At 37.0% G+C, this 59,948-nt stretch overlaps 1 non-coding gene and 1 pseudogene across 1 annotated transcript; both read left to right on the top strand.

Annotated features, from left to right (window-relative positions):
* Positions 1–16,158: 16,158 nt before the first annotated feature.
* Positions 16,159–38,792, top strand: LOC100607804 (annotated as a pseudogene).
* On the top strand, positions 34,968–35,070 carry LOC115836438. Its single transcript, XR_004031522.1, has one exon. It is a non-coding gene; the product is annotated as a U6 spliceosomal RNA (small nuclear RNA).
* Positions 38,793–59,948: the final 21,156 nt, after the last annotated feature.

Raw genomic sequence — 59,948 nt, 5'->3', positions numbered from 1 at the left:
CATTTGATGCTTTGGTCCTTATAGTCTTCTATTTAGAATGACCACGGTTTTAGCCTGTGCTACTTTAATAGAAAGCATGGCATTTTGGCTGCGAGACAAAATATCTGTATTAATTACTTGAAAAGGAAAAATGCAAAATTGTAGTGAATTACTTTATAGCTTGAATTTAGTGGCTTGTTTTTTCTTCATAGTTATACCTTTAACATTGGAAATCTCCTTGTCCATCTTTGAGGAGGTAGGCCGGGGTTTGGGATGGGCAGGATTGAGGATCATTATTTTTGGTTGGGGTTGGAACCTTGCCAATGTGTGCCTGGGGAGTCACTGAGTCTCAGTTGTTTTGAATAAAGTGTTAATTTGGATTCCACTTTCACTTCATTTGGTAACAATATATATTATCCCAGTGAAATTTTGATAATTTGCAGGGCTGCTAAAATACACAGATTTTTATCTGGAGTTTTGATTGCTTCTTTTGTGAATTGTTCCATAGAGCAATTTTAATAGAGCACATGGCAATACTTTTCTTCAAATAAAAAAGTAGACCAAAAACATTGTGGCTTTAAAAAAACTAACATTGACCAATTTGGTCCTTTGGTTCTTTCATATTTGAAAAAGTACAAATGTTTGGGTACAATGGCAATATGTGGAACAAAGTTATCATCAACCAGAACATAGTGGAATGTTGTTAGTGACCTCTCAGAAATAAAGTCTTACATATTGTGAAAAAACGCACAATGAGCTTAGCTAAAAGTAGCCCTTGTGAAAAGAAATAGGGTGCAAAGACAAAGTCATTGTCATATTTCTTTATTACCATGGGTGGGAGGGCAGCAAGGAGGAGGTAAAAGGAGCAGCCGGGGCGTGCCACACCATAAACTTGATACGCTCACTAATGTTAATAATCTTTAAAAATGTCGCAAATATAAGGATTCAGTCTGTTACTTGATTTTTTTCTAAGTTTCTTCTTTATTTCATTTGTTTTTTTTTTTTTTTGAGACAGTCTCACTCTGTTGTCCAGGCTGGAATGCAGTGGCACGATCGTCACTGAAAGCTCCACCTCCCAGGTTCACGCCATTCTCCTGCCTCAGCCTCCCGAGTAGCTGGGACTACAGGCACCCGCCACCACGCCTGGCTAATTTTTTCTATTTTTTAGTAGAGACGGGTTTTCACCGTGTTAGCCAGGATGGTCCCATCTCCTGACCTCATGATCCTCCTGCCTTGGCCTCCCAAAGTGCTGGGATTACAGGCGTGAGCCGCTGTGCCCGGCCCCAAGTTTTCTCATGCTTAAAAATACATATGATATTCCAACACCATTGAATCAGAATTTTTAGGATATCTGCATTTTTAAAAGTTTCTTCAGGTAAATATGATAGTTGTGACCCACTGGTCTGTCATCTATTAAATACCTTCTAAAGTCTCTTCCTTTTGTTTGTAAATGAGTTCATGTCAGAAAAGCGATCAATTCAAAATATTTTCTCTCCCAGTTAACTATTAATCTAACCTATGCATTGTAGGATTTTGCCACAGATGAGATATGCAACAGTAAATAATCTCCAAAAGAAATTAAATTTTGATTCATTCATTCAAGACGTAGGTAAGGAAAGACATAGTCCTGATTTTAAAAGCCAGTGAATCAAACACTTTGCCAAGGGTTATGGAGGCATCTATTGACTGTGTCCTTTCTATGCCATACACATTTATATTTCCTGTCAGTTTTCTAAATAGAAAACAAAAGAGTTGTTTAGTAAACATCCTTGGGGTGTTCATGTAGATCCCTGTTTAGCAGAAAACTTGTGAAGAAAATGCCTATTTTGTATAAGGCTCTGTATGTAGGAACTCAGTCATGACAGAAATACATTCTTGGAAAAATATAAACCCATATTCAAATGATTTTCAATTTTCTTTTTTTAGTGTATTCAGCTGGAACTTGTCAGCATTTCAAGGGAAAGAAGTCACTAATTAATGCTGGAGGTGGTGAGTGAATGTGTGTGTGTGAGTGTACGTGCATGTGTAGGAGGATATAGAAATTAAGAGAGAGTAGGTTTTTACTTTATTTAATTCCCATACTACTTTTCTCAGATTTATATTTCTTTGTGATTAATTTTTCTCAGACACAGTAATAAGACCTGAGTTTTTTCCTCCAATCCCATGTTTATTTATTTGATTTAGAGACGACACAGCAAGTCCTGCTTTGTTCTTCTGTCATCTTAGTTGTAGGTCTACTGGATCTTTGATCAATTTAGTCTTTTTTATATTGGATTTTCTCCAGATATTATAAATTGCAGCAGGTCGTTTGGAATTAATCTAGTTTATCATCTCAGTAGGTTCTAAATTAAGGTTCTGTAATAGTGCACAGGAAGTGTTTATGACCTTTAGAATGGGTCAGTGATTACAGGTTTTAAGAGGTTCAGAAAGTTCAAGGAGACCTTCCCCTCAAACTATTCTGCTTAAAAAGGGAAGGATCACCAGCCAGACCAGCAACAAAATTCCAAACAAAACAAAACAAACATAGAAAAAAAAAACCCTCAGTGTTATTGGGAAGGTAAAGCAACAAGAACCCTCGTGCATTGCTTGTGAGATGGAAACGGAGGAAAATTTTTGCTTGTGTCTAGTAAAGCTAAACACACATATACCCTGTGAGTCAGTAATTTCACTCTTCTGTATATGTTCACCATAAATTCCTGCTGATGTGTATCAGAAGATATCTAACATTTTTCTTTTCCTTTTTTTTTTTTCCTTTTCTTTTGAGATGGAGTCTTGCTCTGTCACCCAGGCTGGAGTGCAGTGGTGCGATCTCAGCTCACTGCAACCTCTGCCTCCAGGGTTCAAGAAAATCTCCTGCCTCAGCCTCCCGAGTAGCTGGGACTATAGGCATGTACCACCACGCCAGGCTAATTTTTGTATTTTCTTTAGAGACTGGGTTTCACCATGTTGTCCAGGCTGGCTTTGACCTCCTGACTGCAAGTGATCTGCCCACCTCGGCCTCCCAAAGTGTTAGGATTACAGGTGTCAGCCACCATGCCCAGCCTTAAGATTTTTCAAAGTAGCGTTGCAATGGACCAAAATATATGTGTGTATGCATATGTGTATATATTAAAATGAGCCAAAATTCCCATCAACAATCAAATACATGAGTTAATTATGACATACTCGTGCATTGGAGTAGTATGCACCTATAAAAATGAATAAATTACAAATACACAAGAAATGTGGATCCACCTTAAGGGCATAATATTGAACAAAAAAAGGCCAGACATCATATATCCTATGCGAATGGAATCATATCGATAAAACAGACATAATGTAATCATATTTTAGGCATGTATAATTATATATAAAATCTTTTTTTTTTTCTTTTGAGATGGCATCTCACTCTGTCGCCCAGGTTGGAGTGCAGTGGCATGATCTCGGCTCACTGCAAGCTCTGCCCCCCGGGTTCACGCCATTCTCCTGCCTCAGCCTCCCGAGTAGCTGGGACTACAGGCGCCCGCCACCACACCCGGCTAATTTTTTTGTGTTTTTAGTAGAGACGGGGTTTCACCATGTTAGCCAGAATGGTCTCCATCTCCTGACCTCGTAATCTGCCCGCCTCAGCCTCCCAAAGTGCTGGGATTACAGGTGTGAGCCACTGCACCCGGCAAATTATATATAAAATCTTAAAGCCAGGAAGCACATAGATATTTCAGGGTTACTGGTTACAGCTGCAGGAAGGGAGGCATTTATATCGAAGAAGTGGCAAGTCTGGGACTCTCTTATAGTATGTCTTGCCGTGAGTGCCAGTTACGTTGCTGTGCATGTCAATAGTTCATTAAGGTGTACATTTGTTTTAGGCACTTCTCTTTATGTATTATATTTGATAATTACACATAAAGTACCTGGACTATGTTTAAAAACAAAATGAAGACACAATCACATGTGTTGGTAAAGGAAGTTTCAGGGTTTCACCTAAACTTACAAAAGCAAGGACAGACTCTGCTAATTGAACTTTGCTCTTCACTCCTCCTGGTGCGCCTTGTTATTAGGGCACATGCGGCGAGCTGTGACATGCTGAGGAGCCCCCCTGCAATGGTTTCAGGGGGATGAAATAAGGTTGGAGAGGAAGCCTTACATTGGAATCTCATTACTTGGGTGAGGTTAAGTCAGACACTTCATGTTACTATAGCATAGTTGTGTGTGTGTTCATATGTTAATTCTATTCTAGTATAATGAGGGAAGTGCTGGAATTCAGCACCAGCCAAGTACCTAATGTGCCCTTCAACCCCTGACCGTAATGAATATAAAATGCTGTTAGTAATAGATAGATTGAAATGAAAAACCCCTTCATCTTGGCATGTGAGAGATTTGCAGTCACATTTGGATTCTCAAAGTGCTGTTTGATTGGAGATTAACGTGTGGGTGGATTGACCTTTCTTGCAAGAGCTGTTGTTTTTACACTAGATGTGTGAAAAACAAATTTCAAATAGCTGCCCTATTGTACTTCTTTTGTGATTCATATTATCACCCTTTTAGATTTCTCAGCAATAATGGCGCTTATTAAACTCACCGGGGCTTTTTTTCCCCCCTTAACTCTACTTAAACACTTTTTTTTTTTTTTTGTCTTCCATAGGGGTGGAATTTTCTACCAACAGAAAAGTTTCTTCACATTCTTATATTGTCAACATATGGTTTCTTGATTGGCTTGTGTTTTAGTCCCAAGAATGTCTGCTTTAGAAATTAAGGGAAGCCTAGGGATATTTTGTATAGACATTTTTCACCAATTCCTAGGGAGGAAAACATCATATATTATTTTTATCAGCTTTAAAATTTATTGTTTACACATTTTCTTTCTTTCTTTTCTTTGAGGCAGAGGCTTACTCTGTTGCCCAGGCTGGAATGCAGTGGTGCGATCCCGGCTCACTGCAGCCTCCACCTGCTGGTTAAGTGATTCTCTTGCCTCAGCCTCCGGAGTAGCTGGGATCACAGGCCACACCCGCTAATTTTTGTCTTTTTAGTAGACTTGGTTTCACCATGTTGGCCAGGCTGGTCTCCTACCCCAGGCCTTAAGTGATATACCCACATTGGCCTCCGAAAGTGCTGGGATTACAGGACTGATCTACTGTGCCAGGCCCATATTTTCTACATGTAGATCTTTCTTTTGTCTTAGTTTTTTTCCCTTCGTAAGTGTTTCCTGCATGTTACCTTGTAAACCAAGATGTCAATTTTTCTTGTTACAGCTATCAAATTGCAACAAAGTAGATTTAGGTTCTTGTCAAATTCTAAAATTTTTTTAATTAAAAAAATTTTAAAGATGATCAAAATTGACCTACACTTTTAAATCTCTGAGCAGAAAAATTATCTGAAACTATATGTTTTGTACTCCCAGTATGGATCAATTTATTTTAAGCTTTTTTGAGTTGAGATTGGGGTGTGGTTTAGGGAAGCAAATAATAGTTCTCAAAATTGAGGGCAAGTAATCATACCACTATTGATATGTCTGATATTCCTCCATATTTTATGTAGGCTGAGATGTGAATTATTTTCCATCATGTATGCTTTGTTTGGTTACAGATACAGTCTTTATTTTTTAATTAATTTTTTTTTTTTTGAGATAGAGTCTCACTGTGTCACCCAGGCTGGAGTGCAGTGGTACAATCTTGGCTCACTGCAGCCTTTGCCTCCTGGGTTCAAGCAATTCTCCTGCCTCAGCCTCCCACGTAACTGGGACCACAGCGAGTGCCACCACACCTGGCTAATTTTTGTATTTTTGGTAGAGATGGTGTTTCACCATGTTGTCCAGGCTGGTCTCGAACTTCTGACCTCAAGTGATGCATCCACCTTGGCCTCCCAAAGTTCTGGGATTACAGGGGTGAGCCACATTGCCTGGCTTTGGTTATAGATACAATCTTTATACCTGTAGCTGGTTTGAGCTTATTTTAAATATTTGGAAGCTATTAAATAGTTCCTACTCAATGGAGTAATGAATGCCAGCACAAAAATCAAATACACAAGAGGACTATTTACCCAATCAAATCAACTAATAAACAGTAATATATCCCTTCTAGAAAGTTTAGACATTTTGATGTTAAGTGGTATCTTGTTCCGTTTCATAGTAACATCTTCTTTTGAAGAATGGGATGGGACAAAAGAGAATGCAAAAATCCATTAAAATATTTAAATTTTAATTCCGGGGTCTAAGTTTCTTAAGTAGCATCTGTAAAGGAAGCCTTTCTGTTTTAATGTTTCCCCTGCATTATTCACATCATTTTAAGGACACACCACAAAATATGTTATTTCAATAGCTACATATTGAGTTTGTTCAAGAAGAACAGCTTTGAAAATCAACTTGTTTTTTCTTATTTGCTTTAAGGCTGACTTATAAAAGCAATATTCCCCTAGTTGGTTTCCTTTCTTTTCATAAGCTACCCAGGAAGAGATTTTATGAGTCATGTTGCATTAAAAAATGGCCCTTGTTCCTTAAGTGTCATACGGACTAGAGCAGATACTGATTTTAAGTGGTCTTAGGAGCAGACTGATGGGACATTTGTACATTGAAAAGCTATCTCTGGGGATTTGTAGAAACTCTTATTCAGAAACTAGAAGTATGCACGTTCTTCAGGGTCACTGGGGAGTCTAAGCAAAATGCCATCCAACCAGTAGTGGCTGCCAAGAGTTAGCCACACTTTTGCCATCCAGTAGAATATGAAACAAAGCTAGAGTAAGCAACTTCCTGTGGCCCTTCTGCTGCTCTCACCAAGTGGCTTTCTTAGATGATAGCCTTTGTCATCGGTAAACATGACTTACTGTGGAGAGGAGACAAGTGATCTGCAAGTAGCATCAGGCTGAAATTCATCCTGGTTCCATCAAGATTTTTCAAAGTCAGAAGTTAAAATGCGGGTTGACCTACTTGAAACTTTCTTAGCTGAAATATGGAGGATAAAATGTGGATGACACAAGCAGGCAAGATCTGGGAGGATTCTCATGCATCTCAACATCTGTGGAACCACATTTGAAACCTGTATGAAAACCCAAGTCCTAGACTGAGTTACTCACAAACAATGGGACAAGTAAAGTTTTACAGGGGGTAGAGAGAGTGGTGACTTATAGGAATGTAGATAGTGTAGGGAGAAGAGAAATAGACTCAGAAGAGCATCTATTAACCCTGCTAACATAAACTTTGCTGATAATGAGCTTAAAGATACTTGAGATGATGTCTTCCCCGCCATGATTCAGTCTGGCTTCTCTAGGCAGTGCACATACATTGGTGTAGGTGACAAGGAGTGTTACACGAGAATACACAGCCACTTTGTAGTGCTGGCCAGCCAGATGAAAATGAGCTCTTGGTAATGCAGTATTGCTGTTAGGAATATCCCTGTTTCTGTCCTTGTGTGTATCTACATATAGTTAGGTATCAACATAGACACACACACACACACACACACACACACACACACACACACAAATACACACACAAACGACTTGGTGGCAATACACGGAGATTTTCATGATGATTAAGAAAAGTGGGCAGAACACACATACAATTTCCTTTTCCTGGGGTGCATATATGTCAGTGGCAGGGTGCCTGAGGTGCTGGGCCCGCTCTGCCCCTGTGGGTGAACTTGGGTGGTCTGTCTGAGGTGAAAGGCTTAGGTTGTGGGCTGGTGACCTATCTCAGCCTGTGCAGCTGACTAACAAGCAATTGTCTTCTAATCAGGTGTTGAACTGCATCCAGGTATGTGGAAGGCTAGTCTACTTCCCCTCCAGGATTCAAGGCTCAGACAAGTTTCTCTTTGCTTTCTATGATGCATAAAAAGATTTAAGAAAAAAAATTCTGAAAGCTTGCTGGCACCTTCATCTGGAAGGAAGTACAGTAGGTCCTTAGAAAGATACTCACCTCTCTGTGCCCTCTGTGAGGGGTGTGAGCCCTGACTCTGCAGGGGAGCAATTTGGTAAACAAAGCAGGAATTTTGGCAGTGAGAGTGCCAATGACTGGATGGAGTGTATACGTCTTGGTCCCTCTGCCAGCAATTCCAGAACTTCCTTCCTCTAGTTCTGTGGCTGCAAAAATGAGAGCTAGAATAATGGGGCTGGAGGTGGATGTGGGGCTAAGGGATGGGACACTATTCATCTCCTTGCTTTGAGTATTAGCAGAAGAAAGTTGGGCACAACCACTGGGACTCCCTGGATGCTGTTTTTCATTAGAGCTACAGAAGATGTTTTATTTTGCGTCCTCTTTTAACTTGCAATCTGGCATATTCTAGCTCTGGATGTGTAAAATAACCTGGGTAAATCAGTCTTCAGCAAAATCTCCAAATGAATGACTTGTGTTGGGGGCTTGCTGTTCTATTTTATTTATTTTAATTTTTCACATGCTTGTTACTCTGGTGCCACCCCAGTTTTTAGGATGACTAATGATTTCATGCAGCCAGGGATCCCTCCTCAGAGAGGTCAAAAACATCAGATTCAAAACAACCACAGCTATTTATAGGATGTGAAGATAGCTGAGTTTCTTGATAAAATCCAGAAGCATTTGCATTTTAAAAATGGAGACCTCGTTGCTGAGAAATCCAGAGGAACAGACCTTTAAAGACAGATTGCTGGGTATTTTTATGTCTGGGCAAGGGAGATATTTTGGGGCAAGGAAAGCTTCTTAAATTATACCATTCTGGCATGCTGCCTTTATCTACTTGTAAGGTTAGTCCTAGTCATGGATGGGATGTATCCAGATGAATGGCATTGTTCACTAGCAAAATGAGGCCATCAAAAGTGCCTGTGATTTTCCCATGGTCAGATGAAAGTTACTCTTAATCATTTACTTTTGCTTCTCATTTTATCAGCAGCCTCTAGAATGCTTTCCAGGGTTATTAAAAGGATGATTAATTAAAACACAGGTAAGAGTTAATAAGATTTGAAAAGTGCTTGGACATCATTGAGGCAGATAGTTCTAGGTAAGGAGATTCTGAATAAAAGTCATCATCATTCCATCATCATCTTGATCACCACCATTACCATTGATAATAACCATTAGCGTTTAAATGGTGCCTCTTTCCAGAGATTTCAGCATCTGACAGAAAATTTCCTTGTTCTCACAACATCCTGTTAATGACAGAAGGTGGTTGTGGTTTAAAAAATCATGATGATTATCACCCACTAGGTCCTGGCTGTCTAGTCATGCTGATGCGTCTGTTCTCTCTCCTTGACTTTTCTGTCCCTCCAGAGCTGTGTAGCAACAGTTCAGTGAATGGGCAGAACCTTGTCACCCTGTGTCTGTGAAGAGCAGAGCTCTCTGTCCTGGTCAGTTGCCATTCACACTCATCTTGGGGGAACATTACACCTAATTCATCTCAGCTCATTCTGTTCATCTGTTGCCTCATTCCTTTTTCTCAGCAATTTGTCTTTTTCCCTTTCTTTCTCCCATCTTTCCTAGCATTCTACTGCCTCCCCTATCTCCATTCTCTATTCTCTTTCTATTTTCATTGGCCAGTTCATGTCTGTATTGTTCCTTAGTTTTCCCTGTCTTGGAAGCTTATACAAGATAAACTAGAGATGTAGAGATACGTGTGGGGAAACAGGTCTCTTTGACTTTCTTTTCTTTTTTTTTTTTTTTTTTTTTGAGACAGAGTCTCGCTCTGTTGCCCAGGCTGCAGTGCAGTGGCGTGATCTTGGGCTCACTGCAACCTCTGCCTCCTGGGTTCAAGGAATTCTCCTGCCTCAGCCTCCTGAGTAGCTGGGATCACTGGCACGTTCCACTACTCCCGGCTAATTTTTGTATTTTTAGTAGAGATGGGGTTTCGCCATATTGGTCAGGCTGGTCTTGAACTCCTGACCTTGTGATCTGCTGCCGTGGCCTCCCAGAGTGCTGGGATTACAGGCGTGAGCCACCGTGCCCGGCCTGTTTGACTTTCAAGACTGGGGAATTAAGTATTTTGCTATGTTTCTAGTGTACGTGCTTTTATGTGTTGATACTTCTCAGCCTTTGGTGACTCTTAGCATGTTTTTAGTAACTTGGTTAGGTCACAGTGACTGATTTCTTTTTTAGTTCAGCTCTCTTGTTCTCTGTCTATTAAATTTCCATATAAATTGGAGTGGGAGAGGAAATTTTGAGGGCTTCAAAGCAGAGGTTTGGCATCATATACATTCAAGGGAGGAGTAAGAAGGATTGTGGACTCTGCATGGTCAAGTGTGCATCCAAGCCATTGGAATAACAGACAACAGCTCACATGCATTGAGCACATGCTATCTGCTAAGCATGGTTGTAAGCACTTAAGAAATAATAACTAATGTAGTTAGTAGGCATGGTCAACTCTGTATTATTAAATTACCTGTACTCTATGACTCCTTAGCTCCTGCCTTTTTGTGTTTGTTTTTTTTCTCCAGTTTTCTCGGTAAAAATTTCTTTCCCCTAATTTAAAATTCATCATGCCTGAAATATAAAGACAAGGACCCATCCATACCTTGGATGGGATTGAGAAGGTCACTCCCTATAATCTGTTACAGTGGATGGTGTTTCTGTGAAGGGCAAATTGAATTGCAACATTAAAGAATTAAATTAGGCAGTAAAAGTGAGCCTTTCTCTATTTGAAATAGTCTTTCTAGTCTATAATTTTAGTGTTTCTGAAGATGTTATAAAAAGAATTGTTCTTGCCTGGCACAGTAGCTGAGTCCCAGCTTCTCGGGAGTCTGAGAGGGGAGGATCACTTGAATTCAGGAGTTGGAGTCTAGCCTGGGCAACACAGTAAGACTGAACCCCCCCTCTCTAAAATATATATATATATATATATAAAATATAAATTCTTTTGTAAAAATTGAATTTGTCCAGATGCTGACAGCCCCAGAAAAATTAGGAAAAATTGGTAAATCACTCAGGTAAAGTGATTCCTGTGGCTATGGATAGGTGATACTGGTGGTGGGTTATAAATAAACAAATGACCCTGCTTTGGCTAGAGTTTATTCTGGCCACTTTGAAAGCAAATAACTTTTCTGTAGGCATATTTTTTTACAGACATATTCATTTGTGAAGAAGAAAAACATTTTCTGTAGATGGTCAGAAGTTGCAACATCCTCCTGTTTTGAGAAACGGTAAATCTAAAAACATAAAACAAAACAAACAGAAATCCACAGCACCTTTACAATCTAAGATTTTTTTTTTTCACATGATAGAAACTTGGTTCTCTTGGCCTCTATTAGGGAGGTGTTTTGATGTTCTCCTCTTTATTTCTTTTTAAAATAACCTTTTATATCCTAGTGCTTGTGAAAAATACCTTTGATTCTCACTTGACCTCTTCCACTGAATTGGAAAATTTGGTTCCATTCTCTTAGCAGGTAAATAGCCTTAAAACCATTCATGGTTTTGTCAGGGTAGAGAAGAGCTGAAAAGCATTACATATGTTCCAAGTTAAGAGAGGCCAATCTTGCTGTTTTCAAGTGGTTCCTTCCCCTCCCTTCTTCTATTAAGGGCTCAACCACAATGGAGCTTTAATCAGCTTCATTGATTTAAAGCTAATTTGCACTTGGCTTCAAGGTTAAGGTCCACAGCATAAGCTGAAGACCTTTAAATCAGAAGTCAGACTGAAAAGCCTTAGGTATATCATATTGTCTGCTGTGCATAAGAATGACAGCTCTTGATGACTGCGAATTAACTATTGGGGAAAAAGGCACAAAGCCAGTTTTTCTTCTGTTTTAATATAACCTCTGCTAGCCGAGTTTCACAGCATTGCTATCAACATTTCTGCTTCATCATGTAAATGGATGGAATTGGCTGAAAATACTTTGGTACTGTGATGTTTGTAGCCATCCATTTCTGCTTGGTTTCAGTTGGATTTCAACCTAATTGCCAAACTGATTCCATCTGTAATAACTTTTAACATTTATTTTTCCCAAAGGGAAAAAAAATGTCTTGTCTGTATTCTGCAATTAAGAAGGTGATGAAATATTCAGTGTATGTCTCCACTCTGACTAAATTCTTTTGTTAACTTTATCAGATAAACTATAAAATATTAACCAGGCTCATTGTTTGAGCATGTGCAGATGGCATAATATTTACCAGACATATTTTTAATACACATTTAATTTTATAAATTGAATTAACTATTACATGGCTAATTTTTTTCCTCTCTTTTCCAAATTGATGCAATAAGCATTCCTGTTGTTGGCTGTATGTACTACACTAGAACATTTGTGGATAATTACATAAGCTTAGCTGTGGATATAATAAATAACATTTCCTCCAAACTTAACCACATGAAATCAAATCAAGCAGAAATAATGCTATTTTCTAAGCAAAATTATGCTGACTAGCAATATGTGGGTTCTTTGCTTTTTTTCCTCTGGCAGCTCAGTTTTTAAAATTTTCTGGCACATTTAAATAGGTAAGTTAATTTTACCCACCTCTCTTATCCTCCATACGACTTGCTGTATATGTCCATATCTTCTCTGCCATTCCCAAATGCACTAATATAATAGCCACATAATGCCTCACCTAAATCAGATTTTCTTAGAATGTGGTTTGGACTGAATCAAGGTCAAATTCTAAATCATGGCACACAGAGCCCTGAAAACCTTTTTTTTTTTAAAAAAATAATTAATAAAAGGCTTGGTTATTGGTGAGCTGCTAAAATATCTAAATGGTTCTGAGCAGGGGAGCACTGATTCTTACAAGATTGTCCCTCATTCAGCATCATCAAAGAGCTAAAGATGGAGCTGATAGGGAGAAAGACACATAAGGAAACATTACAATCCAGTGTGATACATGTTATACTAGAATTTCACTGTAGGGATTGGAGAAAGGAGGGCAGATAGCTAATTCTGAGAGTCAGGGATAATGGTAAGGAGGACATAACAATTTGGCTAAGATTTAAATGTTTGCCCATTTGGACGCGGGGTGTGCAGTGTAGAAAGGACACTCTAAGCAGAGGGAATGGCCTGTGGGAAGTGGTGAATGTGTGACTACCAAGAAAGACCTGTGAAAATGCATGGAGTATGAAGGAGAGAGTGGTAGGAGAGGAAATTAGGAGGGTAGTTGCAGCCTAGAACCTAAAGGTAGAATTAGCAGGATGTGCTGACGTCACGGTTCAATGGTCCATGCAGCCACAGGAGTATGATGTGCGGGGAACAATGTGATGGTCCACAAAAGGCAAGCAATAGAGGGAATGGAGTCAGGAATGGTGACTGAATTCCTGGAGGTCCCCAGGACTCATTTAGAGAGCTGCATTTTGGAAAAGAATTCAGCTACGAGGAAGATGAAGAGAGCATGAGTATTCAAAATAACTCATTTTGAATATGAAACCTTATTTTGTACCCCAAGTTGATGAACAGAGGACTTAACAGCTCCATGCACGAATCACATTCAAATTTACACAAATGTCGAAGTTGTGGAATCTGATTTAATCATGTTTCACTATGCACTCAAAAGTGGTTTTGAGAGTCCCTCATCCCCTGCCCTCACTAATTGATTATAAACATAATTACTTAAAGTATCATACAGTGCAAAATTGTCAACCCTAAAAAGAGCAAGCACTCCCATCCATAACGAGTAATATGTAGTTAAGCCCGAAAAACTCAAGTATTTTCCTAAGTAAAGAGACTAGTGTTGGGTGCTGAGGGATAGAGGTGAATAAAGCCTCTAAGAGCTTTCACTGGCGTTGAGGACACAAAGCATGAATACATCACATTTTAAATAACAAAAGCGTTAAATTATTCAAAAGAACACAATTTAGCATGAGAGGGGATAGCTGCAGATGCAAAGAGGGTACTTACAACACTGAGGCAATATCATTGCATCTACTTATTTTAGAATATATCAGTCCATAGTAATGTTGACAACCCGCTTCAATTTGTACATGCAAGTTAAACATAAAACACATGTTTCATAGATAAGTGGAGACAATAATGATGGGTTATCTCAAGTGAAGGAAGGCAGTTGAAGCCAAAGAGACATTTGTGTAATAGAAGTGCAATGCAGAACTGAATTGAAGCTAAAATTTGTTCACACAAAGGAGCAGGGGCACGCACAATAACTGAATTCCCCCAAAAGCAAAAGGGTGAATTTTGGGGAAACACTGTTTTAACATCGCTGTTTATTTTAACATTAGTTTTTAATTCTCCCTTGACCACATTTAGTTATTATTCAGAGTTTTATTGTCATGGTCAGCACTATCATCCTCAAGGGCAGCCTCAGGCAAAATTGCAGAAGAGAACCAACATTCAACACCCCCAGCCACCCCTTTTAATGTCCTTCTCTGCATCAGTGATGGTTGCCACCCACTTAGGGCTCAGAGCTCTTACCACCTTCCTGACAATCCCTTATGGACATCTGCTCTAGGAAAAACAAACAAGCAAATGTATTCACACAGAGGTGCTAAAATGTGAGAAGTTTAATTTTAACTCTCTCTGTGGGGTATTTACACTATCACTATGGACAGAGACTTTTGCTACAGGGAAGGCATCTGCTTGTATTTTGAGGATTCAGCTAGTTTAGGGAAGAAACAGTCTGAACAGATGTTGATCTTCCTTCACCCTTGAGCATACGTCACAGAATCAGTCACCTACTGCACCTACCGCCTTCGCCACCTCTTATCTGTGTGATGACAGCAGCCTTCGGGTGGGTTTCTTCCATTTTTTCAAGACTTTGTCTGTAATAGAACCTAGTAAGCTAAAAAAAATAAAAAAGATATAAACATGTATTGGGGTTCAGGATATAGTATCCCTGAATATTTTAGGCTAAAGGAGTTTGGGAAAACCACAAAAGCAGGAAGGTCTCCCTGACCTTCCCCCCAAAGCAGGTCATAAAACCTAGGGAGGATTTTCTGACCTTCCTCTGACGCAGTTCATAAGAACTTCATGTGGGAGGTACCCTCCCTATACCCGGAGGAAAGGGCTATCCTTATTTCTGAAGACAAAGGGTCACAGAGAGGAATCTGAACAAACAGGCCCTGCTAAGTTTTCCCCAGTTTATTACCATTAGATCATACCCCCTTTGTCATACTATATTTCTTCACAACTATCCACCCTTCAAATTTAGCATTAAAACACACAGGTTCAACTATTTCTTCGGGTCTTATTTTCTTTTGAAGGCTCCTGTGTCATGAAAAACTTACATTAAATAAAACGGTATGCTTTCCCCTTGTTAATCCTTCTTTTGCTACAGGGACCCTAGCCATGAACTTGAGATGGGTGAGGAAAAAAAAGTCAAATTACTGACTTTCTCTGCCTTTCTCTGTTGCTCCAGAATCCCTGAAAGTTTCTAATTGTTCATTAGGAGAAATAGGAATGTTTCAACCTCATGATAGTTTTTTTTTTTACTATTTTTTTTTTTTTACTATTTTGAATAGAGAGAGCACCTCTTCCCACCTCATTTCTTTACACTAAACCAACAATTTCCCACTAAATCCCAGCGTTCCCTATGGTCTCACATTTGCCATCATCTTTTTTTTGAGATGAAGTCTTGCTGTGTCATCCGGTCTGGAGTGCAGTGATGCAATGTCAGCTCACTGCAACCTCCGCCTCCTGGGTTCAAGCAATTCTCTTGCCTTAGCCTCCCAAGTAGCTGGGACTACAGATGCAAGCCACCACACCTGGTTAATTTTTGTATTTTTGTAGAGATGGGGTTTTGCCATGTTGGCAAGGCTGATCTTGAACTCTTGATGTCAGGTGATCTGCCCCTCTTGGCCTCCCAAAGTACTGGGATTACAGGCATAAGCCACTGCGCCCGGCCTCCGTCCTCTTTCCTCTAACCCACGTGTGTTGTTTCAGAATACAGACTCACTTTATCCAATCATCTTTTCTTTCTAACCTTACTTATCCTGACCACCTACTTTATTGGTACCATTTTGTCACTTTCTTCAAGTTTAATGGTCTGTTTCTTGGTATTTCCTGATGTATTGCCTTAGAGGTATCATTTTAAATATTGCTGTTGGCTTATAGCTCTTGGTGAACAAAGAATAACCAACATTATCACGATAGCTTCTGTTAATCTACAAAATATATATTTTTTCATGTGTTATTAATAATCCTACCAGGCAGTTGTTGTTATTACCACTTTGTAAATGAGAAAACTGAGACAAAGAGAAACTGAATGAGAAAACTGAATTAAGGTCAAATTCTAAATCATGGCACAAAGAGCCGTGAAAATCTTTTTTTTTTTTTAAAAAATAAAAGGCTTGGTTATTGGTGAGCTGCTAAAATATCTAAATGGTTGTGAGCAAGGGAGCACTGATTCTTACAAGATTGTCCCTCATTCAGCATCATCAAAGAGCTAAAGATGGAGCTGGCAGGGAGAAAGACACGTAAGGAAACATTACAATCGAGTGTGATACAGGTTATACTAGAATTTCACTGTAGGGGTTGAAGAAAGGAGGGTTAAATCATTAGTTATCCTAATGACCAAATTTAGCTATGACAGAACTGGGATTTTAGCCCCACTCTTCTTGTTGAAGTAGTGCCTTTCTACCGTGTTCATAGTATTCAGACTTGGACTGGTCTGTGAGGTAAGGCTTGGTTCTGCTGTTAAGGCTTTGTTTTATGAGTCCTGAGAGCCTGGTAAACATGACTTTCTTTGGACCTGCCCTTTAAAATTAAAAACAGAAGATTTAGATACTATTCATGTGACAGGCATTTGCAAGCACTGCTTAATTCACCTCCCTCCAGTCTCTGGTCACATGACAATAATATAATTTCACCCGATTACAGCCACACAAGAAACTGACAAGCTGATGTCCTGGGAATGGAGTCCTCCAGTTACATTTTCTAACCCCCATTTTGTAGATTTATGCTATAATATCATGAAAATGTATCCCATAGCACCAAAAATAAAGAAATTATTTGTGGTGAAAACTATACACTTCTACCTATTGATCATATATTGACATACGTTTAAACTTGTCTGGGTTAAGCCAAGGATAGACTAGGAGATAAAATTAAAAGGAATAAAATATAACACTTTAATTGCATTTGTGGCCAAGGGACCTACATTATACAGCAACCAGCATGTAACAGTGTACTTCATGTTCCATGATTTACCTTGCTGATAATTGCTTTGCACTCCTAATAAATTAACCCACAGAAAATCCATTCATCTGCATCTTCTTTTTATGCAGAGCTAGAGGAAAAAGGACCAGTATAGCAATTTGAGTGGCAATCATGCACTGATTGTAGCAAAGAAAGTAGCATGGTGAGAGTCTTAAGCATTCTGAAAGCATTTCTTTGTAAGAAAAGAGGAAGGAAAAAAGAAGAGAGGGCTTTTGCTAATTAAGTTCTGTTTTTTGTCTTATTTGCTATGGAGAATATATTATGTCCTAGACCAAAAATTCTTGTTTAATAAACTATATTTCTGGCCAGATATTTTATTTTAATATCATTAATTTTCTTTAAATATTTGTAGAAAATTCTCATTGTTATGTTTAAGATTCCTAGAAGGAAAGAATGTATAAATATGTTATTATATTCCTGTGAGGTTCCTTTTATAAATATTATTCCATAGTAAATCTCACATTTAAGCTGCCCAATTTTTGTGTTAGACTCTGTAATCAAAATCATTTTGAATACCTTACTTTTATTCTAATGCTTTATGTACTTTCAATGTTCTGCCTAGTGCCTTGATATTACTTAGCTCATTTGATCCTCATGGTCAACATGGTAGAATGGAAAGAATGCTGAATGAGTGAGGAGGCAGGATTTCTGGTCTCCACCCTGACACTAAATTGGGTATAATATTAGCCTTATTGTTTTACTTGTCTGAGTCTCAGTTTTCTGTATTTTAACATAAGGAGATTATAAGAGATGATCTCTAAGGTCCTTTCCAAATTTCAGGATATGCAGTCAGAATACTGTGAGTGATTAAGGTTCACAGAGGCAAGTAACTTCCCCAGTTTGATAAGGTGGATAGGTGGTAAGAGAAAAGCAAAAGTGAGTTCTGTGTCTAGCAGTATGCAAACTTGACTGACCTTCTTGCAGAAAACAACAAAAATGCTGTTCAGTTTTTAAAAGGCTCCCTAGATACATCAGCGAACTGGCAAGAAAATAAGAATTTCTTCAGTGCAGTGTTGCCAGAAAACAAACACAGGAAATCCAGTCAAATTTGAATTTCAGATAAGCAATAAATAATTTTATTATATGAGTATGTCTCAAATATTGCATGAAACATATGTATACAAAATTATTTATCTGAAATTCAAATGTAATTGAGCATCCTGCATTTTTATTTGCTAAATCTGACAATTTACTCAGAGGTTAATAACTAAGTGAAAGCAGGGATCTGGAGAGGTAAATTAGCATGGAAGCTGCTTTCACCAAGAAGGTATTTGCTGAATCCAGATAACCTTGAGCTTTGGCTTTTGCATTCCCATAGAGGAGGGGAGAGGACAGGAATCTAGTAAGAGATCAGCAGAATAAAACTGGGACCCCAATAGGCTACATCCTCACTGCAAAAGTCGCTAGAATTAAACCTGGTCCCTGTCCTGGGTTGTATGTGTGGGAGCAGGTAGCATTGATAGAAGGAGCAATTTCCTGTCTTGAACCTCGGAGTTGGCTGTAGATAAGGGAGAATGTTTATCCTGAGAATTCACATCTGAATTTTATATCTGCATAGTCTCAGGAACCTCAAGCCAATAATTTAATTTAAAGTGAACTTTGGTCACCAGTATGACCAGGCATCTGACAGAAGCAAAGACTAATGCTGAGAAAGATAAACTCATGTATGGGAGAAAAGATTCCCTACCCATTCATTGCAAGGTTCATGGCTGAGACCCCTATAACAAAAGACAGATTAGAACAGGAAAGCATATAATTAAACTTTTACATGACATGGGAGCCTTCAGAAATGAAGACACAAAGAAACAGGGAAATCTGTTTTTATGAATGACTATTGCAGAAATATGATTGGAGGACAAAAGGGTATGATCTAATGGTAACAAACCGGGGGGAACTTAGCATGATCTGTTTGTTTGGATGCTTCTTAGCAACTCTGTGTCTTTATTCCTTTCCTCAATATCTTATGACTTACTCTAGGAGAAGTTCAGAAAATTCTTTTCTTGGTGGCATGCTTCCGTGGAGAATGGCAGGAGAAGGTCAGTGAGACCTTCTTGCTTCTGCTGTTTTTTTCAAATGCCGAGGTACCATGTTTTGAGGTAACATGCCTTGAACCTCATCACTCAGATACAAGCATAACAAAATATACAAGGAAATAAGGCACTGTGAATGAGGCTTGGTATAAACAAAGGTTGGTACAATCTCAAAGACATTAAATATTAGAGTTATCTGGCAGGTAGAATAAAATATACATTATCAATATGCTTAAAGATTAAAAAGGGAATTGAAAATGAGCAAGCGACTTCATGATCAAGTAGATTTAAAAAATAAAATATAGTTAGTTTTTAGGAATAAGGAAACAGGTGATATTTGGAAGTAAACATTCAACAAATGGTACAAACAGATTATACACATTAGGATAGATAGAGATATAATAATCTAAGAGTATTTGTAATACAGAATAAGGAAAAACAGGTGAAAAATGAGAAAGAGAGATGAAAATAAATTAGGGTCCTTAAAGGAGAAAATGGAGAAGAGGCAATCTTTAAAGAAATAATGGATGAAACTTTTTCCAGATATTAAGGTTACCAATCCTCAAAGCCAGAGACCATAATAAATGACATTCCATAGTCACAAGGAAATCTACACATAGGGGTATTAGAGAGTAGATTCAAGACACGAAAGACAAACAGAAGATCTTAAAAGCAGACAGAGAGAAAAAGATATATATGTATCTTTTTCATACATATGTACATACACAAACATATACATATATTAATAATATGTTTTTCATATAGACATACATATACACATATATAGATTTAGACTTCTATATATTTCTCATGTATTATCATATATATATATTTAGAAGTAACCAGGTAAATACTAGTCAAAGGAATCTGAGGTAGTTCTATTGATGTCAGAGGAAATATACATTAAATCAAATGGCTAACTAGAGATAAGGAGTGATTATATGATAAACATTTCTAGCTAACAAGAAGTTGTCTATGTGTTTGTGTGTGTGTGTGTATTGAGCTTATATGTGCTTAGTAACCAAGCCTCAAAACATATAAAGCAAAAATTGACTGACCTGCAAAGAGAAGTTGACACCTAAGTCTGTCATTATAGTAATTGTGTCTTAGTGCTTGTTAGATTAAGCTGACAAAAAAAAAATCAGTAAAGATAGAGAAGATCTAAAGAGCTTAATTAACAAGAGCTAATTGTGAACCCTACATTTATCTCAAGTTATTTATGGAAAAAAAGATCATATACTGCGCCATCATGTAAAACTCAACAAATTCAAAGATTGATCTCATTCAGAGTATTTTTCTGAGCACAAAACAATTGAGTTAGAAACCAGCAGCAAACTATAACCAACAAAACCATAGGCATTTGAAGATCAAGAAACATAATTCTAGGCTGGGCAAAGTGATTTACGCCTGTAATCCCAGCACTTTGGGAGGCTGAGGCGAGTGAATCACTTGAGATTGGGAGTTCCAGGCAAGCCTGACCAATATAGTGAAACCCCATCTCTACTAAAATTACAAAAATTAGCTGGACATGGTGGCACATGCCTGTAATCCCAGCTACGTGGGAGGCTGAGGCAGGAGAATCGCTTGAACCTGGGAAGCAGAGGCTCCGAGACCTCGCCACTGCACTCCAGCCTGGATGACAGAGCAGAGCTCTGTTTCAAAAACAAACAAACAATAACACCCCCCCAAAACAAACAAACATAATTTTAAGTAAAGCGTGGGCCAAATGGGAAATTATAATAAAAATTAGAAAATTTTTAGAATAGAATAAAACCAAAAATACTATATATTAAAAGAGAAAAAAAGAACATTAATGAGCTAAGATTTTTATTTATAACACTAAAAAACCTAAATGGAATGTAACCTAAAAATAGATCAAGTGGAATTTACAATAAAATAAAAAACGAAAGTACAATAGAACCCACAAAACCAAACTTTGTTCTTTATAAAGACAATCCAGCAGCCAAATTGATCAAGAAAAGAGAGCACAAAAATAATAATTTTGAAATAAAAGAGGATATTACTGCAGAGTCTTCATAATCAAAGAATAATAAACAACATTATGCTAACACTGAAGTCTTATTAGACCTGGAAACAGTCTTCAGAATATAATTTACCATAATTAATGCAATAAGAATAGATCATCACATAATCCTATAATCATTAAAGAAGTTGATTCAGCAGTTAAAAACTTCCCCTTTTCACAAAGAAACAAACAAAACCGAAACAAAACATTATTCCCAGATGACTTAGTCAATGTGGATTATGTAACATTCAAGGAATAAATTATTGAAATTTCATACAAACGAATGTAGGAACTAGAAAGTCTGATCTTGTGCATAGAGAGAGAAGAGCATTTCTTAAACAAAACATTAATAAAATGAATCACACACTATATAAAAAAGAATACTGGACTAAATTGGCATTATTCCAGGAATGCAAGGCTTGCTTTACATGGAAAAAAATAAATTTTAATTTATTATATTAATAAAGGGAGAAAAGTACACCACTTCAATAGATGAAGGAAAATGCTTTTGATAAAATTCATGATCTATAATCTATTCATTATAAAAATTTTTAGCAGACTAAAAGTAGATAATATTTATCTTCAAGTAATGTGCAGCATTTTAGTGGAATAATTTGCAGTCAATTTAAAATTGACTCAAGATCAAGAACATGAAAATTTTCATACCATTACTATTTCTTTTTTTTTTTTTTGAAATGGAGTCTTGCTCTGTCGACCAGGCTGGAGTGCAGTGGCACCATCTCGGCTCACTGCAAGCTCCGCCTCCCAGGTTCACGCCATTCTCCTACCTCAGCCTCCCGAGTAGCTGGGACTACAGGTGCCCATCATCACGCCCGGCTAATTTTTTGTAGTTTTAGAGACGGGGTTTCACCATGTTAGCCAGGAATGTCTCGATTTCCCGACCTCGTGATCCGCCCGCCTCGGCCTCCCAAAGTGCTGGGATTACAGGCGTGAGCCACCGCACCCAGCACCATTATATTTCTTATGTACATTACACTAGAGATTCTAACCAGCTCATTAAGACAAAAATAAGTAAGTAAATTGTGAAGATATATGGATTGTAAAAAATGAGATGGTTATTATTTGCATATAATTGTGTAGAAAACAAAATAATATGCAGATTATTTATTAAATTAGCAAGAGAATTTAGCAAGGTGGCTGTATATAAAATCAATGTACAATGTACAAAAATCAATATATTTCTATTCATAACTTAAAAATAAGTAGGCAGTATTTAAAAAGAGAATGTGATTTATAATAGCAAAAAATGTAAAGCATTTACAGAAAAAATCTATAAAAGATATGCATGACTTTTACAGGGAAAATAATAAAGCTTTGTGAGAATACATTGGAAAAGCCCTATATAAATGGAGGACTCTATGGGCAAGAAAATTCAATATCCTAAAGATGCAAATTTTAATAAAAAATAATGTATTTAATAGATTAAAATTCCATTAAAACTCATAATATTTTTGGTGATGCTTTAAAACTGATCCTAAAATTTATTTGAAAGAGTCAGGAGCCATGTAGAACTCAGACATGGGTCAAGAACCAAAAACTTAGGTGAAGAAATTTTCCTGCCAGATACCAAGAATTAATGTAAATGTAGAATAATTAAGACAATATGATATTGCCAAATGGGCTAACAAAGACAATAATTAAATTGAACAGAGGGCTCCAAATACATCCTCACATTTCTGGAAATTTATGATCCAGATGGCATTGCAGAGTACTAAGGAAAATATAAAATTTTCAACAAATGACATTGGAACCATCTATATAATATAACAGTTAAATTAGACCTCATATTTTATACAACACAGATATCTGTTCTGGGATGATTGAAGACTGAAGCGTGAAAGGCAAAACTGAAACTTTTAGAAAATGATGGATGAGATGATCCACATAGCCTTAAGTGTAAGGATAGATGTCTTTAAAAAGAACCACAAACTGGCCGGGCGCGGTGGCTCACGCCTGTAATCCCAGCATTTTAGGAGGCCGAGGTGGGCGGATCACGAGGTTAGGAGATCGAGATCTTCCTGGCTAACACCGTGAAACCCCGTCTCTACTAAAAACACAAAAAGAAATTAGCCGGGCGAGGTGGCCGGCGCCTGTAGTCCCAGCTACTCGGGAGGCTGAGGCAGGAGAATGGCGTGAACCCGGGAGGCGGAGCTTGCATTGAGCCGAGATCGCGCCACTGCACTCCAGACTGGGCGATAGAGCAAGACTCTGTCTCAAAATGTAACAAAAAAGAACCACAAACTATTGAAAAATCGATTTCAATATTATTTAGAACTTTTGTTCATAAAAAGACCTCATAGAGAACGTGAAAATATCTGCCTCTGACTGAGAGAAGGTATTTGTAGCACACATAGCTAAAAATTGATTAGTATTCAGAATACATAAGGAATGCATGCAAATCAGACCGAAAAAGAAAACCCAGTGCAGAAATGGACAATAAGATTAGAACAGGTACTTCACAGAAGAAGAAACTTGAACGGTTTCTAAACAAATGAAAGGGAGCTCAATTTCAATAGTCTTCAAAGAAATGCAAGTTAAAACCATGATGAAATAGCATTTTATACTCAGCAGCAGATAGGTGAAAATTAGGAGGTTGATTGAAACAATTGTTGGTAAGTCTATGGAGCAACCGTAACTTTTGCACACTGAAGGTGTATACCTTGCACAAGCACTGTGGAATATCACTAGACATTATCTAGGAATGTTGACCGTATGCACATCCTGTGAGCCAGCAAGTCTCCTTGCAGGGATATACTCTAGAGAAATTTTTGTATAAGAAAGATAGGAAAATCTTTAGACTGGTAACTTTTATACTAGCAAAAAACTGGAAGCAATGAAAATGCCCATTAAAATGAGCATGGACAAAATATATGGTATAGTCATATGAAAAATGATGTATCCACATACATGCAGAAAATCTAGGAAATGAACTTCAGCGACAAGTAACAACAAGCAAGTACCTGCATGAATCTCAGAAATCTAATGTTAAGGAAAAAGCAAGTCACAGAATACTACTGATGAATATAGGAAAGTTTATGTTCTAAATTATAAGCGACTAAGCAATACATTGTTTCTGGATGCAAATTGTGTGGTAAAATTACAAAGAAACAAAGGGAATGAGAAACATGAGATTTAGGAAAGTAGTTCCCCATGGAAGGAGGGAAGCAGGGACTCCACAGATCACGTTAATGGTCTATTTAACATTATGGTCCAGAGATAAGCATTGATTTTGCTGTGGTTCTTAAACTACAGATATTTACGAATGTTTCTTTGCATCTATTCAATATTTAATAAATGCATGTTAAAAATGGACCAAAAATCAGGTTTAGGGTCCCTGTTGCAATGCTCATTCTAGTGAACCACATACTGGGCCACTGGCTTTTCTCTGTTTCATGTGTTCTAGAGCAATTAATTACATGCACATATACCTGCATTATTGTCATTGTATGCTAATTGTCTTTCAGTTCTCTATCATCCAACTATATACCATGCCTTCTGAAGGCAAGTGTTTTATTGCTTTTTAAACACACTTGTACTGTGTTCTTTGAGAATGAAAAACATTAATTAAAACTGTAGGTATGAAAGAACAACCTGTACTCAAATGGAAAGAGACTTCTGATAATTCGGAAAGACCTGGCAGCTGGGACAGTACAGTGTAGTGGTTAGAGGTGTAGGTTTAGAAGTCAGCACGTGTCACTTTTAATCCTGGCTCCACTATGTGTTAAATGACCTTGATTTTAGATTTCTGAGTCTTGGATTCTTCATAAGCTTCTGCTGTTGTGAGGATATTGTGGGCTGGTATAGGGAAAACATTTATTTGGCTGCCTAGTAGAACTCAGTATCAGGTAATTGATATCTGTCAATATTATTATTAAGTATCATTAAAGAGTAAGAAAGATGTAAAGTTAGCACCTAGAGCTATAGGTAGTAAAAATATACCTTGAAATTAGCTGTTAGTGCAAGTGTAAAACTTCCAGCTTTCCTTTGCTTTGGAGAGAATTTTGATATTTTCTGGGTTAAAAAGTCCAATGAATAGAACTCACTTCCCCTCGTGGCCATGTATTTTTCATTTGATCTGACTTTTCATAGTCTCATTTTTCTCACCTGAAATATGATGATGATGTTTATACTGGGTCTTTGTGAACCTCTGAAGTGGTAATATATAGTAAAAAACTTATTTAATAAATATATTATCATGATTGTTATACCTTAAGAAACTATTTTGAGTATATTATTTGTAGTTTTCCAAAAACAAAAAGGCAAGTGCTCCAGTTTTTAGTGTGTGTGATTATGTTTTCGTGACCCCTGGTCATTATTGTTGAAGCTGCATAAAAGTGGTCGTGTAAAATGTCACATAGCAACATGTCCCATCTGCTTAGCAACAGAAAGAGGACAGGTAATAAAATATTATGTATCAAAACAGAAACTCTGTAAGAAACTAGAGTCAAAGAAGTATCAAACCCTAAACCTATTCATATTTTTTTCCCTTTAAAAAAAAACAACAAAAAACACTAGGCCGGGCGTGGTGGCTCACGCCTGTAATCCCAGCACTTTGGGAGATCAAGGCGGGTGGATCACAAAGTCAGGACTTCGAGACCAGCCTGGCCAATATGGTGAAAACCCGTCTCTACTAAAAATACAAAAAAATTAGCCAGGCTTGGTGGCACGTGCCTATAATCCCAGCTACTCGGGAGGCTGAGGCAGGAGAATTGCTTGAATCCGGGAGGCGGAGGTTGCAGTGAGCTGAGATCGTGCCACTGCACTCCAGCCTGGGTGACAGAACGAGACTCCGTCTCAAAAAAAGAAAAAAGAAAAAAGAAAAAAAAAAACCACTAAAAACCACTCCCCAAATTGTTGTCAGAAAGAAATTCTACCAAGTTCCCTAACAATATTCAATTCAATTTATTTTTGTTATGAACCTCACAGTGTATTTCATTTAAATGGTGCAAATTTAAATAGTCACAGTAATTTAGATGACTTTCTTAGACTCTACATGATCCATGTGAGGTAAGAGGAATAAAATACCCCACAGGAGAAAAATTCCCCTGTGTGGCAAATTAACTGCCTAGAACATCAGTGTACAATTTAGTACTCTGTAAGAAGTGATTTTTTAAATGGTGTCTGGAAGAGTTAATTTACCTCATAGCAGCAAGTAGTTTACTACAAAAGAATTGCTTACTCACCTTAGATATTTTGGAGTAAATTCATTATAGGATTACTCATTTTGGGGCTAAAGGAACATGTTTGCCGTAATGATGGATAATTATACTGTACAATTTCTGCATTATTTATTCTGTTTACCAGCTGATGGACCACTGTTCTTGACAGGGCTTCCATCTGTTTTGATAGGAATTAAGGAGTTCTGAAAGCATTTAAAGGTATTCTTCAGTTAGTGCTTAATTTCCTCAACTCCAAAACACCATTTATTGTACCAAGACAGAAAAAAATGCCAATTAAACCCTGACACAATGTATTCTTATTACTGAAGAATTTTTATTTCATACTTGTTGACAGAGCTCTTTAGACAGATTCAGATATAGAAGTTTTAATCATATATTACTCTTATACATTCAAAAAAGGGAAAACAGAGGTAAAGGATATTAAAGGTATTCCCAAACTGTCTTCAAATTCTGAGTTTGACTCTTCTGAAGTATTTTTCAACTCAGAGTCATGCATATCCATGTTTTTCCACAAAGTGTTTTCTTCTGTGCATGAAGTGGACTAGTGAGTCCCGATATTTCCAGGACTATTGCACGGTTGTCATTGGCATTAAATTCTAAGTAATTGACAACTTCTGGCTAGTTTTATGTCTTCTCAGTCTTCCCAGAAAATGTCAATGGAAGGATTTCAAGCAACGATTAGGGCTCCTATTTTTTTCTAATGGCTCTTAAATGTTTTGTTGGCTGAAAACTAAGAAGTTGCAGTGGCCGGGCGCAGTGGCTCACGCCTGTAATCCCAGCACTTTGGGAGGCTGAGGGGGGTGGATCACGAGGTCAGGAGATCGAGACCATCTTGGCTAACATGGTGAAACACCGTCTCTACTAAAAATACAAAAAATTAGCCAGGCGTGGTGGCGGGCGCCTGTAGTCCCAGCTACTTGGGAGGCTGAGAAAGGAGAGTGGCGTGAACCCGGGAGGCGGAGCTTGCAGTGAGCTGAGATTGTGCCACTGCACTCCAGCCTGGGCGACAGAGCGAGACTCCATCTCAAAAAAAAAAAAAAAAAGAAGTTGCAGTTTGCCAGGTAAGCCACCAAGAAAAGCAACCAACTTTGCTCATGAGTAAGAAGGTAACTAAGTCAAGAGTGCTGCCTGGTTACAGTGACTGTAAGGTAACTTTGACTCTAAGATGCACTTCTATTTTGAAGACATTAAAAATGAAAAAGGTGCATATTCGTAGTGAGAAACATGGCATGGAGTTTTAAAACATTTTTACTTGAATTAATTATAGATATATCTGCTTATATGAATCTATCAATGTATTGCTCAAATTAGCATTATTTGCAATCTTGTTATTCTCTTTAGAGCTGTCAAGAGGATTAACACTTGTATATTTTTCTATTTTTTCCTTCTATATATTGGTATCACAGTTTGAGTTCTAATTTTGAACCTTCCAAGAAATAAGATCTACAATCACAAACACCGTTTACTGAATATTTTCCATTTCTTGATGGAGCTAGTTCACTACAAATTCATTTGGACTTTTCTCATCTGGGCCACTGATGCTGCTTGAGAACATCTTTTTTTCCTGTCATACATGGGGTTCATATCTTACTCTTTGCTTCTCTAAATCTTTTCTACACAAGGACCCAACTGATTCCTCCACCTCTATCAAGTTTCCCACAAATAACACAGCTCAAGATGATCCTCATTCACTACTATCCTCTCTCATCCCAGATACTACTGTCTTTTAAACATTTTATGCATGAGAAAATTGCAGCCTAGTTACAAAGTTGTGAAGAGCCTTATGTGCCATGCTAAAGAACACATGACTCCTAAAATAACCATGAACATTTTTTTTTTGAGACATAGTCTCGCTCTTGTTACCCAGGCCGAGTACAGTGGTGTAATCTTGGCTCACTGCAACCTCCACCTCCTGGAAGTAATTCTCCTGCCTCAGCCTCCCAAGTAGTTGGGATTACGGGCACCCACCACCATGTTGGGCTAATTTTTGTATTTTTAGTAGAGATGGGGTTTCACCACGTTGGCCAGGCTGGTCTTGAACTCCTGACCTCAGGTGATCTGCCCACCTCAGCTTCCCAAAGTGCTGGGATTACAGGCATGAGCCAGCATGCCTGGCCTAAGATTTTTAATTCCTTAGACGTCATTTTCCTATCTATTAAGTGAGAATAGTACATACTTAGCAAGAGTTTTCTAGATAAAGTTATATATGTAGAGCATCTAACTGAGGGCTTGACACATAATAGTTGCTTAATAAATCATACTAGTTATTATCATATAGGCAATGATAGGACATTAGATGATTTTTCTTCTGAAAACAATGCAAAGACACACACGTCTAGATAACGTCCACAGAACATGCAGTATCCCTAGATTCCAAGTGTATGATGATAAGTAAATCCAGGTCAAACTGGTAGGACCACTAACAAATTTTGAGGTTTTCTTCTTGAAGTTTGCCTTCTTGGGTGAAATAAACATCCATTTGCTTATTTGCCTTGTGAATTCCATTTTAAGTCTGGCTGGATAGGGTTGTGGCTCCTTTAGTAATTCAGTAGGACTACTCCTGTTTTTAAAAGTGATGAAACCACTTTCAATTGCTAGAGCTTCAGAAATACCGACCCTCTGTTAGATATGGGGAGGGTGAAGCCTTTACATACATCATCCCTAATCTTCGTATGAGTCCTCTCTGGAGGGTAGTATCCTTATCTTACTGGTGAGGCAACTGAAGTTGAGAGATGAAAAGGGCTCCATCCTTGGAGGGTGACAGAGCAGGGCTCTGCCTAGAATCTGCTGACTGTGAGGCTGGCTGTCTCTCTGCACTTTGCCAGGTCATACTGGATCCTCTTTTCTTTTTTCTTTTCTTTTCTTTTGTTTTCTGTTCTGTTCTTTTTTTTTTTTTTTTTTAAGATGGAGTCTGGCTCTGTTGCCCAGGCTGGAGTGCAGTGGCACGATCTTGGCTCACTGCAAGCTCTGCCTCCCGGGTTCATGCCATTCTCCTGCCTCAGCCTCCCGAGTAGCTGGGACTACAGGCGCCTACTGCCATGCCAGCCTAATTTTTTTGTTTTTTTGTATTTTTAGTAGAGACGGGGTTTCACCGTGTTAGCCAGGATGGTCTCGATCTCCTGACCTCGCGATCCACCTGCCTAGGCCTCCCAAAGTGCTGGGATTACAGGCGTGAGCCGCCGCGCCCAGCCCATACTGGGTCCTCTTTTCTAAGAGTTTACTTTACGTCATCCTCCATAGTCTGTTTCATACTATCAGCTTGGCTATTTGGGGTTGATAAATCATGACTGGAGTATTTGAATAATATCCCTGCCCATATGTTCTTTAAATTCACATGAAAATAAGCACTGGTGCATTGTCAAAAACTCTATTGTCTGGCATATTTTTCAAGTAATAGGCATGGAGCTATTGATTTTACAGCAGAACTTTGAATCAAAACCAGAAGTCTGCTGCCATCAAGTTATTATCTTGGAACTGTCCTGCAAAATCAATAGAAATGTAGATACAAAATAAAAAAATGGAACCTACCATTTCATTTAGAAACTGATATAGTTTAGATTTGTGTCCCTACCCAAACCTCATGTAAAATTGTAATCTCCAGTGTTGGAGGAGGGGCCTGGCGGGAGGTGATTGGATTATGGGGGTGGATTTCCTCCTTGCCGTTCTCAAGATAGTTACTCTCACGAGACCTCATTGTGTAAAAGCGTGTGGCACCTTCCCCTTCACACTCTTTCTCCTTCTTTGATCATGTAAAATATGGCTCCTTCTTCTTCACTTTCTGCCATGATTGTAAGTTTCCTGAGGCCTCCTAAGCCATGCTTCCTGTACAGCCTGTGGAACTGTGAGTCAATTAATCCTCTTTTCTTTATAAATTACCCAGTCTCCGGTAGTTCTTTACAGCAGTGCAAGAATGAACTAATACAGAAACTTATCAGAAACATGTTATCTGTCATATATTAATAGTTATTTTTTCTAAACATGATTTTTAATGGCTATGTAATATTTCATTTTACTAATATCCCTAAGCAAGCCTCTATTTTATAGTTATGAATCCATTTATTAAATATTGTTATATGTTTTTTACGTATCTGTAATATTTCTTTAGGCTGTATTTCTGAAAGTAGAATCTAGGTCAAAAACAGACCTTGTTTTAGGCCTTTAGTGTATAATATTGGAAATTTAATGGAAATTTATAATATAATATGGAATTTATAATATAATAATGGAATAATATATATATTATTAATATATAATTTATAATATAATATATAATTTATAATATAATATAATATTATATATATAATATATATATAATATAATATTATATATAATTTATAATATAATATTTTATATATATATAATATATATATTATATATATTATATATATTATAATTATATTATATTATAAATAATATAATATAATATTTATAATATAATTTATAATACAATAATGGAAATTTCAAACTATTTCCAGGAGAGAACTCCTTCCCAATATCCTTACCAATGGTAAATTTTATTATTTTTATGAATTGTCAGTTATATAAATGAAAATGGAAGTTTATTATTTAACTTGCATTTCATTCATTATAAGTGAAGTTGATTTTTTTCATATATGATCTGTGTGTATTTCTTCTGCAATGAATTTTGTATTCATTACTTTTGCCAATTTTTATATTTGTATATTTATCATATTATTATTGATTTGTGAAAGTGTTTCATAAATTAAGGATTTGCAATGTATACATACTGTAAATACTTTTCTAGTTTGTTTTTTGTTTTTAAATTACATTTTTTTGTTCTTGAAGTTGCTTTCTCTCCCTTCTTTAAGTTTCAATACGGAGAATTAAGCCAAGATTTTAGACAATTTTCTCATGGAAAGAACTGTCTTTGATTAGGTTCCATTAAGTAACATAGATTAAGCATGCTTCTATAAACTTCAAAATCAGAATTGGGTCAATGTCACTAAACCAAGGCCTTCTAACCAGAATACTTTTTTTTTTTTAATGTATCACTTATATGTATCGTTGTCAAAGTACTATGAGAGCAGTTTTCTGAAATGACATTGTAATTCACCAAAGTAATCATGTTGAGGCATATACATTATGTTTCTAGGTTGTGACTGCTGAGGTTTTCTTATGGAATTTTATCTATTGGTCATGCTCTTTCCTGCCTGCCCCTCTCATTCAATTTAAAAAACTCAATCTGGGATTATACAGTTAATAGCTTGTGTTTCATCATATTCTACCCTGCACCTAATACAGTATCTTACCATAATGAACTCTGAGCAATATTTGTGAATGCCTAATTCAAAGACAACTAGGTGGAGAAAGACAGAAATCTCTTTTTTTTCAGTTTTGAATAAAAGCCAGAAAAAATTATGAAGACATAGCCTGGCAGTATGTCTAGAATGTATTAAAGGATTAGAGACCTAAACAAGTTTCAAATTGGGATTATTATATAGGTCAAGACAATGAAACATGAGGAAAGTAAGTGACTAGTTCCAACTGCATGTAATTCAGTCTGATTTCCTGAACAAGTATACGGGCAGGTTGGAGACCAGAGTTGACCAATAACATGACTTATACTGTGTGTGTTGGTTGGAGGAGGGGGGCATCAAAAGAAATGTGCTTTGCAGACTTGCAACTACAGCAAACAAGACTGACGAAGGGCCCTAGCTGCTAGGCTCTAAAATCCATTGCCATGTCTGGGCTGAGGCCATGCTTCCCACCAGTTTCCCCAAAACTGAGTATGGCAGAGATAACCAAGGCATACCTGTTCTTGTGAGATGTGGAACTCCACTGACTACCACATTTGTTTCAGGAACTCTCCTATAACCTTCCATAGACCACATGATGGCCTAGGGGTGATTTCTTTCCTCTCTTCTCTCAGGGTCAGACTTGCATCTTGGCCTAATGGGTCTTTTTGTCTTTCCGACTCTTCCCCCATTTTTTTCTCACAGACATTTCCTCTAATAAAGTCCTTGCATGTTTAATCTTGTCTTTGACGTCTCCTTCTTAGGAGACCTAGATCAATCTACAGAGAAATTGCTGGCCAATTTTCTTATTCTTTAGAGACTTTGGCTTTTTTTTTTTTCTGTTTCAAAAAATTTCTAAATCTTCTTAAAGACTTCTTTCTTCAGTAAATGGGAACAGTAAATGGCAAAATGTACATAAAAATTTGCATGCAATTTTAGTTGGTTCATGAGAATTTTGGAAATCATTCAAGGATCCTCTGAAAATCCAATGGACACCATGTCGAGTATCCCCACAATTCTTTCTGAAGTTATTGATAGTTGGTATTGATGAAGACTAATTATATGCTTTAAGGACTTTTATCTTCCTCTGGTAATGCAGGCTACATACCCATTCATACTCTGTGGTGATATTCAAATTACTTAACAACCAATCAGAACAATCGCTAGCCTCTACAACACAAAGTAGTTCCCACCCTGTTCTTTTCCATTATCTGTCTTCCATGAAATCAACGATAATTCTTAATGTATATATTCTTCTAGATATTTATTATGAACTGCTCAATAACTTTTATTAAATGTCAACAGAGTATTTGGCCTCGGGCAGGGGGAGACATCAGGAAAACCCACACAAAAACTAAGAGACAGGAAAACTAGCAGTAAGGAGTCCCCCTTTTAGTTCATAGTTAAATGCAAGCATGGCTTGCATGGTTTACATTTGAGCAATTGTTTGTACCCCACTATTCTTTAAATAGCCAACAAAAGGTTTTCGAGGCAGCCATTTTTAATTGGTCCAATCCTCATTCATATCTTTTGAAAAACCCTAACAATTTGTGTTGAACTGCATGTCTACCTTCTTGTGTTCCAACTCTTTGGTTCACTTTGTCTGTTGTCTTTCCCATATGGTTCAAAAAAGCACTATGCATAATGCCTTTCTCTAGCATGCCCTTTTGATTCCTAACATTCTTCTGAGGGCCTTAACTCTATAACCATTACCTGAACGTGGTGCTTTCATCTAGGATTAAGTTTTGCACTTCTATTGATCTTCCTTTATGGGGTTGAATGTAGTAAATGAACCTCCTAGCTCCCAACAAATTTGCATGTAATTGCCTGTCCAGTCCTGAACACTGAATACTGGGCTGGAAGAATACACTAGCATTAACAGAGCCAAAAATGTTTTTCTTTCAAAGGCTGTGCTCCTTTGTAAAAGTGGCATATATGGGAAGAATCAGTAGGCTTTCTCAAGGTTTGGGAAAATGGTGAGGTGGGGGGATGTCCGGAAATTATTACCGTGCTATCAAAATTATCATAACCTCAAATGGACCTTTTGAATAAGTCTAGAGCTGGCATTAACCTCTTTTTGACCACTGAAACATACTGACCTACATTTACATACCCCCAAAGGGAACTGAAATACTTTAATCATGCCTTCTTTTCACTTGAATTTCTTTAGACAGATTTTGCTAGGTAGTGATAAAAATTTTGTCCTGTACCGTGTCTTTGATGGATTTAATGATCAATCATATATGAAGGGTTATTGTTGAATTATTTTGAATAAAAAAGTGGTTTCACTTGAAGCTAGATAACTTTTATATTTAACGTGCTATATAAACCCTCGAACTTTTCCTCTGATCTGTCACAATGGACATGAAAGGTATGAAATTTTTAAGGGAGATGTAAAGTTTACTGCAGAGAAATGTCTGATTGTTAGACTTTTATCATAGTTAATTACAAAAATTCAGTACTGCACGGTTTCAAGTCATGATTTTTAATTTTTTAAAAAGTGATGACTCCATCAATATTTGTGTGGGACACTCTTCATTTGCTGTCCCCCAATGCAACCATAAGCACCCACTCCATTTACTTTAAAACATTAAGTGATTGATTTAATAAAAGTTAAATGAAATAAAGCTTAATTTGCTCTTTAATAATTGGAGACCCAATGCCATGTCTCATATCAAGGGACTTGGTAATTATTTCTTTCTTTTTGTTTTTTAGAGAGGGAGTTTTGCTCTTGTTGCCCAGGTTGGAGTGCAATGGCACAATCTCTGCTCACTGCAACCTCCGCCTCCCGGGTTCAAGTGATTCTCCTGCCTCAGCCTCCCGAGTAGTTGGGATGACAGGCATGTGCCACCACACCTGGCTAATTTTGTATTTTTAGTAGAGATGGGGTTTCTCCATGTTGATCAGGCTGGTCTCAAACTCCTGACCTCAGGTGATCCACCCGCCTCAGCCTCCCAAAGTGCTGGGATTACAGGCGTGAGCCACTGCGCCCAGCCAGGAGTTATTTCTTATAAGTAAATCCCTTGTTCCTCTTTGGAGAAGGTAGAAGCTCTGCATTCTGATGATATGTGACTGGGAGAGGGGTCAAGGTTCCTCTCCTTATTTGTCCTATTCAGTCTGATGAGCTGATGAAGTCAGCAAGTTAAAGACATGCTTTGGAATGATCAAAGAGGAATTATTTAGGAGGAGGTGTGGTTTGTGAGGAAATGTTGAAAGCATTTTTAAATTGCACTAACAACTGATGAAGTTCAAGCATTATTAGCACTGACGGGAATCCAGCTGAGTCTTTAGCAACATCATAACTTTTTATACCATCCCTGTGAAAGTGGCAATGTTAATGTTAATTTGAGTTAAATTCTTAAGCATCCTGCTTTTGATTAGTTCAAAATGCCAAATACTAATGCTGTTGCAAAAAATTCTGTGAGATATAAAAAATAGATATATTTAAATATGTCAATTAGTGCTGGTATTGGCAGCACATATACTAAAATTGGATACAGAGAAGATTAGCATGGTCCCTGCACAGGAATGACATGCAAATTCATAAAAAGCATTCCATATTTTAAAAGAAATCAGTGAAAATAAATATAGCAATTACATTTGAGAAAGATGAGAAGGAAGATTTCAGAAAATAGAACAAGCTCTATTGTTTTAGACCAGATAATTATGCCAAGAATTATTTCTGTCATTGCCATTCTAGTATTCATGTTAAGGGATATCATCTGACTAATAATAATATCCCCAGACACTGTGTAAAGCCCTATATGTGTTAACTCATTTGATTCAACACAAAGAGTGAGAATATGAGATGTGGACAACTTTAAGATGAGGAACTGGATTTCAGGGAGGATAGGGGACCTGTCCAGAGTCACTTTATTTGTAATGGATATTTTCTGCCTTTGAACCTTGGTTGTCAGACGCAATCATTCTAACTCAAGAAATGCTCAAACTTGTGTTGTATGTGCATTGTACTCCATTGAAAACCACTTAGGTGATAAGGGGAGAAGGGTCTCAGTTTAAGAATCAGAAGATCTGTGTTCTAATTCTGACACTGATCTGTCCATGAAACATTTTTTTTAACTAACAAAATTCAATTAAACTTGTATCGTACAGGCTAAAGGAAGTCAAGCATTTAAGCTATAGCCTATATCTCTCCACATCTTATGTGATATATACATTCTTTCCCTCCTCATAGTGCTTTTGTCTGAATTGCTTGTTCTTCAGTACATTTACATGAAGAAATGTATTTAAAATAAAATATGAATAAAACAGTTAACACTAAAAAACATGTTTTAAATTAATATGAAGTCATATCAACATAAAATAATATTTTAAAGAATAACTATTAAATTCTCTATCATTTTGAAAGAATAGGACAAACATGGCTAAGAGGAAGAAAATGCCCAGTTCTTTGAAATGAGTTCCACACACTGGATTTAGATCCATCACACCCTAAGATACAGAAGTAACTTGTAGAATTACTGCCAGAAATATTTTGAAAATTTAGGGAGAAAGGAAATACTGTTGAATGGAAAATGTTGCCTCAATCATCATAAAGGAGACAAAATATATGTTTTAAAGTTGCAAAACTGCACACTGATAATCCTGCAACCCTCTGTAGTAGGTTATGGAAGGGACAGTTTGTGGAGGAATGGTCACGAGGAGCCAGCATGGGTTCACTGAGAATGAGCAATGCCAAGGTAGCTAATTTCACATTTTAATAAATTAGACTTTCACGTTTGGGGAATTTTGGAGTCACAGTATGTAAATATATTTCTGGACTTGAGTCTAAATAGCAACACATTGCTTAAAATTCCCAGAAATGTTGTATTTACTTTAAACAAATTTTCCTTTAACTTTCGGGATGCCGATTTACTAGATCTTGGTTGGGACCAGGAATGCCTATTTTACAAAGTTCCCTAGGGAGTTCTGATCATCTTCTATGTTTGGAAATCTCTACGTTGGGCAATCCATTTTTTTTCTAGCAAATATGAATACATTTCTTTTGACCTCCACTCTCATAGATTTAGTGTCTATTTTTGAATCTCATAAGGTCTTGGACAATTTGAGAAAGATTAGAAGAAAGCAAAGATGCTTGTTTGGGAGCATCCTAATGTAGCCATTCCAAGGTTAAATGCACAGATATGAAGCTGGCTTCCTAGATCCGAAGCCTAACTCTCTAGCTGTGTATGTTACTTTATGCGTTTGTGCCTTTGTTTGTTTGTTTTTACATGTAAAATAGTAATAGTGCTTCCTCATTGGTAATTAATTGAGATACAAATAAAGTACTTACAAAGGTGTCAGTGTATAGGATATTCTCAATTAGAGTTGGCTATTATTATTATTACCATAGGAATAAATACCTATTATTTTTCAGGTGGGACTGCCAAGATGAATAGACATAATCCTCAATTTAACAACTTCACAGTTTATCATCGGAGTCAAGTGTGCAAATAAACAATTGCCATGCAACTTTCAAGGTACAAGTTTAAAAGTATATATGAATTTTATTGGGCAGACATCAGTGACAGCTTCACAGCAATGTTGTCACCTGAGCTGTATATTTAGGTGAATTATTTGGGCATGTAAGTAGGGGAAATGTCATTCCAGATGAAGAGAATGCTATGACAAAGGTGCTGGGGACTGGAAAAGCCTAGCTTTCCAGAGACTGAGTGTTGCTTTAGTGGGCAATAGGAGAAGAGAGTAAAGAGAGGTATATCAGGATTTGCTTTAGGGGACTCAGTGCTGGCTAGATCCTGAAGGGCCGTGAATACCATGCCAAGGAACTTGGCTTTTTTCCATCCTTAATGAGAGCCATGAAAAGATTTTAAGCCAGGAAATGGTGCTATTAGATTTTCATATATGATTGTAGAAGGCTGTTAGTAGAGTTGAAACTAGAGGCAGGCACACCAGTTAAGAGGCTGTTACTATGATTCAGGCAAGGCTTCGTAAGGGTCAAAACCAGAATGGTGACAATGGGATGGAGAGAGCAATATGTGATAGCTGCTGGTAAGAAGATCCCAGACATCTTGCAGGAGGAATGCTGGTTACTGGCAGATGGGAAGGAATGGGAAGCAAAAAGATTCCCCTGATATGTCACTCAGCAAATAAATGGTTGAATCTTCCTTCAAATTGAGCTAGGAAATATAGCATAAAGAGCATATTTTTGAGGAAATATAAGTTGTGTTTTATTCTTGCTAAGTTTTTGTGTGTGTGTGTGTGTGTGTGTTGGGGGAGTGTTGATATATTCAGATAAAGCTATCCAGAAGGTGGCTGGATATTTAGGCCATAATCTTTGGGAAGAAAGCAGGGTTTGGAGCATTGATTTTGGAGTTGGGTCCTAAAGCCACACTTATGAGTTAGGATTCGATTTTACTACATGTACTGCATGTAACAGTGACTTAATGAAGACAAAAATGCATTTCTATCTCACCTAAAAGAATTTTGGAGATACATAATTCAGAGAGAGAATCATAACTCTACAACAATTTTGTCTCTTTCCAGCTCACTTCTCAGCTACCTAGGGCAAAAGCTGCTGCCAGAGTTCTAACATTCATATCTTTGTGTGTTGTTATGGGTTGCAATTTGGAGAAGAAAAGAGGGCTGTGATCTTCCTTTAAAAAAAAACTCCTTGGAAGCACCACACTTCTGTTTACTTCTCATTGACTAGAACACAGTCAAGTCATGGGATTCTGGGTAATGTAGTAATTTAACTGGATGGATATATGCCCAGCTAGTTGGAGTTCTGTTATAAATGTAGATTAGCGCCCATCTTGTTGGCCACGTGCCATGAAGTGGCAGGTGCACTGCAGCCCCTGGTGTGGGCTGCGGTGCCTGCTGCCCCGGAGCTGCCTGTGCTGGACATGAAGCGGCCCTTCCTGTGCCGGGAGCCGCTGAGTGGCCAGGACGTGGGCCTCAATGTCCCTGCTTCTGTTCATTTTTCCCTTATGAACATCAAAGTGCTTGCCTTTTCTGGATAGCATTGCACTGAAGTTTTAGATAGTACCAAGTCTTCAAAAAAGAACAGCAAGGCTAGAAAAGGCTTCTCTTATTTGTCAACTGCAACAGCTACTGTTGCATATGGTGCCAACAATGTCTTCCCGTAGTTTGTTCCCAGCGCGAGGGCTTCTGCTGATGTGTTGGCCATGTCAAAATCAAATTCAAGTTATTCAATATTCCAGAAGGCAAGAATATGGCTTTCAGTGGAAGAGGCAAACTCCTGTTTGTGGGCCATAGAACCAAGAAGGAAACTGACTAGGAAGCTGCAGTTGAAAGACTGCAGTGATACCATCAGTGATAGACTGCATAAAGAAAATGTGGCACATATACACCACGGAATACTATGCAGCCATAAAAAAGGGTGAGTTCATGTCCTCTGCGGGGACATGAATGAAGCTGGAAACCATCATTAACACAAGAACAGAAAACCAAACACCGCATGTTCTCACTCATAAGTGGGAGTTGAACAATGAGAACACAAGGACACAGGGAGGGGAACATCACACACCGGGGCCTGTCAGGGGGTGGGGGTCTAAGGGAGGGATAGCATTAAGTGAAATACTAATGTAGATGACGGGTTGATGGGTGCAGCAAACCACCATGGCACATGTATACCTATGTAACAAACCTGCACGTTCTGGACATGTACCCCATAACTTAAAGCAGGTTATCCTGATAAGTGTTTACATTCGCCTTGGTTATGTACTCACTGCATTTGCAGGAGATTCTGGTAGTTATTACTGCCCTTGCCATGGGTCACACTATGATGCTTTTGGCAGGATTAGGAAGGGGCCTGCACCTCCCAACCTTGAAGTTCCCTCATATGAGTTCACCAGTGTTGATATAGTCATTGTTGGTTAGAGACTTGGACTCAAGTCTTGGGCTTCTTTGTCACCTCAGAAGAGTTATTTGAGTGCAAGCCTTCTGCACTTCAAGTTGATTGATGTGAAATATGTAAGAATTGATGATAATGTATTTGCAAACATTGATGTGAAATAAGTTGAATTTAATGTTGAAGACCCAAGCAGTCACAATAAAGCCATGGTTAAACATTATTAAGCTCACCCATACACTTGAAAAGTGCAATATCTTTTAGCTAATTTTAATTAAAATTAGCTAAGATAATTTTTTAGCCAATTTTGGTTAAAAATTACAGACAGGTGTACAACAAAGTATGGGAGAACAGTGAATATTTGAAGGCCACTCTCAGTCTCTGCTACTCCAGGGAGTGGATGCATTCAACCAGGAAAGGATACCAGGTGAGCAGCAAGGATGGAAACTTGAAGACCATTCGAGCATTCCATCCTTTTGTAGCCACCTCTGGTAGGCGCTGCCCAGTTGCTCCTCCCCATCATGTTACATCTGGATGCTCCTTCCTTGTTTCTTTTCAGCCCCTGCTCTGTGCATCTGCCAGTGCCTGGTTTCAGAACCCAAATTATGTCTACACTCTATCAAAGACATGACTGGAAGAATAAAAATAAGTTTATTAAAACATCTACATATTTTTCTATATGTTACTTGAATTAAGTTTGTATGTTTGAATGAAATTTTTACTTTAAGTATAGGTATTCTGAGTACTTTAGATTACAATGTTCACAACTTACTCTCCTAACTTGATGTTCTTCCTTGATGTTCACAACTTACTTTGCTAACTTGATGTTCACAAATTTTGAAGATTCTCTCTGAAGCATGCTCTAAACCTCCACACAACTTTTATGTTAATGAATCTTGTTAGGGTGTTGCTGTAAAAACACCAACAGTGGAAAAAACAGTACCCTCACATTTGTTTTCTTAAAATCAAACCAACAATGCCCCTGCATTTTCTTTTCTTTCTTTCTTTCTTTCTTTCTTTCTTTCTTTCTTTCTCTTTCTCTCTCTTTCTCTCTCTCTCTTTCTTTCTCTCTCTCTCTTTCTTTCTCTCTCTCTCTTTCTTTCTTCTCTCTCTTTCTTTCTCTTTCTTTCTTCTTTCTTTCTTTCTTTCTTTCTTTCTTTCTTTCTTTCTTTCTTTCTTTCTTTCTTTCTTTCTCCTTCCTTCCTTCCTTCCTTCCTTCCTTCTTTCTTACTTTCTTTCGTTTTTGATAGACTCTCGCCCTGTCACCCAGGGTGGACTGCAGTGACGCGATCTTGGCTCACTGCAACCTCTGCGCCCCAGGTTCAAGTGATTCTCCTGTCTCAGCCTCCTGAGTAGCTGGGACTACAGGCGTGTGCCACCACACCCGGCTAACTTTTTGTATTTTTAGTAGAGGCAGGGTTTCACCGTGTTAGTCAGGATGGTCTCGATCTCCTGACCTCGTGATCCGCCTGCCTCAGCCTCCCAAAATACTGGGATTACAGACGTGAGGCACCATACCCAGCCCAAAGCCCCTACATTTTAAAAGTTAAACAAATTTGACACAATTGTCAAATTATTTCATATTAAAAAATTTATTTTATTTCATTTTTAAAATTTTTGGGTGGTTTTGTTTTGCAGTGGGTTAGTTTTCCTTTATTTGATCTAGAATTACTAATCCAGAAAGGGTACCATGGAAAGGCTAATATGGAGAATCTTTTTATTAGTTTCACATTGTAATTTTTATTGCCACATCTGTTATAAATTGGCCATAGATGGTAACCGAGGTTTTTATAAAACTCCTATTTCACTGATCATATGCATTGGGCTTAGAAAAGACCTGTTATAACCTACTTCATATGTATAGTACATTGGTATCAAAGCTCGCCAACAGGAATTTCAAAATAAGCTGACTCCAAGGCAATCAATTAATATCCCTTAAACAGTGTACCACAGAATTTCCAGTAACCAGATTTATTATAACATCATGTGCATTACAATGAAATCTCATAAGATAACTGTCAATTATATTTTCCTTCATTTCATTAGCAGAGAGGCCAGATATTTTTGTACAGCTGAGAATTCATGGCACTTAGTGTACAATTGTATTGTAAATTGCTTTATTTTAAAAAGTGCCTGTTTGTGTCACAGCGTGATTGACATTTTGGCAGAACTGTGTAGAACTCTGAAAATAATGTTTGTTACTTAACTGATGGATTTACAGGAAAGGCTCAAAAATGTAAAAAACAATTTTTTTGGTAGAAAAAAATGATAATTGCTTTTGGGACCATATGGCTTCATGGTTAGAGCTGGGTAGTGTGTCTTTCTGAGCTATCTCTCTATATTTGTATGAATAAGTAAAAAATACATGTTTATGCATTCATTCACTGCACAAATATTGTACGAATGCCTATTACGTAGGTATTCACCTGGTATGGTGAATACAATAGAACTGGTTCACGCCATCAGTGAACAAATAGTTCTATAGAGGAAACAGAAATAAACGTGAAGATACCTTTATATTATATATAAACATATACATAAAATAGATGTTTCAGACACCATTTTATGTCTCCAAAATGAAGTGGTGCTAAACTAAGAGTTTAAAAGTGGGTGGCAAAAACCATATAGAAAACATTTAACTCCCTCCCTAAAAATAAAGGATATAAAAGGGTCCAGAAAGGGGAACATGTAGAGAGAGAGAATTTTTAGGGAGACCTACATGGGTTCTGTGAGTTCTTCTTTCCCACCTCATCACAATAAGAGATATTAATTGAGTTCAGTTCCTCAACTTACTAAGAAAGGACTCATTGAGATAATCCTGAGGATTGATGCATGTTCCTCAAAGTGAGAAGACCCAGGGGACAATCCAACTCCTACCTAAGACATGTAACAGGCATGGGATCCACTGGCTGACTTCCACTGGAAAAGTTGAGCAAGAAGTGACTGCAGTGTTATATAGCCTGAATTAGCAGGTGCTGCTGAGACAAATGAATGTTTCCTGTGCATTAAATTTGGGACAAGTAAGAGAAAGAACATCAGCTTGAGATGATCTCAGATTCTAAGGTCAGATCATCTTTGAAGAAGGAAACAGACTTCACCAAACAGACCCAATCTGTCTAATTCCTTGAGTGCAGGAGCAGAGGCAGTGGTAACCGAGGATCATTGCATTGCCAGCCTCAAGGGAACTGCAGGTGAAAGTTCTCCCAGTGATGGGAGTCTCCAAGAACTCACAAAACGACCCTTGAGAGAGATACTTCTCACCACCCTCCTGACTTTCAGTGTGGGATGCCAACTCACAACAATTATCAGTTGAATGAAAACTTCTATTTCCCCTGGCCCATGTTCCATGAAGGAGTCAGAAGCCACTTCAAGATGGGGCAGAAAGAGTATAATAAGTGAAAGGTTACTTAAACTTCTACCCTTGAATTTCCTCATGTTTAAAGATAGAGTTAATAGGACCATATCACAGAGTTGTTGAGAGGATTACATGGAGTAAATAAGACCCTTAGAACAGTTATTGACACATAATAAATACTATGCGAGAGTTAGGTATCATTTGAAAAGGGGCAGCAGTAGCTGACACAGTGTCAAAGGAACAAAGGGAGGATGGTTTCAAGAAGACTCTCAACATCAAAAGAAAAAAACAAGGAAGGAAACCTAATACACGGGGCTTCATAAAGTTAGCATTTATTTGGTTTACACAATGATTTCATCTCTCCACATCATGTTTCCTTCGGAAACTTTTATTGTGGATCAGGCTTGACATAAACATTGCTAGCTTGATTTGGCTTAACAAAATGCCCCCCATCCCCCCGCTGCCTTATTGTGAGCATTAACCTGTATGGAATAAGGTCAAACATTGCTAAAGAGAAACAGGTTGCCACTTATCTTTGTTAAATGATAGCATGGTAGCTCCGTTTCCTTAAATAAATCTCTAATGTTGATCAATGCTTTTGTTTATTGTTGTTAGCACCTTATTGATACCATCAGTAGCACAGACATTTTCAACTGCTCTTTTAGATAAATGACCCATCACCATCAATAGCTTCCTCATGGAGCGGTGGTTCCTGACATAGGGATGGGGAACTGCACTCTATCTGTAGGGAGAAGAGGTGCATGTAGTTTGATAAACTGCACAGTGATTCTGCTCTAGGTCATCCCTTCCTTGCCATCTCATACATCAATACTCTTCCCATCCCACCTCCCTTTCCACACACACCTTGAGAACTTGATGGCAAGGGTCCAAGACGGTGTAACTAATGAATTAATTCATGCCTTTTTTGTTCAGAAAATGAAATTAATTACTAAATTCATTTTCTAAAAGAAATTTATTGAGATATAATTTATGCGTGATACAATTTACTCATGTAAACTGGACAATTCTATGGTTTTTAGTATAGTTAACAGATATGTGCAACCATCCCCACAGTCAATTTTAGAATGTTTTCATCATCGCAAAGAGAAACCCTCTACCCTTTAGCTATCACCCCCTTGTCTCTTATCCCCCACTCTGAGACCCATAGTCCTGAATAACCACTAATAGATTTTCCTATTCTGGACATTTCCTATGAATTCATTATATAATTCATGTTGTGTGTGTGTGTGTTTGTGTGTGTCTGTGTCTGTGTATGTGACTGGCTTCTTTTCCTTAGCATGATGTTTTCAAGTTTCATCCATGTTGTAGCATGTATCAGTACTTTGTTTATTTTTATTGCCAAAAAATATTCCAGGGTATGGCTATGCCATATTTGTTTATCATTTTTGTTCATCTATTGATGGACATTGGTGTTACTTCTGCAGTCCCTTTCTCCTTTTTGTGTCTTTGCATCTCAACTATGCAGTGCATCAAATCATATAATTATTCCAGATGAAGTTAATGGATATTAGTGGCTATCCATGTTCCAAATTAACTCAAGAGAGTAGTATAGCTCAGAGAATTAGAAACAATAACGTTGGTTATGTTACCATAACCAACGATACGTAGAGCTGATGAGTTTCAAATGCTAAAAAGTGAAGTAGAGCCAGCAAAACTGAAATGAGTTTTCAGTGCTAAGGACTGTCCGCGTGTCTTGGAATACTAGAGTCAGTTTGCCTGTTCCTATCCCTGCTGCTAGCTAGCACTGACACTTCATTTGCAGACTGAAGAACAGGTAAGGATTAAATCATGAAGAATTTCTAAAAATAAATTATTTACTTATTTTTAACAATCATTTGCAACTTCAGCAAACATTTTCTTAAGGTACATAGCAGCTTTTAATCCACTGCCAAAATATTAGGGTGAATAGGCTTTTTTTTGTCTTGGCAGAGTGTACATAAACATACGATGCCTTGCTTAAATATTCATAGACTCCCAGCTCGCAGTACAGTAACTTAATAATAAAATATTTTGAAGAGGGAATGATGCTGTGGAGCTTGTGATACCACTAATGGATTTGAAGAGGATGCTAATGCATTGTAGGAGGGAGTGAATTGAGCTCTCGTGTGTAAAGGAGGATTATAAAATATAATTATGAAAAAGCAATAGTGGCAGGCTTGAGGAAGTTCTGTTGATGTGTGGGTACTACAAATGACATGTTGATGAGAAAGAGGCTTAGATGGATATTTACTGTGCTAGCAATCTTCTCTATCCGGAAACATGAAATGCATTATAGAAATGGCCATTTTGTGAACTCCAGAGTGAAAATTAAATAGTGTAAGATGGAGGCTGACAAGACCCATGCAGCTTTTCATTTCGAATACCAGTTGTCTAGGAAGGCAAGGTTTTCACATCAAGAGTTTCATGAAGGCACCGGAAGAAAAAAAAGTGATATGACTGTCAAAGTAGAGGGAAAACTTTTTTTGCAAAAAGAAGCTTAAGGAATTCTAGAAGATTAAATAATTCATGGCATCCTGCAAGAAGTGGAGGAAACATGAAGACTTTTCTGAATATCATTTCCTGGGTACAGCTTTGAAAACTTCTTATAAATTGTGGGCATCAGTGGGGGCAACTAGACTGGGGCATACAATTAAAATCTTGACTTTCCTTAGTTTCCAGTCCTAATCTCATTGCTTTACCTAAGGCTCTGCCCCCTCAGGCAAAAGGAAGAAATGTTCTTAGAATGTTACTCTAATATTTGCTGAAAGAATATACAATGCCCAATAATTAAATAGAGATAAGAACATTGAAGAGACAGGTCATAAGTGATATAGCTTTAGTCTTAAACGATAGCCCCTTTTCCTCCTGGGAAATTATTATTATTATTATTTTTGAAACAGGGTCTCCCTCTTTCCCAGGCTGGCCTCGAACCCCTGGCCTCAAATAATCCTCCTACCGTGGCCTCTCAAAATGCTGAGACTACAGGCGTAAGCACCCATGTCTGTCTGGAAATTCTTAATGATATGAATTTAATTCTTAATGATATTAAAGCTCAGTGTTTTACTCCAACCTATTTTTTTTTTCTCTTTTTGAGACAAAATTTTCCTCTGTTGCTCAGGCTATTCTTGAACTCCTGGGCTGCAAGATCCCCCTGCCCCAGCCTTCCGGGTGGGTGAGATTATAGGCGCCCACCACTGTGCCGGGCTTACTTCAATCTTTAAACAAGAGTCATATACGAAATAGGAATAAAGTTTATTTTGCAGAAGCACATAAGAATGTTGCCCTTTTATGGAGCTATTTGGGAGGATAACTGAGTGCTGTAATAATTTTGACATTGTTTAAAACATGCATGAAATGCTGTGATTCTCTAAATAAATTGTTTAAAAATTATAAAAAATTCAAACACACAGAAAATATATGCAACAGTTGTTAACATTTGCTGTGTTTAGTTCAACTCTTTCCCTTCTCTTCTTTTTCTCTGTCTTTCTTGCTTTCATAACACACACATACACACAGAGACACACGCATACACACAGATTTTATACAAACAGCACTCTACAGCTGTATCTACATTTTCACCCTCAGAGGAAGACACTTTTGAGAAATTGATGTGAACTTTTCCCAGGCATTTTTAAATGTTTTTGAAACTACAAATGCATGAAAACTTACAATATGATTTAAAATTGTATATTTTTGATGTTACCCTGAAAGTGTCCTTTTGCAACTTATTTTTTTCACTCTACAATATGTTTTAAGGTTTGTGTAGATGTATGTTCATCTATTTAAACTGCTATATAGTATTCCATTGTATTAATAAACCACAGATTTTTTCATGAATTTTTTTCCCTGAAGGACTAAATATAAATATGTGTATTTTATAAATTAACAGCTATTCAGGGTTTTATAACATTTAAATTTATATCCTTTGCTCACTGTTTGACTGAAATTTTTGTTTCTTGTTTTTTTTTTTTTTTTAGAGATTTCTTCCTATGTCCTGGATAGTATTATTTGTTTGTATTTGTATAATATAGAACATAGAATTCTACAAAATAATACTACAAAATCTCCCAATCTATGATCTTTTTTGTTTGTTTCTCCTTTGTTAAAGAATCTTTTTCACATTGAAATTTTTTAGTTGCAATGGTCAGATTTAGCATCTTTTTTTTATCTTATTGTGGTGTAGTGTTTATATAAAAATCCTCATGTCTGGTGCGATGGCTCACACCTATAATCCTAGTACTTTGGGAGGCCGAGGCAGGTGGATTGCTTTGAGCTCAGGAGTTTGAGACCAGCCTGGGGAACATGGCAAAACCCTGTCTCTACAAAAAATACAAAAATTAGCCAGGCATGGTGGCGCATGCCTGTAGTCCCAGCTACTTGGGAGGCTGAGGCTGGAGAATCTCTTGCAGTGAGCCGAGATCATACCTCTGCACTCCAGCCTGGGTGACAGAGTGAGATCCTGGCAAAAACAAAAAACAAAACCTAAAAAAAATTCTCTTCGACCCAAATATTGTACATTATTCTTTATATTTCATTCCAAAATTGCAGAGTTAACTCTTCACATTTAGGCCTTAATCCATTTGTGTGTATGCGTGTGCGCGTGTGTGCATGCATGGCTGCAATGCAAGGTAAGGATCTAGTTGCATCTCTTATCATACATCAGTAATTATTTTATCACCACTTAATTGAATAGCCCATCCTTCCCCATTGATTTGTAAGGGCAGCTCTGTCATATCCTAAGCTCATATACATACAATAGACTGTTTCTAACTGGGCAAATGGAGTGGAATTGTTCAGCTGTATAGCAAGTGTGTTTTGTTTTATAAGAAACTATCAAACGGCTTTTTATGGTGACGGTACAATTTTGCATTCCCACAGGCACTCTGTGAGAGTTTCAGTTGCTCTATATTCTCGCCAGCACTTGGCATGCTCAGTTACTTATTTATGAATTTTTAATATTAGCCATTGTAATAAGTGTGTAGCAGTTTCTCATTGTGCTTCAGGTGTTTGTCATCTGTAACTTTTTTGATAATGTGTCCATTCAGATTTTTGTCCATTCTTTTATTGGTTTGTTTCCTTATTGTTGAGTTTTGATAGTTTTTTATATATTCTGTATACAAGTCTTTTGTCAGACACGTGATTTGCAAATATTTTTTCTCAGTTGGTAGTTTGCCTTTCATTCTTCTATGTTTTTCACAGAGCATTTTAATTATGAGGAAGTCCAAATGACCTTTTTTTTGTCTTTTATTGGTTGTGCTTATGGTATTGTGGCTAAGAATTCTTTGCCTAGCCCAAGGTCAAAAGTTTTTTTTCTGATTTCTTTAAAAAGTTTTACAGTTTTACATTTTTTACTTCTATACCTATGATCTATTCTAATTTAATTACAGTAATAGCTGTGAGTATATGTTGATTAGCTTTTTGAATACAAGTGTCTAATTATTCTTGTAACATTTGTTGAAAAGCCTATTCTTTCAACGAGTTGCCTTTGTATCTTTGTAAAAATCAGTTGGGCATATTTGTGTGGGTTTATTCTGATACTATAAGTTTAGTCTTGATAACTATACCTTTATAGTAGATTGTAAAATCACATAGTATGCATCCTCCAACTTTGTTCTTTTTCAAAATTTTTCCTTTGGGATTTTGATTGGGTTCATATTAAATCTGTACTTAAATTTGAGAAAAATTTTCATGTTAATAATATCAAGTTATTAAATAGGTGAACATGATATATCTCTTCATTTTATATAGATTTGTTTAATTTCTTTCACAGTGTTTTGCAGTTTTTAGCATACAGATCCTGCACAGAGATATTAGAGTCACAGGAACTGAACACTTGGGGAGCTGTCAGGGTACAGGTAACAGCTGCGGGGGAACTCAGGTGGAATGAGGGGTATCAACAGTGCCTAATTTAATTTGTCTATGGCTAGGTTTAATTTTTTAAATCCAATCTGAGAATCCCTGTTTTTCAGCTGTTGGTTTGTGTCTATCTACATTTACTTGAGTTTGTGTTTCTACTTCCTGCTTTTATGCTGTTATTTATTGCATTTTTCTTGGCTTTTTTCCTTCTCTGTGGGTACCTATTAAATGTATTAAATTTTGTTCGTCTTCATTTGTTCCCTTTTCTAATGGTTTTGAAAATAAAGATTTTGTTTGTATTTTCTTAATAGCCACCTTTAAAATTTGAGTAAGAAATCTTTAACTTAACCTAAAGTTAAGTATTGGTTATCTTTAACTTTTTCAAGACAAAAGAAGCTAAATTTTTAAATCTGCAAATCTCTCATGCCATATATGAGTAATTACGTGTAATATTTTAATTTACATTTTATCTTATATTTAGCTGGTGTTATTTTATGAAGTCCATACTTGCTCATTGATTGATTTGTTTAGTATTGTTTATTGCATCTACTCCTTCAATTTAGGCTCAATTATCTTTTTCATTAAATATTACTTAGCATTTCTTTTAGTGAACATTTGTAAGTGGTACATTTCTTTAGATTTTCTTTCTTTCTTTTTGCCAATTTTTTTCTCACTTTTAAGAAAGTATAGTTTAGTTAGACACAAATTCTTGTTTGACAATTATTTTCTGTAAATATTTTCAGCATATAATTCCATTGTCATGTAGCCTCTATTTTCTGTTATCTATTTAATTTTGTCCCTTTGCAGACAATTTACTCTGCCTTCTGGTGGCTTTTAAATTCATTTCTCTTTTCTAGTACTCTTTGGTTTCACGATAATGTGTCTAGGTGTGGATTTATTTTTATTTATGCTCATTTAAAGTCACTGGACATGCATCTTCAATCTGAGAACTTACGTATTTCATCTTTTCTAAGAAATTTTGGCTATTGTGTCCTTGCAAATTATCTCCCTCCATTCTTTTCTTTTGTAACTTATCTTAGCCATATATTGAAAGTCCTCATTTTTATCTGTTAGTCTCTTTATCACTGCTTTATATTTTCTGACTTTGTGATTTTCAGTGCCTTATTCTGTGCAATTTCCTTAGATCCATATTAAGTTCACAAATTCTCTCAGCTGTGTCTAATCTTTAAGTTGTCCATTGAATTTTTAGCATAATGTTTTTAGCCTAATGTTTTCAAGTTTCATCCGTGTTGTAGCATGTATCAGTACTTCCCTTCTTTCTCAACTCCTTTTTTTACATAGAGGGTGGCCTTATGTTTGCTCATCACGTGGATACTAAAAACCAGCCCATAAGTGACCAAGATAGAATCTTCCCCTTTCCCCAAACAAGACAGCCACAGAGTATGCTCAAGTCCTACTATCTGATTTTTAAATTCCTTTTTCTTTCTGGCTTCTAGAGATTACCTTCTAACTCCTGAAAGCTCAGCTAAGCATTTAAAAGGAGTCTGGCTATCTTTTATTAACTGTTTCTAAAAGTTTGTATCAAGACAGTCTTCAGACTTTGCCATGTTCCTAACTGGAAACTCTACAGTAATTCTTCTGAAATAGATTTCAGAACACCCTTCTGACCTGTAGTCTAAATAACTTTATTAATGAATAGTCATACTACATGCCCAAGGTTGCAGAGATTCAAATAATAGCCTTTAGGACAATGCCACTAAATTTACCTCCACTCTAAGATTTGAAATTGAGCTTTATGAGAATGAAATGAATAGAACAATGCATTTTTTCCAATGTACATTATGCAATGCTGTCACATTATACAGAACCTGTGACATTAAGTAGACCAAACATAAAAACTCAAGATTTGTATATTTTTCTCTATATCCAAGAGTGCTGCTGAATAATTTAGAGTCACAGCAAATAGAAAGAACCCATCACATTTATCACACTTTATACTTTTAGCTAACCCAGGGTTTGGAAAATTCTTGTCTTTTTTTTTTCTTTATTTTTTTCTATATGTTCTCTTTCTGAGATAATCTGACAGGTAGCTAACAATGATTTAAATAGGACTTAATCTGATCAGTAGAAAAAAGAAATGTAGGAACTCATCTTACTCAAACCCTGAAATGCTGCATTTTCTATTCGTAATGGTAACCCTCATGCCTGTGATACAGGACTGGAGTCTCAAGTGTGCCTTTAGTTGTCGGAAATTGCAAAATGTTGCTTATTGCTCCATCCAGGATAAACACTGTATGCTTTTGTTTTAAAGCAGTTCTTAAAGAAACTAAAAAACCCCAACCCTCTGAAGAGTCAGCAGCAATTTAGTAATTAATACGTTAAACATGTTAGCCCTATTCAATGCAGTGTAATTTTACTGACCTTCAAAGAGAATCTTCTACAGAGAATTCACTCCTGAGTAGCTGAGTGGTAGTCACTCTAGCCAGCGACATAAGTGAAGACCATGGGCAGGGAGGTTTTCTTGGAGGCTTTTCTTTCAGCTGGCAATGAAGAGAAAAAAAGTATAGAAATGGAGAAGGAAGCACAAAGCTTTTTACCTTAAATAGGAATAGAATCTCATAAAATCCTAAAATAGTAGGATGGATAAATCAAAGTTAAACTGTGATAAGGTGGCAACATATAACTAAGGATGGACAGAGCCAGACACAGATTCTGAGGCTTCTAACCCCCAAATTAGAGTATATTTGAACACTAAATAAGTGTTGAATAAGATTTGAACACTAAATAAGTGTTGAAGGCAGAGACTGCTTAATTTATTTTCATGTTCCTCTCATGTCCAGAATAGTAGTTTATATACAGCAGTATCTTACTATTTTTTAATGTAATAAATGAAAAAAAATAGTTGAGCGGAGGCAGTGCTCCATTGTACTTTAATGTATTGTAGCTTTATAGTGAGTCATTTTGATAACTTTTCAATCTTCCTGAATATATCTCTTTATTCAATATTTTATAGCATTGCCTAATTATGTTTCTATATTAATATTACCCAAGATGTAATATTTTTTATTTCAAATATGTATAATTGTCTTAACAATCTGCTTTAATTTTTAAAGTTAATTTAAATTTTAAGTTCTAGGGTACGTATGCAGAATGTGCAGGTTTGTTACATAGGTTAACGTGTGCCACGGTGGTTTGCTGCACCTGTCAACCCATCACCTAGGTATTAAGCCCAGCATGTATTAGCTATTTTTCCTGATGTCTAGCTTCCCCTACCGCATCCCCCGAGAGCGCCAGTGTGTGTTGTTCCCCTCCCTGTGTCCATGGGTTCTCATAGTTCAGCTCTCACTTATAAGAGAAAACACACAGTGTTTGGTTTTCTGTTCCTGCATTAGTTTGCCAAGGATAATGGCTTCCAGCTCCATCCGTATCCCTGCAATGGACATGATCTTGTTCCTTTTTATGGCTTCATAGTATTCCATGGTGTCTACGTACCAGATTTTCTTTATCCAGTCTATCATTGATGGGCATTTGGGTTGATTCCATGTCTTTGCTGTTGTGGATAGTGCTGTAATAAACATATATGTGCATGTATCTTTATAGTAGAATGATTTATATTCCTTTGGGTATACACCCAGTAATGGGATTGCTGGGTCAAATGGTATTTCTGCTTCTAGATCTTTGAGGAATAACCACACCATCTTCCTCAATGGTTGAACTAATTTTCATTCCCATCAACAGTGTAAAAGCATTCTTATTTCTCCACAACCTCACCAGCATCTGTTGTTTCTTGACTTTTTAAAAATTGCCATTCTGACTGGCATGAGATGGCATCTTACTGTGGTTTTGATTTGCATTTCTCTAATGATCAGTGATGATGATCTTTTTTTCATATTTTCCCCACATGAATGTCTTCTTTTGTGAAGTGTCTGTTTATGTTCTTTGCACATTTAATTTTTTATTCTTTTCACAATTATCTACAAGTGAAGGAAATCTGCTTGGTGAAATTTTACTATTCTAAATAGGCACCACCATCAACCTTGAAGAGGTGACCTGAAGTGTAAGTTGGCCATATTTTAAAACTCTGTTCTATATTAGTGACAAATGTTACACACTGATTTATAATTTTTTAAAAATTTTAAATATATGGCCTTTATTTAAAGGTAATATAAGGGAATAAGGACTGGCAGGTATGACCTGAGCATTGATTGAATAATCTTTGAAAGGTTATGTATTCTATATGTAGAAAATATTTGTTGTTATATCCACAGAGCTACAGATAGGTATTGATAACATCATCATTATCCTCTATTTATTGGCCACCTCTAGGGTTCTCAGTTGGATAGGAAAGTTTTTGGTTCTCCATCTACTGTCTTATAATGTGTTTTCCTTGGGGACTAATTGATGTGACATGCATTTTAAGTTGATTTTCCAATGAAATATTGGCTTGGAGAGACTCATCCAAACATTTTTGTCTTGTTTGTGGCACATGGCTGGCCAATGTTTAAGCAAGCAGAATGTTATAATGAAGAGCTTTTCTTTCCTTGTAAGGATAATTGCTTACTAATGAATCAAGTCCCTATCTTCTTTTTTTATTTGTACCAATTTATGGAGTAAATGTTATTTTATAATATGTATATAATGCATAGTAATCAAGTCAGGGTATTTAAGATGTTCATCACCCATGTACAATACATTTTTTTTTTTTTTTTTTGAGACGGAGTCTTGCTCAGTCACCCAGGCTGGAGTACAGTGGCGCGATCTCAGCTCACTGCAAGCTCTGCCTCCCGGGTTCACGCCATTCTCCTGCCTCAGCCTCCTGAGTAGCTGGGACTACAGGTGCTCACCACCACGCCCGGCTAATTTTTTTTGTATTTTTAGTAGAGATGAGGTTTCACCATGTTAGCCAGGATGGTCTCCATCTCCTGACCTCGTGATCCACCGGCCTCGGCCTCCCAAAGTGCTGTGATTACAGGCATGAGCCACTGCACCCGCCCGTACAATATATTTTTTTTAAGTATAGTCATCCTACTCTGCTATTAAACATTGAATATATTCCTTCTATCTTACGGTATGGTTGTACCCTTTAACACATTTTTCTTCATCCTCCCTCCTATCTGCTCTCCCATTCATGATTCCCAGTCTCTGTTTTCTGCCTTTTCACTCTCTACCTGCATGTGATCAAACTGCTTAGCTTCCACATACAAATGAAAGTGTATGATATTTTTCTTTTGTGCCTGGCTTACTTCATTTAAGACAACCTCCAGTTTCTTCTATGTTGCTACAAATGACATTATTTCATTCTTTTTTAATAGCTAAATAGTATTCCATTATTTCTTTATCCATTCTTCCATTGAAAGACACTTAAATTGATTTTATATCTTTGCTATATTCTGAATAGTACTTCAATAAACATAAAAGCACAGATATTCATTTGATATATTAGTTCTTTTCCCTTGGGTAGATACCCAGTAGTGGGATTGCTGGATTGAATGGCAATTCTATTTTTATATTTTTGAGAAAACTCCATGCTATTTTTCATGCTAGACGTACTAGTTTACATTCCCACCAACAGTGTATAAGAATTCTTTTTTCTGTGCATCTTCACCAACATCTGTTATTTTTTGTCTTTTTAATAATAGCCATTCTGAGTGGGTTAAGATTACATCTCATTGTGGTTTTGATTTGCAATTCTCTGATGATTAGTGACAGTGAACATTTTTTCATATACCTGTTGGCCATTTGTATGTCTTCTTTTAAGAAATGTCTATTTCCTCTGTCTACTTTTTAATGACATTATTTGTTTCCTGTTGAGTTGAATTCCTTGTATATTCTTAATATCAGTATTCTGTTGGATGAATAGTTTGCAAATATTTTGCCCATTCAATAAGAAAGTTGTCTTTTCACTCTGTTGATTATTTCTTCTGTTGTGCAGAAGCTTTTTAGTTTAATTAAGTACCATTTGCCAATTTTTGTTTTTGTTGCCTGTGCTTTTGAGGGCTCAGCCATAAATTCTTTGTTTAGATCAATGTTCAGGGTAGCTTTTTTCTAGATTTTCTTCTAGTATTTTTATATTTTGGGTCTTTCATTTAAGTCTTTAATTCATTTTGATTAGAATTTTGTATATGGTGAAAGATAGGGGCCCAGTTCCATTCTCTGCATGTGGCTATCCAATTTTCCCAGCAGCATTTGTTGAAGAGGGTGTCCTTTCCTCAAAGATCTTGGCTTTGTTAAATGTCAGTTGGCTATACATATGTGGCTTTATTTCTGGGTTTTCTATTTTTTTTTCCATTTGTCTACATATGTATATATTTATATACCAGTACCATGCTATTTTGGTTACTGTAGCCTTGTAATATATTTTGAAGTCAGGTAATGTCATACCTCCAGCTTTGTTCTTTTTGCTCTGGATTGCTTTGGCTATTCAGGCTTTTTGTTCCATATAAATTTTAGGACTGTTTTCTCTAATTCTGTACAGAATAATGCTGGTAATTTAATAGGGACTGAACTGAATCTGTAGATTGCTTTGGGCAATATGGTCATTTTAATGATACTGATTCTTTCAATCCATGAACATGAGGTGTTTTTCCATTTGTTTGTGTCATCTTCAATTTCTGTCATTAGTGTTTTGTAATTTTCCTAGTAAAGATCTTTCACCTACTTGGTTAAATTTATTCCTAAGTACTTTTTGGAGCTATTGTAAATCGGATTGTCTTTTTGATTTCTTTCTTGGCTAGATTATTATTGGTTTATAGAAACACTATTGAGATTTGTATGTTGATTTTGTATTTTGCATCTTAATTCATTGATCAAATCTAAGAGCTTTTGGTGAAGTCTTTTTTTTTTTCTTTACGTACAAGATCATATTATCAGCAAAAAGGAACAATTTGACTTCCTCTCTTCCGGTTTGGATTCTTTTTATTTCTTTCACCTGCCTGATTGCTCTGGCTAGGACTTTCAGTACTATGCTGAGTGGGAGTGGTGAAAGTGGGCATTCTTGTCTTGTTCTAGTCCTTAGAGGAAAGGCTTTCAAGTTTTTCCCATTCAGTATGATGTTAGCTGTGGGTTTGTTGAATATGGTCTTTATTATTTTGAAGTGTGTTCCTTCTATGTCTAATTTATTGAGAGTTTTTGTCATGAAAAAATATTGGATTATTATCAGATGCTTTTTCTACATCATTGAGATGATCATATGGTTTTTGTCCTAAATTATGTTTATGTGATATATCACATTTGTTGACTTGTGTATGCAGAACCCTTCTTGCATCTTTGTTATAAATCCACTTAATTGAGGTATATTATTATTATTTTTTGATGTACTGTTGTATTTGGTTTGCTAGTATTTTATTGAGGGCTTTTGTGTCTACGTTAATCAGAAACATCGGCCTGCTGGGCAGGGTGGCTCACACCTGTAATCCCAGCACTTTGGAGGCCAAGACGGGTGGATCACAATGTTAGGAGTTCGAGACCAGCCTGACCAATATGGTGAAACCCCATCTCTACTAAAAGCACAAAAATTAGCTGGGTGTGGTAGAGCACACCTGTAGTCCCAGCTACTCAGGAGGCTGAGGCAGGAGAATCACCTGAACCCAGGAGGCATAGGTTGCAGTGAGCCAAGATCACGTCACTGCATCCAGCCTAGGCAACAGAGCAAGACTCCATCTAAAAAAAAAAAGAAAGAAGGAAAGAAAAGAAAAAGAAACATTGGCCTGTAATTATTTTTTTCTTGTTGTGTCCTTCTCTGGTTTTGGCATCAGGGTGATGCAGGCCTCATAGAATTAGTTAGAGAAAATTCCTTCCTCTTTGATTTTTTGGAAGAGTTTCAGGAGGATTAGTGTTAGTTCTTCTTTGCATGATTGGTAGAATTTGATTATTAATACCTTCAGTTCTGGGCTTTTCTTTGTCAGGAGACTTTTTATTACTGATTCAATCTTGCTACTCATTACTGGTCTGTTCAGGTTTTCTATTTCTTCCTGATTCAGTCTTGGGAGGTGGGATGTTTCTAGGAATCTATCCGTTTTCTCTAGGTTTTCCATGTTGTCAGCATATGGTTGCTCTTAATAGTCTCTGTATTGTTTTATATTTCTGTGGTATCAGTTTCCATGTCTCCTTTTTCTGGCTTTGTTTATTTGGGTCTTCTCTCTTCTTGGTTAATGTAGCTAGTGGCTTGAAGGAATCAACTGTTTTTTTTTAATTGATCCTTTGTATTTTTAAGTCTCTATTTCATTTAATTCTTCTCTGATTTTTCATTATTTCTTTTCTTTTGCTAGTTTTGGGTTTATTTTGTTTTGGCTTTTCTATTTTCTTGAGGTGTGTCATTAGATTGTTAATTTGTAGCACTTCTACATTTTGATCTAGGGGTTTATTGTTGCAAATTCCCGTCAGCACTGCTTTTGCTGTATTCCACAGGTTTTGGTATGCTGTTTTTCCATTTTCATTTATTTTAAGAAACTCTTTGATTTTCATTTTAGTTTCTTCATTGACCTCATGGTCATTCATGAGCAAGTTGTTTAATTTCTATGTATTTGTATCTTTCCAAAGTTCCTCTAGGTATTTATTTCCAGTTTTATTCCATTGTAGTCTGAAATGATACTTGATGTGGTTTTGATTTTTAAAAATTTGTTGAGACTGTTTTGTGGCTGAACATGGTCTGTCCTAGAAAATGCTTCATATGTTCAGTTGTTGAACAGAATGTTTTGTAAATGTCTGTCAGTTTCATTTAGTCTAAAATACAGTTTAAATCCAATTTTTCTTTGTTGCTTTTTTATTTTGATGATTTGTCTAGGGCTGAGAGTAGGGTATTGAAGTACCCTACTAGTTTTGTGAAGTACCTCACTAGCAATATTTGCTTTATGAATCTGGGTGCTCTAGTGTTGGGTGCATATATATTCAGAATTTTTATATATGCTTTTGCTGGATTAATCCCTTTATCATTATATAGTAACCTTCTTTGTCCTTTTTAAAAAAACTATTCTTGACTTAGAGTCTGTTTTATCTGATATAAGTAAGGTGACTCCTCCTCACTTTTAGTTTCCATTTGTGTGAGATTTTTTTTTAATTCCTTTACATTTAGGCTATATGTGTCTTTAATGGTAAAGTGAGCTTCTTGTAAACAGCATATAGTTAGATTATATTTTTAAAATTCATTCGGGCATTCTATATATTTTAAGTGGAGAATTTAATTAATTTATGTTCAAGATTATTACTGATATTGCAGCTTCATTCCTGTCATATTGTTAATTGTTTTCCAGTTGTTTTATATATTGTTTTCCAGTTGTTTTTTATATTCTTTGTTTCTTTTTCTCTTATTGTTTGTCATTGTGGTCTGCTTGATTTCTGTAGTGATACCATTTGAGTCCTTTCTCTTCCTTTTTTGTGTGATCATTTTACCAGTGGGTTTTATATTTTGTGTGTTTTCACAATAGTAAATGTTGTTATTTTGCTTTCAGATATAGGACTACCATGAATGTTTCTTGTAGGTCTGGTCTAGTGGTAATGAATCTCCTCAGTATTTGCTTTTCTAGGAAAGACAATTATGAATAATAATTTTGCTAAATATTGTATTCTTGGCTGACAGGTTTTTTCTTTTTTCCTTTTCACTATATTATCACATTTTCTCCTGGCCTATAAGAATTCTTCTGAGAAATCTGCTGTTAGTCTGATGGGACTTCCTTTACAAGTGACTAGGGGCTTTCTCTTGATGTTTTTAGAATTCACTCTGTATCTCTGATGTTAGACAGTCTGACTATAATGTGCTGTGGAGAAAACCTGTTTTTCATTGTATCTGCCTGGGGATCACTGAGCCTCTTCTATCTGAATGACTACATCTTTTGCTTAACTTAGGAAGTTTTCATCTGTTATTTCTTTAAATAAGTTTTCTTATCTTTCCTCTGCTTTTTTTTTTTTGTTTTTTGGGATACTGATAATCTGTATATTTGGTTATTTTATGTTGTCTCAAATGTCATGAAGCCTCTGCTCATTCTGTTTTATTATTTTTTCTTTATTTTTGTCTGAATGGGTTATTTCTTTTATTTTTTCAACATTTATTTTAAGTTCCAGGCTACATGTGCAGGATGTATGGGTTTGTTACACAGGTAAACATGTGTCATGCTGGTTTGCTGCACAGACCAATCTGAATGGGTTATTCCAAAAGACCTGTCTTTAAGTTCTGAGATTCTTTCTTCTGCCTAATCTAGTCTATTGTTGAAGATTTCAAATATATTATGTATTTCCTTCAATGAATTTTTCATTTCTAAAATTTCTATTTGGTTCTTTTAAAAAATATCTATCTCTTTGGTAAATTTCTCATTTGTTTCCTTAATTAAAATTTTTTTTAAATGTTGTTTTTCAGAGGTCTCTTGTATCTCATTGAGCTTCTTTAAATCAATATTTTGAATTATTTATCTGGCATTTTGAAGATTTCTGTTGATTGAGATCTATTGCTGGAGAATCATTGTGTTTTTTTTTTTTTGGAGGTGTTGTATTTCCTTGCTTTTTCATGTTTTCTGTGTCCTTATGTGGATATCTACCCATCTTGTGTAATAGTCACTTCTTCCTATTTTTGAATTTATTTTTGTAGGATGGAACTTTTCCTAAAGATATATCTATGGTGTTGGTTGAGTACAGCACTTTAGCTTTGATTCTGGGTGCAACCAGTAGTGTAATCTCTGTGTGATTTCTTTTGCTATAAACAGTGTTAGTGCTTTCTGTTACTTTCTTATGGGGGATAGGGTGCAGTCATTTATGGAGGTTGTGGTGAAGCTGTGGGGGACTGGGAAGCCAGGTGGGCCAATATTCAGGCCCTAGTGGTGGCAGTGGTGGGCTATGCATGCCTGACTTTGAGCCCCGGGCAGTGCACGCCGGCACCTGCATTGGCAGTTAATGGTGGGTCAATTCTCGGGACTCCAGGTGGTTTGCTCACCTGGTACTGGTAGTGGCAGTGGTGGGCTGGGGGTGATTGAGCAGGTTCTTGGGCCTCTGGATAGCTAGTGTGCCGTGTGCAATGGCAGTGGCAGTGGTGAGATGATCCTTTGGGTCCTGAGTGGTGGTGGCTGTGGTTCATTTACCCTCAATAGCCTCAGACACTCTGCTTTCAGGCTCACCTGATTTCTGTAGCAGCAGTATTGTAGTGCCATGTTGCAGGGGGTGAGGGACCTGCCTCACTCATGAGCCAAGGCAAGAAGGCTACTCTGCCAATGGTGTCACAGTTGCCACTTACCACCCAGACAGGTAGTCCTCTGACTCATCTGCCCCAGCGTTTGACAGCAGCAGAAGTGGGTGTGTGGAGGAAGGGTAGAGGTCCTGTTTCCTACTTGAGTGCCCAAGCACAGAGTCCACCCCACCTGTGGGAGTGGATTTTACCCTTCGCTTACAAAGGCAAGCACTGAGTTTGTGCTGCTTCTGGGGGGTGGGGTCACTTCTCACAGTTTTAGACGGGCAGC

This window comes from Nomascus leucogenys, chromosome 8 (genome assembly GCF_006542625.1).
Source record: "Nomascus leucogenys isolate Asia chromosome 8, Asia_NLE_v1, whole genome shotgun sequence".
Taxonomy (NCBI): domain Eukaryota; kingdom Metazoa; phylum Chordata; class Mammalia; order Primates; family Hylobatidae; genus Nomascus; species Nomascus leucogenys.
The sequence above is the reverse complement of the archived record's forward strand: the minus strand, read 5'-3'. Positions and strand labels throughout refer to the sequence as shown.